This window comes from Pseudochaenichthys georgianus, chromosome 4 (genome assembly GCF_902827115.2).
Source record: "Pseudochaenichthys georgianus chromosome 4, fPseGeo1.2, whole genome shotgun sequence".
In the NCBI taxonomy this organism is placed as follows: domain Eukaryota; kingdom Metazoa; phylum Chordata; class Actinopteri; order Perciformes; family Channichthyidae; genus Pseudochaenichthys; species Pseudochaenichthys georgianus.
In genome coordinates, this window is record NC_047506.1 from 8,027,911 (window position 1) to 8,099,999 (window position 72,089).

The window sequence follows — 72,089 nt, forward strand, 5'->3', positions numbered from 1 at the left end:
GTAAGTGATGTTGTCGTTGCCACAGATTGGCTGCTCAGATAGCATGGGCATTGGGCAGGGAGTTGTGCGGCACATGACACAGTGAGCGCTGTTGGTCTGGTCAGTCACACAGGTGTGGGTACCGGGACACACCACGTTGGAGCACGACTCTGTGCAACAAATACAAATGAAAAGTAACCAAACTTGCTTTGTGCAGAACGGCGTATCTTGAAAATAGCATAAAGTAGAAACATTTTACTTACTTTTACAGTCTCCTTGGTACATGACCTCCAGGTCGGGGTGCCCCATGCAGCGGGCCATCAGAATAGTACACTCATCCTTGTATGATCGCCCGTCGCTGCCGCACACAGCGTGCTTCCGGGTAATTTGAGAGCAGTCTGGAGCGCACACACACTGAGGCCTTCCCATCTTCACTCTGCAAACCTTCCCGGGTCTGCATTTGACTCCATCGCAAGTCTCTACAAAAGCACAGCGAGTGGTTTCAGTGTAATGTTACTGTATTAACAAGTCTGCAGACATCAGGTGATCCGCAGGCATTCTCATACAAAACAAGCTCGGGATCTGGGGTTTTCCCAGACCATAACACCATTTTCACCTTGCACAATATTTACAATGATCACATCTCTTTATTGACGGTTACACACAGGGGTGTCTCGCCTGTTGGAATGTGAGGCTGGCGTGTTTTCATAACAGATCTATGTGTACGGCTGCACACTGACTGGGCTAAGCTCCTGCAGAGGGACGGAGGGGCTCAGTGGACGGAGGGGCTCAGTGGTAGACGGAGCTCAAATAGCTGTCAGAGAAGTTTACAGGCTGAGAAGTGAGGAAGCCCCCCATAATGTCAAAGCACAGGGGGAACTGTAATCTTACACAGTGCTGAGTTAGACAATGCACACATGTTTCTTCCCAGGACCGTTAGAAATGATGCCTGATCAGCACTGAGTCCTGAGGATTCTGTAAACTATAAGAACGTATTTATTATTTGAAGTCTTTACCAGTACCTTAATATCCTGTTTTATTTCAGATCTGCTTTTTATTTCTCATACTCTTCTGGTCTTACTTTTGTGTGATTTCCGTCTGTCTCTTGATTACTTTTTTTTTTGTATCTCCTCTGCAGTTACCAATAAAAAAAATGTTTGATAAAAACTTCAGTCTAGGGATGATGACAGGGTCGACTTTATTGGCGGGACATTCATGATCGCGACAGCATATTTCCTTCCACAGAATTCTAAATGATCAAGATAGTGTAGCACATTATGAGTCCCAGACTTCTGGACATGTGGCAGGCATTTATTCCAGCCTGCAGGAATGTATGTTCTTATTTTGCTCTTGGACCCAAACAGGCTTTTTTTTAAGTAGCTTTTTTTTTTTGAAAGGGAAGGGGGCGATTCAAGTTGTGATTCACCCAACTTTTATTCATTTTCCATGTAAAAGTTGTCTACCTTCATGTGAGTCCTTTTTAACAGGCTACCTTTGTGTACAAATACAATCCAAATGTTAGGAGGCTGTGGTTGTGTGGGTTTGCCAAAAATGTGTTGATTTTTACTGGACCTTATTAGCGTGGAGAAATCTCATTTTTAAGTACTGCTCATTAAAGAGAATGTATCAGTAAGTGAACCAGAATGAACCTTGCAGAGATTCAACAGAATGAACATTTTTAGGACAGCTGGTCGTAGTAATGTGAAACAGCTCTCTTGATCCAGGTCTGCATTTTGTTAGCAAACTTCTCCGGGAAATCATTGTGTACATATCTTGATTTACAGTTGCCAAATGGTTCGTATTCATTTTCACCAACTCTCCCAAAAAGTCATTTTGTGTAACAGAGTAGCCAATTTTGTCCCTGTAAAAGTAAAGCCTTTGCAAATTATATCCAAGCAGAGATTAGAACTCCCGGTACTTACCTTAAGACTACTACTGACAGAAACAGCCTGCTCCGGTTGTAAAACTTCAAAAGTTACTCACAATGTGACTGTAAATTGTTTAAATGTGGGTTTTAGGTACTTAAGTAGAGCATTTCACTTTTGGTTTACATGCGATGACTAATTCCATTCCCCGCAGTGATACACAAAGCACCATTCATGGATTCCTTCTACTTGGCAGGTTCAACTAATCTTTTAAATGTTTGTTTGTTTACCTTTGCATGGTTTACAAGAGACAATTCCGAGGAAGCCCAGCAGGCTGACCTCATTCATGGGCAGGCTGGAGTTGGACCAGGCTGTGTCCAGGCGGCCCCCGGCACAGCACTCTTCTCTGGTCACCCCTCTCATCAGCACCATGTCGCACCTCTGGTCCTGACTCTGCTGCAGCCAGCACATCCCCGCTGCAGAAAGTACATCAATAAGAAAAGTTGACTCATAAACGTTGATATGAAGACAGAAAAAAGTGTATAATTCAGAATTATTGATAATTGGACTTTTTGTAATCAATGGCTGATTATAGAACTGTAGTTGAATGAAAATTAATCTAATAAAATTAACCTTATAAGGACATTATCACTGATATAAATTGTAAGTTTTTCTTTAAGAAAGAGTACATGACTTTCCTGTAGTAGCTTCTTAAAAAGGGCTTATAAAAGATACATAACAGTACATAAATATGAGTTCTGGAAAAAGTACTTCATCATTATGAAAACTGCAAAAGGAGTCTTGCAATGATGTTAAAATTCTGACCTCTTTTGGTCCTACTTTTTCAAAATACTAAAAAAAAAAGTCCACTCACCACTGGCAGGATTCCTCCCAATCTGATACAAAGTGAGAAGCACAGCAAAAACAGGAACAAAAAAGATCATTGTGACTCTACTTTGTTCAAAACCTTTTTTTCTGAAAGTGTATCTCTTTTATCAGCAAAAAGAAGTGATGTTCTCTGGCAAACAGAGTGGATCACTCTAGCTCAGCTCTGGAAGTAGCTCTCTCTTACGTGAATGGATGTGTTGTGGATAAGTGATGTCGTTCCCCCTCTGTATAAATATTTAGCCCAGATGGAATTATGCTGCTGGGATGGGCGATGCTCTCAGCCAGTAATAAGCCAGGGCAGGACACAGTGGGACTCTGACTCAATTTCCAGAGTCGGGAAATGATCCATGCCCTCCAGTGCCAGACGCGGGGCACTTATATGACCTCACTAAACATTTTCACACCATATTACTACGGCCATTAAAAGTTAATTAAGTCCAAGAAAAGGTTTAGTGAGTTTCTTTAAACTTTAAATCAAATTTTCGTCACCTGGCCTATCAAATGGACACATTTAATTAAAAGTTTAAGTATTTGGGAGAATATTTTACTCAATATAACCTCTGAATATGACCTTAAATAAAGCAGTTCAAGTGTTTTATTGTCTGGTGGGATGTTTTGATATGGTGTCATTTCTTTCTTTTTCATGTGGCAACCTCAAAAGTGTATTCTCCTCATAAATAGCATACAGTTTGATCGCGGTAGTTTTCTGTCTAGAAGCTGCTCTTTGTGGTTTTCGGAGGGAACAGTGGCCGTTAGAAATGATATACTGATTCTTTATCTCATTAAACTGTTCAAATAACAGTCCTTTGAAGCAGCTTTGATCCAGCTCTGACCTGAAACTCTGCTTCTTTGTAGTGTAAAATCAGAGTAAAGTAAAACCACCGCAGAAAAGTGGTTACTTTATTCTCAAATGGTTTTCATCCATATCATGCCACATGAAATGTATATCAAGTGCGAAATCATTCTATATGACAGCCCATGAATAAATGAAGTCATCTGCCTCCCCAACAACGTTATACTTTGTTTTGTTGACTGTCTGGGTTTATCAATGAATGCTGATATTTCACTCTACAGCTGCAAAAAATACTGACATATGGGAGTGAAGGTGGCGTGCCCTTGAGCAATATATCAACTCCAATAAACACGACAATGTTGGAGCTTATCAAGAACATTCATGTCCCCTCATTGTAAGTTGATGATTAAACAACAGGCCAGACTGAAATCATTGAAATAGTGTGGGTTTCTTTACAGTATCTGTCGACCAGACACCATCAAGTTTAAAAAAAAAATATATATATAAGGTAACAAAAGGCTAATTTGCATCATGATCATGTTTGATATGAACATCTGCACTTTTCTCTCTTCTTGCACTCATTCACCCTCTGACACTGAGAGGTACTCACTAATGCCAAGTTATTTGAGTCTGCCCATCTGTCACTGTTTTTTTTATGTGTTCCCTTTTGATCAATAAAAGTAGCATATGCTATGATAGTAGTAAGCTTGTATCTGAGTCTATGTGAATGATGTTGCCTGCTTCAGCGTAGATCCCCAGGGTACCGAAGGAATGCTGCCTGACCTATGAGGGGAGGAAAGACGAAAAGAGAGCAGTGAGCGGTGACTGTGGGTGGCCTGCCTCTTCACCGGGTCTCTGCAGATCCACTCAGCTCCTCATATGGTTTGGATCATCACTGCTGAGCCATACAAATGAATACAGCATGGTGGGGACTTTGGAGCACCCACAAATGTAGGATCTGTATTAGGGTGCAGCTTACTGTGTCCCGTCTTTCAAGTGGCCGGGCTCTGAAGGGAAGCATGAAATTGAAGAATCCCACGGTGGACTGTGTATAATGTGAAATAGAGTGTGTCCATCTCAACAGGGCAGGTGTGGGGCTCAGTTTGTCATAACATACTTATTTGCCTGTTAGTAGCCTATAACAGAAAAGATAAAAACACCACTGCCATCTAGTGGAGGAAGTTTGCAGGTTTGTGGAAAGCAGTGTTAGAGATGGGAGTCCCATACACTCATTTAACTTTCAACTGAACTCTCATGTAAGTAGAGTTTGTGCATACGTTACTACATTCTACAGTAGCATGAGAAACATGAGATGCATATACAAGTATTCGTCTACAATCTAAACTAAAGGCAGATGTCACGCGAGCCTATGATACAACCCTACACGCTACGGTTGAAACAAGTGAATTCATTAGCATTTATTTTCCCTGATATGTTGTTGACTTAAAATACGTAGGCCTACAGGCGAAGCTATTTGTACTTTTATTAATTTCAAATATCTAGGCTACAGTAACCTAGTAAACATTAGCAAAGTAAGCTAATGACTCCAAGTAAACTGACAAGGCCAAAGAAGTAAGCAAGACAAATAGCATGTTTTGGGAAGTTTGGTATTAACATACCTTCATACAACATGTTGCTAAGTAGTATCTTTAGCCGGATTAATACAAAAAGTGTAGCTTTCACTACTGTGAGACAGTATCCTGGTCGCTAGCTAAAGCTCATGCTAATTAGCTAACGGTTGTTTGTCTCGCAGTTAAATTGTGTGGGCCTGCAGGCAAAATAGCTGGAGCATTACATATGATTTTGATTTGAAGGGCGGTGTCTACGACGATAACTTTTTAAGTCACTTTTTATTTTTAATAAAGATGTTTGTGATTTGTATGTCAAACATCTGAATATCTACTTAAACTGGTAAACAAAATGACAAACTTGTGTGTTGATAAATAGTCCAACGTCTGATATCTTTCATGTGATAATAATATTTATTCAATTTAAGACTATCTTACAGTCATGCACACTTGGCAACATGTAGCATAACACCTTTAAAATAGTCCTTGCATAATACCAATGAAGTTCTTGCAACACTTTACCACATTAGTTACCATTGCAAACAACCTAAATGACCAGATGGGGGCGCCCCTCGCCTGTCTCTCCATCTTCCATTCTTTCTTCAGCCAATGTTTGTCCATCTCTGCAGCCTGCTAAAGCCAACATATGCTTAACTTAAAAAAAGTATTTAACCTTTAATTTTGGACATCAACAGATGATAACTGTTATGTTTTCTCTCCTAGTTACATCTGTCATCTGCTTGATACTGTACGCCCATAAGGAGGGACAGCGGACAGGTCAGTGTAATGAATATTAGACCTGAGGATAAGGCAAGGCAAGTTTATTTATATAGCACTTTTCAACACAAGGCAATTCAAAGTGCTTTACAAAAAATGAAAGACATTGAGCATTAAAAAAGAAAAGCTAATAAAATAAACATTAAAAGGAAAAATACATGGATAAAAGTTACAGTGCAGATATGAATAGTTCAATTAAAAGCAGCGACAAAAAGAAAAGTCTTCAGTCTGGATTTAAAAGTAGTAAGAGTTGCAGCGGACCTGCAGCTTCCTGTGGTTGCTGAATGACACCAAAAAGCTGATTTACTTCATGATGACTGACATATTCAACATTATTTCCTCCTGTTTTGTCATTTATCTCTTATATGTATTTCCCCAATTTCTTGAAAGATACTTAGCTATTTCCCCTTGAATTACATTTCAAAAAGCGCTGTAGCTATTCTGTGAAGAACATTCTTCATTTTACTGGTAAAATAAGTTGCACTCTTGACTGATTGAGGAAATTAGGACTTTATATGATAAAAAGCCCTTGTCTATATATACATGCTCCTTCAATCCACCCACTGGCCTTTCTGAAGTCATAGTTGCTGTGAACGTCACACGGCTAAACAGGGCTCAGCAGAGGTAATTGCTCTGTCTGCCCTGAAAGCTGAAAGCAGCTGCATCATCTATCCACTCAATTTACCCCTAATGTGTGTTACTGATTGAACCGGCAATGAGGGTAGGAAAGTGACAAGACCGGATAGAATCCCCCCCTCTGTCCCTCTGCACACAACTTTCCTCCACCCTTTCTTCCCTGCTTCCTTCCTGTGTTAAACGTTGACCGTGTAAAGTCCCTCCAGCGGTTCATTAATGGGGAAGGTTAATGTTGGCACACGCGCTGCTCATACAAACAGCACTCTCTTCCTCTTCACCTTTCTCCCTCCCTCAGTCCCTGCCACCATCTCACCCTTTCCGCTCTCTTGAGCCCCCTCTTTCGGGGCTCAATTCGTAACCAGAGCAGGGCACTGACGTGGTCGTGACTAGGGGTCTCCCTCGGTGTCAGAGCGCCTGTCATTGAGCTCCATCTGTGTGCCACTCTGGATCTTTCTTGCCCTTCCCCAGCAGGCTGTTTTTAACCCCTGGTGGTCATCTTGGCTGAATGCCTCCTGTCAAGATGGACAAGCTCTCAATAGTTTTTATTCAACTAAAAGAATAGACTTTCACAACCCTGGTGCGTCCAGACTTAACATGACATCGATGATAATGAAATACACATCTTAAAAAGTTGCGAGTAATTTCTAACTAATAGTAATTTTACTGCTGCCTGCTGATGCTAATAATAAGTCAGTACATCCATATATCCGACATATTGAACAACAAATACAATCTGTGTCAAATATCATATTGGGTGATGAATGTTTGTAATCCGTTTTTATGGCCGAGTATGGCCTCAGTCAATAGTTTTTTGTTCTATTGAAATATGTTAGGTGGTTAGTTTCTTAACTGTGTTATGTTGTGATAAACTGCGGAGTGTGTCGGGGATCAGGGGATGCAGGAAATACCAGATATTTTTCCTGAGAAAAGGTTTCCTGTGTAGTCCCTTGCCATGTCATTACTTGTAAACTGCATGCTTGCCAATAATTGCCACTGCATTTCTTTTGTCATACAAGCATTGCAAACTATTCCATTTGAAATTCTGTGTCTCTTTTTGTCAATTATTGATGCAAGTTAGTAAGTTACTAAAATATATTTTTGAGTAGTTGCACAGTGATGGCAGTGAAGGGGAGAGAGATAGAGTCTGACCTGGGGGTTGCAGAAGTTCTGTGTGAGGAGGAGATATTGATATCTCCTTTGTTGTATTCTGTTGTACAGAGCCTGCCGTTTTAGATATTGAACTTAACTCTAGGTCTGATTTTGTTATGCTGTGTAGTATATAGTAGTTCTCTAAATGAATGAAAATTAAGTTAGAAACTCACTCACCAGTTTTTTCAACCTTACCGTCCTTATTTACATTAAATGAATCAAAAGACTTGGAGGAGCAGCATTATACAATTGTATTTGATCAAGTCCCTTATAAAGTGAGTTCCTCATTGCCAGTGCTGACTTCAGCTGCTTCCTGATCACGACGACATACCCTGTCTGTCAGATTACAACTGATGTGCCAGAAACCATCTGCTGTCTCTACACTTCACTTTGCCTTATGTCGCCTTGAGAGCTCACTTATACAAACAGTGTTTGTCAGACCTCATTTGAAGCTGCCACAGTTCGTACAGCTAATATTCTACTCGATGTGACTCACTTACTGTAGGCAGGCAGCCACTACTTACAGTAGCAGTTTACTGGATTGCTGGTGCATCAATGGCAGAAACCGCAAAGTTATGTAATGTGCCGAGGGAAAAAAGTCTCAAAAGTCAAACACAGAAGTAAGACAATAAGGACTTTTAGAGTCTTTCCCAGCACCCGCACAATCAGATATTTGCTCAACAGAAATACAAACTTTCGATTTAATTCAGCACGAACTGGAAGTCTTGATAAAAATTACTTTTTGTTAATATGTTTTTTAACACTACTGGCAAGATATCTTTAATGAGATTTAGAGATACTGACATCTTATATGGTGCTTTTTCAGCTATTTCTTAACACTTAATTCATATACCAGGGTAAATGTTGAATACTATAATCCATCAATGATCTATGCTTCCTGTTTCAGATGAGCTGCTGTAAGGTAGATCTCTTTTTAATCAATACTAGTTGATACAAAAACAAAGGAGTCCGGTGGAAATGCTTTTATCACTTGCTTGGGGATCTGCATTGTGATGAGAGAAAGAAATCAAATGTTAGCACATATAAGGAGAGTATTTTAGATCCAGGTAAGAAAACAGTCCCACAATGTCAGCTGTAGTTGCATCTGTATGAGTCATAGATAGACAGTCTGTGTCCTGTAAAGGCTATTTTCTCACTTATGTTCACTTTATACAACCAAAGGGTTATATGTCAGAACATTATGACATTCATGTTCCCTTTGCTGCAGGTATGAAAGAAAACATAATAGCTGGATGGATGGAAAAAACAAATATGAAAGATAATGATGATTATATTTCTGAAAGACCACTGTCTGATGGAAAATGTTGTTATTTCAGTTATGTGACAAAACACTGAGATCAGCACGGAATGTGTTTGTCCTTTAATCACACTGAAACTGTGCCCGTGTGCTGTTGTTTCACGATGCTTGAACAGGATCCAGCAGAAAGGTTCTTGATATGACACATCACACATCGTGAGCAAGTAATCATTCTCTGCCTCTGAAGCAGCAATTCAACTTTCATACAGGCCTGAGAGCACATGCTCCTTAAAAGTGAAGATTACATTTGGAATCAAATGCAACAACGTTTTTGTGTGTGTGTGTGGTTTCTCTGAAAACAAGCTTTTTTTTATTTTACATTTGCATTAAGCCCCCTTGTTTTTGGCTCCCTTTTTCGAGGCCGTTTTGTGTTGAAGTGAAGCGTGCCTGTCTTCCAGCCTTTCATCTTCACTCGTCAAACCTCAGTGCAGGATCCCATGGCTCCAACACAGACAATATGGCTTGTCTATGTTTCATCATATTTTTTAATGACCTCTAACGAGCTTTTTCACGCTTTGAAATACGGACAAAGGCCTACAAAGAAATACCATTTAAACACAGATTTATTTGTAGTAAACACATGCCTCACTTTGTGTTTGTGTGACAGTAAACAACAGGGGATTTAAAGCTTCACCGTGTCCACATTGGAAGGACACATTCATATATGTTGTTTGACTAATCATACATCTCTATACCATCTCTTCCAGCGCGTGTGTCTCTATGAGCTAGCCCTTTAAAGACTCTTGGCTGCACACACGCTGATACTCATGCTGGCAGCAGTTACCATGGCAACAAATGACTGAAATGTATTTGTTGCCGCCGTCGCATTGAAAGCTGTCATAAACAGATAAATAAAACCAAAACAGAGGAGGGAAAGTTTTGATTCTGTCTTTCACGAATGAGCTCCATTTGACAGCTCTGCGACCATGTGACTCTGATTCAATGCGTTCAGGGTGAAACTGAATCATAAGAGCCACATTCATGTGTCAAGTTCATAGTCTGATACTACTATTTGCACTGCCAGCATGATTTTACACCATCACACGTGATTTGCTGATGAGTTTTGGTTGCAGCTTCATGTTTGACAAGCTTCCTCCCTCTGGTCATTAACAGCATTATTCCAGAGAATGAAATCAATTGATGGCCCATATATGGTCGTTGCTTCCTGACAGTGCCAAGCAAAACAGGCGACAGAGGATGGGAATAAGTGGTAGATGGAAAATAAATGGCTGCTGTATAAATAATTAAACAAGCAAAAGGGCAGATGGATCTGTAGAATTAATTACCCCGCTCATTGTAAATATGAACATGAGGGGCCACTTACGGTGAGTCAAGGCACCATGCTGGAGTCTATGCAGTTTTAATGATCGGCAGCCAAAACACCTCTTTAAAGTGGAATATGTTCAGCGGGCTACAGATGCAAGCTTCACAGAACTACTGTTGCTATACAAAATCATTTTAATTGATACTTGACAGCACTCTTAGTAAGGTAAGAGCCTAAATGTCGGGCCTTTAGAGCAATGTTATACAGCACATGATGACGTGTGGGATCATGTGGAGTTACTATATTGTAGACATTGATTAAGAACATTTCAAAGAATGATTTTTTTACATGAGCTATAGAACACACTCAAGAGATTATCTGGTTTAATAAAAGCTTGCAGACAGCAGAAGGCAATACCACTACATTTGTTTTTTTATCCAAAACCAAATAAGACAGGGTCAGAAACGCTGATGATACCTACTGTATGCTGCTTATGTACTTTCATGTTGCTTTTTACACACCTATGTTTAAACACTGGACACAATGTAAATTAAATGTGAAATCGTTTTTGTTTTTTTAAATATAGGAACAATTAGACTTTCTTTTATCCATAAAACTCAAAAAGCAAAACTACCCTTTACGAGCATTAAAATCTATAAATTAGCTTTTTGGATATCGTTGTTTACCATGCAAGAAAACAAAAACATGTTTCAAGAAATATTTGTATTTGTTAACAAGAAAACATATGAAAAAGTCTAATCTCAATAACAAAGAGTAAAAGTACAAATAATACATGGGCTAACTGGAGAAAGAAAAAAAAAACCTTTTACAGCCATTCAATTGTCAACATGACATTTTGGTCATGATGACAATTTATAAATAAATAGAGGATATATGGTTTATGTCTCCAAAATTTGAAATATCTAGTCATTCAACTAATATGAAGCTTATTTTTTGTTCTTGAAAGTATCAAAATCCAGAGAATGTGAATCCTTGAAGTCCTCAGTACAGGATAACTCCAAAATCACTTCCCTTTTTTTTTTAATGTAACTGCAGTGGTGGAGGTGTGGATGAGCTGTTAAACTCTGGAGAGTGGGTAGAAGAGCACAGAAAAAAGGAAGAAAAACTCATTTCTGAAAAAATAATGGGTATTGACAATTACGGGAAAGTATAAAGCGGTGACAATAACAAGTCAAACAAACATGGACTCAACATGTGACAGCCACACAAAGCAACCAATATATCCTTGCATGTGTGTGTGACTACCCTACATCAAAGTGTACACATGCACCTCCCACGCATCACACACACACTCTTCACTACACTCACACCTTCCACACTTGTGCCCACACATACACATATACTACTTCATGCAGTTAGGTTATAAAAAGGTCTCCACACACACACACACACACACACACACACACACACACACACACACACACACACACACACACACACACACACACACACACACACACACACACACACACACACACACACACACACACACACACACACACACACACACACACACACACACACACACACACACACACACACACACACACACACACACACACACACACACACACACACACACCATGTATACATCACTTCAGGGGACATTACATTGACTTACATGCATTTCCTGGAGACTTATCCTAACCTTAACCATAACCAACACATGCCTAACCCTAACCCTTACCCTTACCCTAAACCTAACCAAGTCTTCACCCTAAAATTAATGATTCCCCCCATGGGGACCTCCAATTTGTCCCCGTAAGGGAGGCGAGTCCCCACACGTGACTGTGTAAACAGATTTAGGTCCCCACAAGTATAGTAATGCTAGGCCACACGCACGCACGCACAACCTACCTACCTCATGCCCCTGTGGAACAGCTGGCATCACTCATGCTCTTGGAGCTGCTACAAAACAAAAGGTCTTCATCCGTCCATCTCCAAACATTACTCACTGCTTTCACAGAGGATGTGTGTGTTCAAGAAGTGGGCTGCTCAATAATTCTGGCAGTTGGAAGGACATTTGAGCCATTGTTGTTTCCTGGGAGATGCGTAATGTGAAGAAGGGAAAGCCACCTGCTGGGGACACATTGAGTTCTAAAGTGACGGTGAATACAACCATTGTGAAACCTTCTATTATAAACTCTGCCTGTTGCTTTGGCTGAATATTACCACGTTGAATGTCGAAATGGTTCTTTATATGACCATTTTTTAATTGCAGAGGGAAGGTTGGAGGGAAAACTTGTGGGTGACATGCTAATATTGATAGCTCGGTGTTCATCAGCTTTTAATTATCTACAGATTATATATTAGAAGTTGACGCCTGTATTCTCAACCAAGCGTTCGTTGATACAGCATGAGCCTCAAGTTTGGAATTTTGCTTGTCCCCATCTTTGTGTCGGACCATTTTGTTTTGGCGACCAAAATGGTAGCATTAACTTTCATGAACTGGAAACACACTGTGAAAGGGGTTTAAGTTTGAAATCAAAAGCACAGACAACACTGTAGTAGTGACCTGTCAATCGCAAGGTATCTACTTCCTAAGACACATGCTCCCTTATTGTCTTCACTATGTTTTTGGGATAGGAACTTACAAAATGAACATCATGTTGGATTAGGGAAGATGTCAAACTGTTGATTAAAACCATTAACCAATTAGGACATTTGTGAAAATTAAGACAGAAGTAGAAATATGGGCCTTTTCTTAATGACTTCCATACGATTTACTTCTTTTTGCAACTAATGTAGGCGCCCCCTGCTGGCTATGAGGGAAAATGCAAGTTAAAGGCATTTCTGCATTGGCTTCACTTTTGGGGGAAACTATATAAAAAACATATTAAAAAGTATGTTTTTGATACCGGGAATGGATGTCCACAAAGGGTAAATTACAAAATGTTTCTGAATGAAACATTTACTTTGATATTCCTGATTGACTAAGATAATATTCATACTAGTCTGGAGGGGGGTGAATCTTAATAGGTGCCAACTGTAGCCACCAGGGCTTAATAAAGTGTGCATGTGAGTGTCTTGAGTGGACTGTGTGTCAAGTGTGAAAGACAAAGTGCATACTCCCTAATGAGAGGAAACTAGTCACAACACTCTGCACTACACACACACACACACACACACACACACACACACACACACACACACACACACACACACACACACACACACACACACACACACACACACACACACACACACACACACACACACACACACACACACACACACACACACACACACACACACACACACACACACACACACACACACACACACACACACACACACACACCGACTGATAAACATATTTGTCCCACTTTTGTCAGTATGTCCTTTGTAGATCCGTGGGTTTGTTCCTTATCTGCTGACAAGCTGTCAGAGCGTTGACGTGTCGTCTTTGTCCCTGCCAGTGAGCTCTTGATTAAAAATAAATTATATGTCAGAAAGACCCTTTATTCTAGGGAACGGGGAGATACATTTTAGTTCCAGAGGGAGGGAAAATCAAAGAGTAACATGTATCAAAACAAAATGCATCAATAGATGTTCTGTCCTTTCCTCCAGATGATGCTGTTGTGAGGAGGAGGAGGGGAGCCCTTCTCCGGGGAGAATGATGTCATCCCCCCCCAGGTAAGTGTGGTGCTATATTAGGCTGAGCAGAGCAATGAGAGGATAAGGGCAGAGGAGGGGCCGGATACAGCAGATCCACTCATTTAGTCTTTAGTTATAATGGATAAATAAAATACATAGATACATATTCACAACATCTATAGCTACTGCTAATTTACGAAGCCCGTCCCATAAGGGCCTTTAAAATAACAAATATTAAACATGTTCACAAAAAATGTAAACCATGTGCTTCATTCTATTGACAATAAAGGAACAACATTAAGAATTGCCGGCATACTTATAGAAACTGATTTAAGTTTGAGGCTTGGAGTTAAAAAAAAACGAGTGGTAAATTATAAAGAAAATAATTTAATGAATAATTTAATGAATTATAATTATAAATTCTGAAAAGATCAACTTGTGCAACAATGGCTTTGTGAATAGCCATTTATGATTTGGCCTAATGCCTCGCTCATTATTATTGCATGAGATAGAGACAACAGAAAGCAAACATTTAAATGTCTGTATTTCAATATAGTTATTGTGGTGTGGAACTACGATTAACACAATTATTTCTTCTTTTTTTGTAGCTTTTCTTTGAGCACTTCACAAAGTGCAGCTGAGTACTACATCAGTAAGAATATCTAAAACGAGTGCAGAGAGAATACTGGAAACACGTTGTATTAAATATTAAGACAACGTCAAGGGCGACAATAACATTACACGGCCATTGTTTTCACTGAATGCCATGTAGACATGCTGTTTGTGCCAAACATTTTCAAGGGACAATATCAGCAGATTGAGTCTTGCTCCAATTCAGCGCTTTCACTCAGGTGTCACACACACAGCAAACACACACCTCTTAAGTCCTTTTACACACTCCTTGTTGGTTTTCATTCCACTTTCTCTGTCCCTCTCTACCTTTCCCCAGATTTAGCCACTCTCAGAAAGGAGCTGCTATAGAAAATGATTCCCCCCCCCCCCATGTGATGATGAGGCAGTCTATCACGGCAGTGTTGGCTGGTACAGGAGCGGGCCTGATGACAGCATAATAGCCTGGTAATGATGTTTTTTTCAATTTCAAAGTGTTGGGCAATTTCCGCCTTTTGGTTTGTTTGCCTCTTCCTACAGTATATCCTGTTTACATTTGATGACACTTGGAGTAAAAACGAACAAGAGAGCGTATTTGGTCTGTGCCAGAATATCACAGTTATAGGTGTTGCCGGATCAAAAATATCACTTAATAGGTTACCACTTTACAGTAAGACTACCCTTATAAAGGGTTTACGAATAGTTTGAGAATTCATTTATTAATTAGGTTGTGAACACTTTATAAATCATTAATAAGCTTTTATAAGACATGAGATAAACAGGGCAACTGTGACCGGTTGCTTGCCAAATAGTGAGCCCACATTTATCTGTGTACTGCTAAGTCTTATATTGGCTACTTAGCTTACTTTGTCTTCTTCATCAGCCAGCATCCTTGGTATCTGTTGCTCACCGATTTGATTCTCGCTAAGTAGCCAATATAAGGCTTAGTCATCTTGCCAAATAGTGAGCCTGTGTTGATGTATAGAACTGGTTTATAAATGGTTCTTAATGATAAATAAAGTGTTCACAACCTAATTCATAACCTAATTATAAACCCTTTATGAATCCTTTATAAGGGTAGTCTTATTGTAAAGTGGTATCCCTTAATAGAGACAAAATAGCTTAGCTTTAAGTTTAAGCTTGGTTCAGAAGAAAAGCTAAGGGCTTGTGATTGCATTTGGTGTAACCATGATGACATGAGGTAATATTATCTTAATATTATCTTAACAAATTAGTCATTTTAACTCAAAATGTTTGATGTTGTTTAGTAATTGTTGTTTCTAACAAACCAAACCCTAACTTATTGTTGTCACATTGTTACGTCCTCACTAGGGATGAGGAATTGCAACACACACTAGTTGGAATTGGTATAATTATAAAGGGTTTATTTGACATAGCAGGGTAAACAAAGTGGCAGGCATGCAGCCTGGAACAAACAAAAAGGCCAAAAGGGCACAGGTTGATAAATAACCAAACAAAAGGAGGACTCTAAAAAAGGAGTCTAATTGCATACAGGGAAAATAAATACCAATACACTAAATAAAGAACGAAACAAAACCTCACTTTAAGAGTGGTACAACTAACAAAAGGATTCTGTACAAAAACACAGCTAAACTAAAGGCAACAGTCACAAAATCCTAAGCTACTCTAAACACTAACTAATCTACTCTAGACACTACTAATACACAGCATCACACGGAGATGGGCACACAAGTTTAACCACAGTTAACAGATCTGTCTAAGGACCAAGTAGCGAGAGGCGTCTGTCCACATGTCAGAGCCTCCAGAGTGATAATTGTCCCCAGGCTTTGTAGTCATCTCCAGCAGGTGTGCGTCGGCTGTGCGCTGCGATTGGAGTGCGTCGGGCCCGGCGTGCTCCAATCACAATCTTCAGGAGGCAACCGCACAGCTCATTTAACAGATTACCACAGTTAAGACAACAGGAAGGCAGCAGTCGTAACACACATCATAAAACTATTTTAATTTTCAACAGTGTTTGGTAACAGTTTTTGAAAACAATTATCCTGTTTGTAAGAACATGTCTTGTAGAGAACATTGTAGTGATGGGAATTACGGCTCTTTGAAGGGAGCCGGATCTTATGGCTCCGTTCCTTTCCGAGAGCCGTTCAAAAGAGCTGTTTTCTTTTAAAGGGGGCGGGATTAATAGGTTTATCTGCGAAATAATCAACAGGATAATGATTGACTGTATTGCCAGAAATCTACTTTTATTCACAGAAAATGTATAACTTGCTACATCTCAGCCAGCCAAACTACTACTCAAGCAGCATGCGTTATGCCATCATCTATGGAGCATTTGCATTCAGGAAAGCACGTTTCTTAGACCTCAAGCCTGTTTTCAGGTCTCAGGCTCGAAAATGACATTTCCAGAACAAATGACCATAACTACACTTCTAAAAGGGGAACATTAATAATATTTTTTCTAAAAGTAATGATAAACCTGTGAGTTGGATGTAGAAAAATCAGAATCAATATAGATGTTTTTTATTTTAAAGAAAATTCCGATTGAACATAGTAAAAAACTGTAAATTATAGTGTCCGTAGTGTAGTGAAGAGAAAACTACCCTTGGATGATGGGTTAGTAGACTAAAAGCTTTAGGAATCCAAAGTACAACATATAATAAGTACCCTGTACCAAGATTGATGCAAAACAAGTGACATGTGACCTTTTTAGAGAGATTTAGCATAAAAACACCCACTTCTGGGGTCATTTGGGTGGATTTTCCATATCTCTGGCCCCCCTTGCTCGATTTTGATGATTGACATCTCTTTCTAACCATCAGAGCCAATGGAATCGAGGGAAAGTTCCCCATACACACACAGGTTACCAAATAAGGAGTGATAGTGATGCGTAGAAAAACCGGAAGCTGCGCTAGCCTCTGGTGGCTACCATTAGCAGCTAATTTTTCTTCTCCGATTTTTGCATACAAATTGAATTATGGATTATCAATCATTTTTTCAAAGTGACAAACACATTGCTATAACCTATGGATTAACCTTCAGTTGCGTTTTTTCTCGTTTTAATGCCATTGAACACGACTTTTGATCAGAATAACAGCTAAGGTGAGCATATCTCCGTGTTTTGCTACCTAAAGCTACTCGTGTGTTGTCTGTATTTGCTTCCCCTGTCACGAGTTCAGATCACTCAGGGATGATCCTTATATTTCTATAATCTGTGGAATCTCAGGATGTTATCTAAGCTTGTTTGTGCAGATCCGATATATCGGTATATCGATCGGTATAGCTAGAGTTCTGTGCTAACGGCCTTAATATTTTTTTGCCCGTGCCTAATTCAAAGCCTCAGCGTTAAAAAAAAGGTCAGTTAGCTGAGTTTCTTCCCGTTACATAGATATGAAACATTCATAGTTTATTACATCTTAAGAAGCCCTCAGACACTTTTGCTTGCAGATGTTGTGATTTCGGCCCCTTCGGCGGATCCTGGGGTTTATGTAAAGGCGAGTGGATTTGTGGCAGGCAGTGAACCAACGATAAAAAGAACGGCTCTCACCAAGTACGACTCGGTTCCCTTCATTCGTACCAAAGAGCCGTTCAAAAGAATTGGATCGTTCGGATTTTATCGTTGGACTTAAACATTATTGTAACTATAACAAATATGAAAGAGATTGGGCTAATTAGAATAAAAAAGAGTGTGGTTGTGTGTAAATAAGCTGATGGGATGCTATTGGACAATAATGCCAGTCTACCACAGTCAAAACAAAGAGGTTACACAAATCTTGTTCTTGTTGCTGCTCTTGCATTTTTTCAGTTTTTTTCAGTGGTGACAACCAATAGATTGCTATGGTAAAACGTTTTTGTTATGTGCTTTTGTCATTGTTATGATATGAGCTTTCTTAAAGTTTAATTGTATGGGTCTGTATTGAATCATTCTCAAAGACGTTTTTGGGAAAGGACTATGCACTTCATGCACTTTCATAGTAAAAATGGGAATATTCTTTTTAAAACTCAAGTCATGCATTGTCATGATTTATTCATGAAAGTTGAGTTTGAATTTATGATTCATATATGTTTTATATATATATATATATATGTAGACACATTTCACAGTGTTGTGTGTTCAACAAACCTTCTGACTTATACTGTTCACAGCATATACAGTACTCTTTTCAGGTCAGTTCCTCAAAAGGAAACCAAAGACCAATACATAAAGTTGGTATGTTGTATATTCCAAATATGCATCACATTTGACTGGTTTGAGGAAAAAAGCACTGAATTAGGCTGAGTAATATCAACTCATTGACTTTTCCTGCTTGAACATGAGAGAGTGATTCTGTGCAGGATGGTGCTGTAGTTGTGTCAGCAGCACAGCCACGGCCTGAAGAGACATTTTCCGGATGACTAACAGAAGGTGCTAGCAGCGCTCAATATGTCATTTTCTCTCGTTTGGCTAATTGCAGCATGTTGCCGATGTCAGCCCCCTAGCAAGACAACACACACACACACACACACACACACACACACACACACACACACACACACACACACACACACACACACACACACACACACACACACACACACACACACCACACACACACACACACACACACACACACACACACACACACACACACACACACACACACACACACACACACACACACACACACACACACACACACACACACACACACACACACACACACACACACACACTCACACACACGTTTAATCACACATCCAGATTTACACACATTTTCATGACTGATCTTTAATGGCTGACTGCAGAATCAAAATGATAGTTATTAACATCTCCCTGCATATTCTGTGTAGGAGTCACCACAACAATTTTCCAATTCTGTTTCGAGATCCTGATTTAATTAAATACACATGGTCTCGCCTAGGACAGCATAATTTCCAGGAAGTCCGTCTATACTGTAATAGCTTTGACTTCCTTATGAAACAACTTTTCTCATCTTCCCCCTCACTTATTGCAGTGACTTCATGGTGAGTCAACAAGGTGACAGAGGCTACGTGTAACAGCCTCTCCAGAGCCCTTTATAATCTGTTCTCTCCATCACAGACTCCGTCAGCGCAGGGGCAGGCACTCAGAAGTTAAAGACAATCATCTTTTTTTATTCCCCATTATCACATGTTTTTCTGACTGCACTACAACCTGCTTCAGACCTGTCTTTGGGGTCACAGGGGAAATTATATCCATTTATTTATTAGCCCATCGTGTTTCATTGGGTTAGTCTTTGGATTGGAACATTTATTTTTCCATAGTGGAGCTTAATGAGCTGCCTAGAAATGTGACTGTGTCCACACAGGACCCAATTAAATTAATCAGGAGAGCCATCATTCTTGTCTGCCCTGACGTCTGGGTGTTGTGTTCTCCCACCTCACGAAGGACATGGAGAGAAAATTGGTCTGATTCATTTTCTATTGCCAATTAATCGTGGGTGAAGGTGTCAAAGTGGAGTCTGGTGTATTTGAGGTGGGAAGTTTGATTACTTCCTTTTCCAATCTGAAGTGAAGACACATGATTTTAACAGGGCTGTACACTAATTACTATGGGAGGCGGGGTTATTTCTTTCTTTCTGCTGAGGGGAGGACAGTCAGACTTTTTTAGAGAAGAGATTTGAGTGTTAAATGTACACATCTTTGGTATCTCTCTGGTGATACAGATAGAGGTTTGGATTCAGCCATTGCTTGTCTTCCAGTGTGACATATTAATGTATTTGTATTAGCATTTCCTGTATTCTGATGTTGAGGTGTCCTTAGGCAAGACACAGCCCGAAATAGCTCCTAAAAAAGCAAACCTCAAACATCATGGTTAAATTACCAAGTTGTAAAACCCTTACACACAGGCATGCAATTTTAAGGGGTGTTGCTCCACACCCCTTAACTTTTCCATTACACTTTACACCTGCAGGCTGTTAAATAGTAGAATGGGAACGTTGAACCATGCTTAATCTGCAAAGTAAATGTAGAAAGTACAATATTTGCTTCCAAAATGTTGTAAGTTAGATGTATTAGGTGGTAAGAAATAGACATTGTCAAGTAAAATACACTTTAAAAATGTACTTAAAGACAGTATTCACCACTGGAAATCAAAGATTATAAATCTTTATGCTGTGGTATTTGCTGTTTTGCTGCTGGTTGTTGCATCTCACAGGAAGAACACACAGTATTTTTTAATAATTGGGACAATCCAAACTTGGCTCAAAATGAATTCTAAAGGGGGTTTAATTTTGTGGTTGGAGGCCAACTTTATCCAACATGGCTTTCACTTACCAAGGGCATTCGAGCTTAACACCCACACACATCAGTCCAGTCCACTACCGCGGAGGAGAGTGTGCTGCTGGGTTTCATACTGCAGTGTGTGTGTGAGAGAGAGAGAGAAAGACAGGGGGGGAGAGATAACGAGGTGTGGTTGGATCAGAGCATTGTGTTATTTGGTAATTCTGCTTTTATATATAAGGGTTGTTATTTAGCCTTTTTTCTCCACATTGATTTCCTGAAATGTACATTTTCTCCCCTTTAGCTGGAATGGCACGATATAGAGGAGAGAGTGTCTTTAGGTTACCATGGCAACAGGGTGAGTCATTCTGCTGCAGTCAGTTTAGTCACACTCACACTGACTGTATGTTTCACTTTTTCTCCTGTCTCTATCACTATCCCCTACACACACACGCACGCACTCACTCACTCACTCATAAACACACACATGCTGATATTCCTATTGTTGTGCATTTCATCAGAGCAGGAGATAACCTGGCTTGAGTTCCGTCTCTCAGTTATCCTCCGATAAAAACACATCATGACGAGGATCGTGTGTGTGTGTGTGTGTGTGTGTGTGTGTGTGTGTGTGTGTGTGTGTGTGTGTGTGTGTGTGTGTGTGTGTGTGTGTGTGGTGTGTGTGTGTGTGTGTGTGTGTGTGTGTGTGTGTGTGTGTGTGTGTGTGTGTGTGTGTGTGTGTGTGTGTGTGTGTGTGTGTGTGTGTGTGTGTGTGTTGTGTGTGTGTGTTGTGTGTGTGTGTGTGTGTGTGTGTGTGTGTGTGTGTGTGTGTGTGTGTGTGTGTGTGTGTGTGTGTGTGTGTGTGTGTGTGTGTGTGTGTGTGTGTGTGTGTGTGTGTGTGTGATAATAGGGGCGTGTGGAATGACGCTGCTCTCGCTTTGATTACTTATTTATGGTTCAGGCTAATCAGTACACCCACAGCTGAGAGGCACACTGTGAAGGAGGTGTGAGAAGAGATGGGGGAGGCACATAGAGGAGGGGGCACATAACACTACTTTTTCTTCCAAGAACACTTGTTAGCTTTAAAAAAAAAGGACAAAAAAATGCCTTTTTGTTTGAAGTTGTTTCCTGTTTTCTTACAATAGGACTTTACAGCTGCACCTGCTAACATTAGCAAAACACCTCTCGTTTTGAAATGAATCATCCAACACCTCATTGTCAGTTCGTTGTCACACAGCTCGAATGAGTGAAACCACCTATTGTTGTTGTAAGGTGAGTTAGTACACAGAGGCTGTCTGCTTTCCTGCTTTGCACCTGTTGCCAAACAAATGGAAAGAGGTCAAGGTCTTCTTTAATAAACACTTGTTAAGATTACTCTACTGACATTTCACTTAATTTTTTTCACGTACAATGTATTGGCATGCTAGCCAACAGAAGAGCGAGTGTCACATATCAATGTCACTATGTTAAGGAAGTTAAACAAAGGAGTCCAATCAAGTACCTTTAAACGCTTACCACTGTTGTTTCCAATAGATATGCAATAATTAGTGCAATAAGTATTATTTTGGAACAAGTGAACACTACGACAAGATCTCACTGTCTCAATATACTACTTTGTACAACATGTTTTTAAAGCAGCTCTCAAATGTTGGATGAATTGAAGCCAACATGGTACAGACATTAATGTCCTCCTCAGAGTTAACTATAATGCTTTTTGTGATCTCATGATGTTTACCTCTGCTGAAGAGGTCATGTTGGTATGTGTGTCTGTGTTTGTTAGCAGGATTAAATAAAAAAAACAATGCAAGTTTTTCATCAAAAACATGGCGAAAGGGTGAAATAGGCCAAGAAAGACCCATAGCAATTTAAAAAATCACAGGGCGGATACACTATTTATTTTTTCACTTATGGAAACAGCCAAAGAAATATAGATTATTGCTGCTTTAATCTTCTCTTTTTATGGTTATTTCCTATTGGTCCGTCTTCTGCGACCTTACTCTTCCCACTCAGTTCCTCCGGCCCTGTGTGACCTGGACAAGCATTGATATTTTAATACGTAGGATAATTTGAGTCATAATCCTCCAGTCATGTCCCTGTGGCAGTGTGGACATCAGTGTTGATGTTTTGGATTGCCTGTCCCACGGTGCAGTAAGTCACTCTCATCCCCTTTTTTCACCTCAGCACTGACACACGTCTCTCCCCAGGTTGTGTTAAGGATGACAGGAGCACTCAGGATTGTGCGTGCGTGCGTGCGTGCGTGAGTGAGTGCGTGGAGAGACCTTTTTATAACCTAACTGCATGAAGTAGTATATATGTATGTGTGGGCACAAGTGTGGAAGGTGTGAGTGTAGTGAAGAGTGTGTGTGTGATGCGTGGGAGGTGCATGTGTACGCTTTGATGTAGGGTAGTCATACACACATGCAAGGATATACAGTATTGGTTGCTTTGTGTGGCTGTCACATGTTAAGTCCATGTTTGTTTGACTTGTTATTGTCACTACTTTATACTATCCCGTAATTGTCAATACCCATTATTGTGTGTGTGTGTGTGTGTGTGTGTGTGTGTGTGTGTGTGTGTGTGTGTGTGTGTGTGTGTGTGTGTGTGTGTGTGTGTGTGTGGTGTGTGTGTGTGTGTGTGTGTGTGTGTGTGTGTGTGTGTGTGTGTGTGTGTGTGTGTGTGTGTGTGTGTGTGTGTGTGTGTGTGTGTGTGTGTGTGTGTGTGTGTGTGTGTGTGTGTGTGTGTGTGTGTGTGTGTGTGTGTGTGTGTGTGTGTGTGTGTGTGTGTGTGTGTGTGTGTGTGTGTGTGTGTGTGTGTGTGTGTGTGTGTGTGTGTGTGTGTGTGTGTGTGTGTGTGTGTCTATCTGTGTGACTGGTAAACCGGAGAAACTCTTTATCTGCGGGATCAGACAAAGATTTGGATGAAAAGGTTTCCAGCTGTAAACACAGTAACCACACATGGCAGGAAAGGAAACCCTCAACAACCAAAGTCATACCGATTAACCTAAAGTCTAAATTGTACGTAATAAATATTGTTTCTGTAGTCAGCTTTATATATTTATATTCATTCAGTATGTTTAACACAAAGACACAACTGAATCCCCTCTCTTTAAAGCATTTTACCAAGCTTTTAATGACTCATAACTATAGTTAAAGGCGGCTTATAACTCTCCAGTGTGTGGAATATTGGGTACCACTTTACAATAAGACTACCCTTATAAAGGATTCATAAAGGGTTTATAATTAGGTTATGAATTAGGTTGTGAACACTTTATTAATCATTAAGAACCATTTATAAACCAGTTCTATACATCAACACAGGCTCACTATTTGGCAAGATGACTAAGCCTTATATTGGATACTTATCGAGAATCAACTCAGTGAGCAACAGATACCAAGGACGCTGGCTGATGAAGAAGACGAAGTAAGCTAAGAAGCCGATATAAGGCTTAGCAGTACAGATACATGTGGGCTCACTATTTGGCAAGCAACCGGTCACAGGTGCCCTGTTTATCTCATGTCTTATAAAAGCTTATTAATGATTTATAAAGTGTTCACAACCTAATTAATAAATGAATTCCAAACTATTCGTAAACCCTTTATAAGGGTAGTCTTACTGTAAAGTGGTACCGAATATTGTCTGCATGTGTGTGGGTGTGCGTTTGTCCTTCAAACCATCATGGAGTGTAGCTGCTGAAGCTAATAGCCCAAAAGCTTCATCCTGAATGCAATAACAAAGCTAGGCAGTGGAGAGTTCTTCTCCGTCCCCTGAGAGGTGGGAGGAGGAGGAGAATGGGAGCGCAACACAATGAAAAAGCTGGATGACGCAGCTGAGAAGGGAAAAGGGACGGAGGAATGGATGGAGCAGAATCCTAAATGAGGAGAGGAGGAAGAAGAAGAGGAGGAAGAGGAGGGTGAGGAGGCGTTGGAGAGAGGGAGCGTGGGCAGACTGTGTGGGCAGGAGATGCTGCATAATCAGCTTTCTAGGGTTTTCTCCGGTTATTTTTCTCTTTACTTTTTCCACTTTTCTTTTTTGTAGCAGCCCATTAATTTGTGACAGCCCGATCTGTATCTGCCTCACTGTCTTCACATCTTCTTGTCTTAATTTTCACTGTCCCCCTCATTTCCTCGATGACTCACTCAGCAGCAAACACTTTAATAGTGTTCTTCTCCTTGATTTGATTTGAGTATGAAAAATCCATTGCCTCTCACCAAATATATCCACAGAGCCAGACTCCAGATATCTGATGTAATTACCATCAGTGTTCTTATAATGAACATGAGCTGCTCCTATTTTATTAATCATGTACCAAAATAAACACTAGTACTTGTCTTGGCACTATTTCCCTCCAATATACAAAGCAACACTGTAGTAGTAAAACACTTTTTTTTGTAGCTTTATGGCTGTCTAACACACAGCTTGGGTCTGCTCTGTTAACATTATTTCACACTTATCAGCCTTTGGCATCACATTTTCTTTCGCCGACCATAATAAGAAATACAATAGCCGCTTAATCGTGAGCAGAGAGGAACCCGGTGAGTCATCGACAGCTCTCGCACATTCAAACAACGCCTGGAGTTAAAAGGAAATCTGGTGAGGGAGGAGGGGAAATGTGTGGGTGGAGGGGGGACGGGGGAGGAGCAGGTGATGCTGGTGGGGAGGGAGGGAGGGAGGGAGGCAAAGGGTTTTCCTTTCAGAAACATCCCTGAATGCAGTCCTCTGATGTTGAAGGCAGAAGAGGAGGGGAGGTGGAGGTGGAGGGGATTGCAAATGAGTGTGTAAGATAGTGCAATGTGTTTGTGTAGGTGTGTGAAGAAGGGCACAGCAGCACCACCATCCCTTTCTGTGGCATGAGCAACAGTTTAGTTGTGAATGGACTGAAGTCAGTTTATTTAGTGAAGTGTAACTGCACCAAGCTGTAAGACACCATCAGGATCAGAAACGGGTTTATTACCAGGTAGGTTGACACGTACGAGGAATTTAACTAGTGTCGTGGTGCATACAAAAAAAACACACAGATAGAGAACTATTATAAGAAAACTATAATAACATTACAAATAATAAAAAATATAGTAAAATATATACACATATAAACATTTCAGTAACATCTGTATTCATGGGGTTTTGTGTTTTGCAGCTTGTATTTTTCTGCAAGAGTCTCCCAGTGGCAAAAAATCAACATCGGTTTTCATGCTAACACGGAAAACCAGCCATGCGTTTACAAAGCAGCTCGACTAAGAAGTGGTAGGGAAGGATCCTCTGCAGTCAAAACACCAGTCCACACACACAGTACAACCGCTGGCCTTATCCCAATTACAAAACTCAACCGTAAAGTCTGCAAGGGCTTTCAAATCGGCCGTTGGAGACATTGTATACACACTTTCAGTAAGAGTACGTTTCAGCAGATTTTGCGTGAGGGAACTGCCCCACAGAGTTCATAGCGTTGTGATGTTGTGGGATTAATAGGTGAAGCCCAAAAGCAGTACGTATATTAATAAATCCAAATAAATTAATAATTTGACAATTATGTCTTCGTCACATTGTAAAGCAGAGGTAAGCAGTCGATGCTTAAAGTGCTTGAAGAAAGAAAACACATCAAATGAAAAGTCCCAATCCTACTCTGGTGAATAACGTGTTCAGATGTTGTCAAGGTAACCTGGTTTGTTGCAAAGTGCTGTCTTATTCCTATTTATATCAGCCTCTCTTCACTTACCAGGTGACTTTAATTAAGTCCCTGAGTGTTTAACTGGTTTTTGGGACCGGGCCATTGATTCTATCTGATAGTCTTTCCCTTGCTACTGTAACCCATAACATGTCATTTAGCCTCAGTCCCTCATAATAAATATGTTTTAAGACAAACTGGCCTTCCACACAGGCACTCCCCTTTTGGAGTTGTAACCTTTATGACTGTCACAAAGTTAAATAACAACAATCTTTTCTCAGTGCTCACACAAAACTTCTAGCATGACTGGCACATGCTTTTCATCATATCACCCAAAACTGTACATTTTCCAACTTTTTAGCTGCAGCTCTGTCTTTGTGTGTCTGTGTCTCTCCTGATTTTATTACAAAGAAGTGAACAAACTCACCATGGACCCTCGACTAGCCCATGGAGCCGTCTCCTTTGTAAAGCTTAGGCCTGGAACATGCTACTGTCTAAATGTTGTTTGATAAAGGCCAATCACAACAGAAAAAAACAGAATAAACAACAATATGTATATTTTGTCACATTATCTTAATGCATACTATTGCCATCTTTTTGTGAAAAGCCGATGTTCCCAGACTGGATTTATAGTTATTTATTTCAAATGTTAAAGAGATTTTAGCTGAATCTGTGCACGAGGCATGTTGGAGCCACATTTCTTTTGTTGGACCCCTGTTCCTTTCAAGTTCCCATCAAGGGGGGGGGGGGGGGGTGGAACAGCCTGTAATGATGTTACTCTTTTTTTCAACACTGCACAGATGATGACGTCCCGGCAATACTGAAGGAGCCCCCTCTACACACTCCCCATTGGCTGAGTGTTGAGGTGTTTTGCCCTGCGATTGGTTGACAGACAATACAAGGGATAGAGGTAATGCACACCATGATGCAAAACATTGAAACACACCCAGAGGAAAAGTAGGTCCCCCACCCTCCACGGAATGAGTGTAGTCCACCCTGCAGTCTGTCAGTATGATGTGTATTGAATCAGTAGACAGTGATTTCAGTGAGGAAAATACATTTGCTCTTATGAAAAAAAAAATGTTCCGTGTGGAGAAATTACATTTAATGATGTGGTTTAGGGCAGAGAAAAAAACGGACTTCAGCTCTGTCTACCAAATGTTTTTAATAGTCAAGCCTTTTTCTTATTGCCTAGTCTCGTTTTCTATTCTATGTTGTTTTTAGAATATGTTATGATTGGTGATAGCAGCTAGTATTTTATTCACAGGAACATGATTATAATTCACTTACATTTAGCTCTGACATATTTTACAAGTGTGTATTCTGTATTTGTGACTGCATTGGAAGCAGCAGTTATCACCTCCTTATTCACCAACACTTCACTCCTCCTTACTTTTATTTATCGCCAGTGCGATAGCATGGCAGTATTTCTTCTGTATTATAAAAGAATGGCCCTGCAGCTCAAGGCGCAGTTCAGTGAGACAGATTATAAGGTTGTTATTTTTAGAAATCAGACATTTGAGACGTTCCCTTTGTAGATGGCAGGTTGGATTTGGCTTTTCTTTCCAATTAATTTGTCGGGGCTGAGGAGAGGCAAGAAATCAATAAGAGCCTATAAGCAACAGAGAAAAATGAAATGAGATTCTTGAGCGGGGAACCTTATCTGGGATCTGTTCCCACGCCATGATTAACAACCATTCCCTTGGAATAAAGCAAGTTACAAACACTTTTGCTTCATTCATTTATTCACAGATTGGAAAACAATCCTAAAATAACACCTTTTTTTATATCATTTGGTCCCTCAAGGCTCAATACATTTGGATCAACAAAAGCAAAGTTGTTAAGAAAGCTCATCTTTTTTTTCCTTTGAGAAATTAAGCGATTTACTAACAAGCAAGGAATACAGAAATACTTCTATTTTCAAGAGATAAATCTCACAAAATCTCATCAGTTACAGCATTCTAGCATGACTCTCAAAAGTACAAAATCTCTAGGTCATACCAATGTTTCGGCTTCTGCCTTTTACCCAAGGATCAGTAACTCAAGGTAAATCTTGTACCGTAAGTCTAAGAAAACATAAGGATTTGTATACTAAAATGTTAACTCTCATGCAGACCTACACACAGCATCGATGCATTGACAGGCTACTGGTTAGTTTACAAACGCCATTTACCACAGTGTCTCCAGGTACACAGCATCCGTCTAAACCTAATAAAGGACATCCATTTAGTCTATCCTGTGACATTGTGCTTGTATACACAGTAATCTTTGTACACATGTACGGAAAATCACCCGTATGGCAAATTCCTTTTGACTGTTGTGTTTGATTCAGCTCGAAGACATTCTAGTTTGATATCTGTGGGAAATGAAGCTGTATTCCACTTTCTCTGCTGAGTAATTTGTATCATCAGGGAGGCATCAGCTCCATTATATCAGAGGGGGGGATTTAATTTCCTTTCTGCTGATTAGCGCTGGCATAACCATTTTTGATTGCACAAAATTGTGCCCGAGCACATTGTGTTTCTTCATGGTGAAATAATGTGTGTCGGAGGGGAGCCTGCGTGGAGGAAACGGAGAGATCCAAACACAAATCACTTTCTACTCCTTATTTGAGTTCACCTTCTTTCATCTCAGTCACTGCCCTCCTAATGAGGAACGCCGCATCTGCACTTAGCCACAAGAGGAGACTCCTGTCACACTGCCAGGAGAGATGTAATCTATGCAGGCTGGGAAGGAGCATCATCACACCCAGACAAAGAGAGGCGGATAATGTTTTTCTCCCTTGATTTTCTATGCAGTGATTTCAATTTACTGCATGGTAATGGCCTCAAACAACGAGGAAGGGGAGGCAGGGGGATGAAAGGTGGAAATCCTTCTTGTTTTGATTAGTATTCAACACCATCTTCAGCAGTGGCTCCCCTCCCCGCACGTGGGAGAAACGGAAAGCCCAACAGCCCCCTCTGAGATGGACGTTTTATGAGCGAGTATCAACCTGCTGCTACTGCTGAGGATGTATAAACTAAGATCTGTGAGCAAAAGTGGGTTTTCAACATCATTCTTTGCCCACAGAACATCATCTGTTATTGGGGTTTCATTTGAGTGGCAGTAGTGGTTTGTTTCCAATCGCACAGAGGAAGCCAAAAAAGAGAAAGAAAACAAACCAAGTGGACCTAACAACAAACAACATCTTTGTTCAGCCTGGTTTTATAAGCTGGCAGGAAGTGAAGTCCTCGGCCCCCGAGGGAGGCATCTACTTCACTGTCAACTTTCTCAGGAGAAGAGGGAGAGGAGGAGAAAACAAGAATGTCAGATGCGGATACATGAAGACTGTTCTGTGAGCCCCATGCACAAGAAAGCATGCCTTTCTTACAAATTGACAACAAATGTCTGTGAGGGCAGCCATCTTGTCTGAAAGCTGTAATGTAACTGCTCGCCTCATGTCATCTCTGTGACTGATGAAGATCATACCCAAGTGCAAGTCTGGTTTGTTAAGTCCTAACCTGTCCTCTTCAGACCTGCCAATCAGTTGACATTGTCATTTCAGCAATGCATGTACCAAAATATATATTACAACTTATTCAACAGTTTTCACATAGCTGAGAAGCATTTTCAGTCAAAAACAACCAACATCATGACGAGTCAGACACTTAATGAAGACAAAAGTGACACTTTGTTAACTTTCCTGGCATTTTCTAACTGTATTATGTGTATATATCTAAATCAATGGTTCCCAACCTTTTCAGCTACCCCTTAAATCAAGCAAAGTCTAGTTTTGAATCAAAATTCACTTAACAACCTTTTCAAACAATGGGGATAAGCATCAACCAATCAGAGCTTTGTAGGCGGGATCAAGAATGGGGATGTCATCTTCCAACAATGCTAGATAACTAGCTACTTTAAAAAAAAAAGATGGCCACAAGCATGGAAGAGTTTGACAAAGCTGGACAGGTTGCTGTAAGCCAACTTATGGAAATAACAACTTGTCGAAATATATTTAATAAATCAATGTTTAGTGTGCCTAGAAATTGCTATCATGGCTTCCAGACTGACTTAAAATGGCCGTAACTGCTCATTGCCTAGGACAAAACCAAACAATATAAAAATAAATATAATTCAGTGTAAATATAAATAACTTAAATGATCTCAGACTTCTCTTAAGACCGCCACTGGTTAGGAACTACTGATCTAAACAGCTTGTGTGATCAGCTAGTGTATCTCACAAGACTTAATTAATCATCAATGGAGTCATTTTTAGCTCATGAATAGTGATAAACATACTTATTTTCCACCAATGCATGACCATGGGACCAGCTGTTGCGTCCAGATCTCTAGGTTTCTACTCATCTAATAGCACCTGGTTTCACAGTGAATCAACAAGTACAGAAGCCATGTTGGCCCTCAGCTTCACTTATTAATACTGGAGAGCAGAGACAAGAAGGCAGCAGTAGAGACAGAAACAATCAATGAACACAACTGTTACTAATAGACTTTTTTTGATAAGTTAGCTTGGCAACATTGAACATTAAATGACAGCAGATATGAAGACAGACAGACATTTCCATTGTGTGTTTATGGGTCTGGATCACACCATTCTAAACTGAGTCGGGACAAATCAAACGGAAAGAAAAAGCTGTTTCAGCAGGAGTGACGAGGAGGGCGGCTGGAGCCCTGCTACACTGGGCTGTGGTCCGGAGAAGTGTGTGTGGCCGTCACACACTCAGCGGCTGTGTCCCTGGCCCTGCGCAGGCCCATGTACAGCCTCTCGCCCAGGTTAGCAGTCAGTTTGTCCGTGAGCTCTGCTGTGATGGTCTGCGGGCCGTGGCCTGGGGAGTCGGGCGCCTGAAGGAGCCAGAGCTCGTCCGGGGGATCAGGAGGGAGGTCGTGGTGCTCAACCTGCCCTCCATCTTGCTCTGAGAGGGAGAGATCACAAGGTGGTGGAGAAGAGGATGTGATTTCGGTGACACCCTGCGCCCTGTTTTTCCTGTCGGGCGTGCTGCCCGTCCTGTCGCTGGCCTCCTCGTCAGGAGCGCTGACGATGCGGGGGAGTGTGCTGTGGTAGCTCGTGTCCAGAGGGTAGTTCACACTGTCCCCCCTCCGTAGCGGGGTTCTCTGTTTTTCAAAAGAGGTCTGGAAGTACCTAACTCCCGGGTCGCTCCACTGCTTGTGCCGCTGCCACTGCTTGCGGAGGTGAACCCGTGAGCGGTGCTTCCTCTGCGGCGACTCCTGCTGGTCAAACTGAGGGTCGTGACGGAGGAACTCGTGGAAGAGGGCGTCCGTCTTCGCATCTATGCTGTAGTCTCGCCGCATCAGCATTAGCGGTTGAGGCGAAGGCGTTGCAGCCTCTCGAGGTGTGAGAATCTGACCGTACGGTAACCAGCCAAGTGAACTAGCACCCGTTTCTATGGAAACTCCTCCACTGGCACCCAACAAGCTCTCATCCTCCGGTTCCTCCTCAAAGAGGTGAGACTCAAAGCTCTCACCGATAGTGCCACTTCGCCCTGCGCTGGTAAAGTGGTGCCTTTTCTCGTGGGCTGTTCTGTCCTTCGGGCTGCTGCTGGCGCTCCCAAACAGTCGCAAGTCTTCTGGACCGCGACACGGAGCCTCTATCGACGTGTAGCCGCTGTCCATCTGCAGCAGTTTACGAGTCGATGTTTCTCCATCGCTGCTCCCTCGCTCTGAGTCTGTGCTTCCCTGTTTCCTCTTTCTTCCCTCTTTCACCTCCAACCTCTCATCAATAAACATTGGAATGTCCTCTGCACCCTCTGCCTCATCCCCCAACTCCTGGGACGGGTAGCTGGGGAGCCCTCCTCTCTCTGTGCGCCCCCCCAGAGAACACACACTCTCCACATCGCTGCAGACGGAGTTCCTGTCGTTGTTGCTGCTGTGGTCGGAGGCGGCGTATTTTTCCAGTGTGGCACGAAGGCTCCAGATGTCTTTGTAAAGGGACTGGGGTTCCTGGGGATCTGGCGGGTCCAGAGGGTCTGCACCTTCCCTTCTTGATAGGGACAGTGCTTCATCCTGGGGATCAGGGGATAGGCCAATCACCCCTGGTCCGCCATGGCTGCAGCTGGCCTCCACCATCACTTCCACCTCTACCCTGTAGTGTGCACACAGGTGTGGAGAGATACAATGAAGATAGTAAGGAGAGAAGGAAGGGGAGAAACACACATTCGCAAAGACAACTGTCAGTGTCGGAGCATTTGCCTGAATATCACAATCAGCGGACACATGGCTGTGTTCACAGTGCACACAATGGTTTTCATGACTTGCAATGGCTGCTGTTGCATGTCCTTCAACTGAATACTGATGCCATGCATGACCATACTTTCCTAGAAATCCCTTGCTTTCATTATAGTCAGCAGATTTAAAGAACACAAGTTATATCAGGAGCAATACAATCAACAATAATCGTCTGCAAGAAAAAAAAACACAGGAAATGCTGCTTTTGTTTAAAATAACATTTCGTAAAGGCAAATAAACATTATATAAGAAAGTACTTTAGGAAACTGGTTATTTTCGCTGCATATGTTCGCCCTATATTGAGCTAAACTCCATTGCGCTCTTAAAATAACTGAATTGCAGTGACCTTTGCGGTCTTTCGACATCATGACATTATCGGATCATGTCAGCGGTGGAATGATTTCCTATTCCAAAATAAACTCTGCGTCCCGATTCTCCACTTCAATCTCTAAAAGAAAGGCACTCTGGGAGTCCCCTAAATCTGGCTCCAAATCATTCAAGTGGTTCTTGTTTACAGGGATCTCGCTACACACAGATAAGCCTGTGTTGGATTACAATTACACAGCATGTTGTGTTTGAATGTAGATTCATGTGATAACGATAACAATTTAAAACTCGCAGTTTTAAACATGATTTCCTAAATTTAAAATAGAAAAATAACCTAACCTTCAATCGTTTGGATACTGATTTACATTTGCACATCAACTGGCTTGTCAAAACAACCACTTTGATTTATTTTGCAATGGTGTTTTATCGAGATTATAAAGGGGACCCTTTTATGTACGGGAAAAGTGTTGAAGAATTGGGACTTAGAGCTTCATCTAACGGTGTAATATCGTTATCATAATACATGTTTCTAGCTAGGGTAAAGAAATGAGTGCAAGGCAGCAAAGCAGTGAACAGGATGAATGGCAAGGGAATTAAAGATACCTGCCGAGGGAGGGGGGTGGTGTGGAAGGAGGTGAGAGGAGGCGTGTGGTGGGGTGGCTGCTGGGACAGTAGGGGAGGTCCTGGGTGCGGGCGATGTACTGGATGAGGTCTATGTGGTGCGCGTCGTTGTCCTCCTGGTCCATGCTCTCACTGGCGGCTCGTTGACGCTGGAAATGTCTCCTCTTCGGGGAGCCTGGCTCACGACAAACATGGGGGAAGAGAGCAGTGAGTTTTACAAGTTGCGTCACAGCGGACAGGAGTGAAGTGACACTTAATTCAGGAGAAAGCTTGTCGAGGTTTCAGAGGGGATTTTGTGATCTTTTTTTGGTCCCTTAAGTATCGTCAAAGAGGAATTGTGTGTGTATATAGAATGAAGGGAATCTGCCGGTAGGATTTACTCAGTGGCTCAAATTGACTCAGAACGAGGACACTTTACGTCACCGAGCCATCTGTCTTGGTCGTGTGTGTGTCTGTGTGTATATCCCAGTATTAGCGACAGAAAGGCATCGCACAGTTGGTTCCTGGAGCCTCCTGCTTAGAGGAGAGGAGCTTGCCCAAAATACTAAAACACACATATAAATAGAGAAATACATGAAAGAAATAAAACTGCCAAGACTACGACTTTATTTTCTCAGTTTTTTTTTTTTAAGTGTTGCACTTCCCTCCTCTGGCACAGATTGTTTCTAAACATATTTTGTACACTATCAAGGATCCATTACTGTACCTCTGGTGTCCAGACTCGAGGCCCTCTGACTGCTGTCCAGCTTCCATTTCTTGATCTTGAAGTAGGGACTGGCCCCCTCCAGACTAGCATGGCGCCGCAGTTTAGTGAAGAACTGCAGCACAGGCCCCTGGCTTCCTGCCGCATAAGGGGAACCCCCGCTCCTCACCAAGGCCCCTTCTCCAACACTAACACTGCTGCCTCGGCCCCGGGGCCCCGCTCCCATCATCTCGATCTGAGAGACGGAAGGAGAAACGCGTCAGGAAGAAATACCTGCCGTGACTTGTGGTGTGTGTGTAATCCCTTCTGACAGAGAAGTCCCACACAGGCTTCCTTTTTACCCATCAAACACCACTGCTATTGGTCCGTGACCCCATAATGTCCCTGTGTATGACTCCCTGGTTGACTGGCTCGAATAGCCGTTTGGTGTACTTTCTTGAGAAAATGCAGCACTCTACAAATTATTAACTCAACACAGTTCATTTTGACCTATGAACTGCATTTCTTCACAACACGAGCGCTAACAGGCGATTTGTATGCAGACTCACTTTTCTTGTTTTAATGACTGACAGCAGGAGATTCACTGTGTGGCCTACTTTTCCAAGACATTTCTTCAACAAAATTGTGACAAGTATTTATTACTTGACGCAATATATGTGACGGTAGTTGGAGGTAACTTACAGAGCTGGTTATTCGCCCTTTGGTGCCGAGAGCGATAGTGTTCTCACTGAAGCTGGTGTTCACCACAGAGTTCAGAGCATCTCCAGGGAGGGCACAGCTGGGATTGACACTCAGGCTGGTCAGCGCAGTTTGTGGTAGGGGGCACAGCATTGGCTGTAGGATACCAAGACAAGGACATTTCACTTTTACTCTTCATGAATATATTCTTGAACCTGCCTCTCTTTTACAGAGCTCTAATGTTTTCCCCACTTGTTCAAAATCAGTACTATAAATCTATTCCCATTTTTTTTCATGTTTAAGTAAATATAAATATCAAGTTGCGATCCCATCTCCAGCTGTCATCCTTGCACAGATGTTCGAACACATCAATGTGAAATCAATGTGCTCAGCCTGTTGTAATGAGAGGGTCTTGATCCCTCTGTTTGGCTACACGTGCGCCTACATCAGGGTTGATTCATCTTCTTGCCCGTCCCGAGTGATTGATGTTCAAATTGACCCCAGTCAAGAATAACGATGCATTAGGACTAATAGCAGGTTCGAGGCTGTCACCTGGAAGATGGAAAGTGCCGACTTAGCGACAGGGCGAGTCGTCATGGTGATGCTGTTCTCGGCCGAATCGCACTCGTGGATGGTGACTATCTTGAGGGCGGGGGGAGGGATGTGGAGGTGTGTGAGCCGTGCGTTCTTCAGGTGGTGGAAGTCGCCCTCGGTCAGAGTGTACCTGAGGAGAGCAACATAGAGTTAAATTAAAGAGGACATTTTATTTTAATGTTCAGGTTCATATTAGTACTTTGTTACTTTACTGCAACATGTTTACACGCTTTAATGTTCAAAAAGCTCTTTATTTTTCTCATACTGCCTGTGCTGCAGCACCTCTTTTCACCCTCTGTCTGAAACCAGAGCCCAGTCTGCTCTGATTTGTTTGGTGGCCGGCTCTGTTGTGATTGGTCAATTGCTATGAGATGGCCTGCCCCTTACAATAAGTGCATTCAACCATTAAGACAAATCTCAAAAGCAAGAATCCTGCAGGTACATCTCCTATCTATAAGCCCAACCAGATGAAGTGCTACTGCATTAGCTTCACGTAAAGCCACATCCTTTGTAAGTGCTACATACAGAACATTAATCTTTTAGCAAAGATGCAGTCGAACAGGTGAGTTTTCAGTCTGCGACGGAATGTGTGGAGACTCTCTGTCCTGATATCAATAGGAAGCTCGAATCCATCATTTTGGAGCCAGGATATCAACGACATACAATATGTGTAAGCGCTAACCAATAGAAGCTCAAGTGTTACATAGTGACATCACAATGTAAATTAGATAACAAAGGAGTCCAATCGAGGCATTTCATGCGGGCATTCACATGCACAGGAGAGAGAACCCCCATAAAAAGCACAATAGGGCCTTTTTTAAATCCTCTTAAGTTTAGCCATAAATTGCATGCACTCTCAATAAGTCTTAAATCATGAAGCTTATCTTTGCATAAGAGGCAAAAAGACACGGGGGGGAATATCTGACTTCAGAACGATCAGAGCTAAACTGGATTCTGCATTTAGCAACACTGAATCCCTTTGAAGCATTTGCATATCATGCTGAGGGCTCTAAGAGAAAAGCAGGGCAGGGAAATAATGGGAAAGGGTGACAGTTCCTTGTGCCCGTAGCATGCATTCTGAATTCATTATTAACCCGTTCCTTAACCAGCATATAAGAGAGACGGAGTGAATGGATATTAAAGAAGGTTATACACGGATATAAAAATAGCAAATGTGGGCTTCTGTGTATGTTGGCTTTCTAACCTGCGGCCCTTCTCCTGGGCCTTCTTGCCATGATCGAAGAGCGCAGCCTCATTGAAGGAGACGCGGCGGCCCATTGTTCCCGTGGAGAGGAAGCGCTCGGTCTCCTGGTCGTGAAAGCTAGCCATTGACATGCATTCGGACTCATCCACCCTGATGGTGATTTCTACGGGAGAACAAGGGGGAAAAGACAGGGGAGGCAGACGGTTAATTAAATAGAAACGCGCGTATAGGAAGATCGGGATGTCATTGTTAGTGTTCAAGACATTATTCTATTTTTATTGTAATGTTCTTAAAGTAAATGTGACTTTTATCAGCTCAACTAGTTCTCTAAGCCAGACCTAAATATCTCAACAGCATTCATGTTACCTAAAGGATGAAGCCTACTGACTGATGATCTCCTGACTTTCCACCAAGCTTCACCAGCAAGTCAACAATTTCTTTCATTCAGTGAAATATTTAAACATATTTAAACAGTTCAAGGTTTCACTGGTCATGAGATCTCTGCTTTGTGCTTAGATCAAGTTAGCCAACGTTCACATGCTTAGGCTAATCTAAAATGCTAAACATTACTCATGCTAATGTTAGCACATTAGCAGTAAAGCCTCACAGATCTTCTACCATAGATGTACACTCCTACTCTTGTTTAGCTCACATTTTGTAGGTGAACTTTGGTCCACATAATAGAAGTTTTAGTTTATGTGACAGAATTTACAAGACTTATTTTCAGTCTGTCGTAAATGTGAGTTCCATGTGGTGACCAAGGGGTTCAGGCGTTAGGGTTAGTGTTGCATGCCATTCCTCATCACTTTCAACTGTGATATAAGGCATAATATCATACAAGAAAAACAATGTAAGCCCTTTACACTGACTAGAAGTGAAGCGAAGCCTCTGATGTTTAGACACCTCTGTCGAGAGTGACTGGTAATATGACAAACTGCTGACTAAAGCAGTTTGGTGCCAAATGGATACTTTCCTTTACAATCATGTTATCTGAGATCTGAGTGCATCTACTGGTACCAACATGTCAAAATGTGTTCCAGGAGTGGCACAGCTACTTAAACTCATTGGGTTGATATCGCAATACTGTAATGCAATGAACGTTACACTTTGTGCTGACGAGATACAAATATCCCTGCTTCCATCAATCCAATCCCTCAATCTCCATTACTCCTCCCTCTCTCGGTTACTTGCCTTTTTTTATCTGCTTCCTTATCCCTCCCCCCTCCCTTCCTTTCTTCCTCTTTGTCCTTTTTTCCTCTTACCATGGGTGGGCTGAGACTCCTCCACGTAGGTGGTGTTGGTTTTCTCAGGGTCATCGCTGGCCCTGGGGCACACAGAAACATTCAGATCAATGCTGTGACATGATCACCACTGAAGTCTGGCTTTCATCTGTCCAGCCCGACTGATGTGTGCAGCAGCCACATGTGGGGCCACAGGAGTACAGAGCTTTGTGATCTGCTGCGTTGCTGTGGACATTTCTGTTCAATGAGTGAAAATCCAGGCATAAGGACAATAAGTCTACATTTTCACCACGTTGTTTTTCTAAATGGCTGGCTGTATAATCAATGAGGGCCTAAATCATTGATAGTAACTTGATAACCTCTTGAACTGATAATGCATGGTGCTGTATTGGATTTTAAAGTTCCATTCATTTTAAGTTGCAGAGAAAAAACACACATTAAAGGTGACATTGTACTTAAAGGGATGAATAATGCTTCCTTCTTTAAAGGTAGGGTAGGTAAGTTTGAGAAACCGGCTCGAGATACACTTTTTGTTATATTCCATGGAATGCTCTTAACATCCCGATAGCAATGAATATCTTAAGTGCTTTGACAAAAAATCAATAAATAAATGTCATCTGTGGAAGCCGTAGCGCTGTAAAAAGCACGACCAATCATCTGAGCCGGCCCGGCTAACATAACTGGATGGCCTACCTGCCTGTCAGCCTTCCATCTGTGCACAAACTTATCTCGTGCCCTCGTTGGTCATGTGCGCGTTCGTGTGTGTTGGAGGAGGGGCTCTGTAAGGAAGTGGCAGATTTTCTCCGGTCGTGTATGTGACGACCCCTCCCCCCTTCTGCGCTCCCTGCCTTGCTGTCCTCCGGCAGGTACTGGGAGTGTCGTCCTGTTTGTGCCCGCCCATCTAGAGGCGGAGCCACAAGAAGGTATACCGGTTGCCCAGCTGCAAGGATCACTCTGATTCAGATCCTGGCATGCCGCAGCAACCTCAGCCTACAGCCTGTGTTAGGTTTGATGCACCCTCCAACATGCTACAACACCCTTCCACACACCCACACACTACTGACAGTCTGATTCTTACATACACTATTCATCAGAGGTGTTTTTCTATAACCTGTTAAATAAACAGATATTTGGCATTTAACTCTGTGTGGCCTCCCTATTTGTTCCAGCCTTAAGTCAGGTTGTAACATGTATTTTCAAATTCTAGCAATCTCGAGCCGGTTTCTCAAACTTACATACCCTACCTTCAAATATATCTACTCTTTAAACCTCCCAGTGTCAACTTCTTTGACTGCCGCAGACTCTCAATGGAAGAGTTTTTAATCCCGTACCCAGGAAGTAATTTATGACGCATAACAAAAGAAAGCTCTTTACAGACATTTCATCCCATCTGATTTTATTTAGCAGAGCTATGTGTCTGTGGTTGTATTTGTGACTTGAGGGATTTCTCCGTCCACCTCGATCTCTGCTTCTTCTCGTCTCTCATTTCCTCTTGCTTCCTCATACTGTGTGTGTCTTCTCTCTGTGCACACACACACATGGTTCGGTGGAGATGTGGGATTAATCACCGCCGATGGCTGCTATGAAATCTCATTACACTCATCGTTTGTACCGGTCTGCCCGATTCGCCCCTGCTCTCCGCCGGCAAGCCTCGTCTTTTCCCTGCTCAGCCTCTGAGTTTTATCTGCATCTAGTTGGTGTGCACTCATATATTCAAGTGTACTTGATGATGCGTGCTGCTGTAGTGAGGGACAAAGCATCTGGAGGGGAGCTATGTTACTGCTGAATAAACACAGATGAATCACAAATAGATGGGCATAAATATTGAATGTATTTCCGGCAAGGTGTTTTGACAACAGCCCCACAGAGGGTCCTGACACTCCAACAGCTGAGTTGCTTCATGCACTAGATGCAGCCTGTTGTCCTGCTTTAACAGCATTTCGAACTATATAGGGTTGCATCATTTGCTCTACCACTTACTGCAAAACAGCTTGAGATGATTTAATCTGTTTCGTGGATCACTGCTTTGTCTGTTAATGGAATCGTCCTGAAGATGTGTTCGGAATTCACCGTATGGAGCAAAGTGGACAGAAAGTAGTTAGCTTCATTTTAAACTGAATGAGCCCGATCTATTATGCAGGTAAAGACATTCAACATAAGTGCCATGTGTGTGTGTGGCACTATAAAAAAAGCACCACCTGTACTTCCACAAAGGCAGCCTTGTTAAGCAAAGCAGGAATGGTGGCTATCTTTATTAGAATGTGCAGAAGCTTTTTTTTTTTAATAAGTCCACTGCTCATAGGTCTTCACTATTTGTTGCTTAGTTTTGATCCTATACTTCTTAACTCTTCACAAGTCACTCTAGTTAAGTGAAATCCTGAATGTTTTGGATGTTTTTTTGCATCGTACCTGGCACAGAATTGGCCTCCTCTGCGGCAGGTGATGAGGAGGACAGAGATGAAGATCAACGTTCCTACCAGGAGGATGGACAGGATCACCAGGAGGAGCACGTAGCCATCCTGCTGCTCCTCAGCCTCAAATGGGATCTCCTGAAATACACAGAGGAGGGCAAAATGGATAGTTAGGTTATTAGTAACATCTATTCCTTTCCTGTTATGAATAGTCCGCAGTGAAAAGGTCTATATATACAGTAGGTCTATGGTACTTTATTGTACTGTACCGACGGACCTGCTAACTGGTATATTTGACTCGTTACAGTCGTAGGCAGTGAAAGAGAGAGGTAGGTGATGACCTGAGCTGATTGTGTACATTAAATGCGCTGGTTCAAAAGAGACAACCAAACACTTCCCACATGAGCACTCTACCTGCTGAAGCTTTTCGCTGATGCTTACTGCAGCAACTCTCAGTTGTCAAAGGATTATTTTCCAAAAAAAGTGTAACAATGTGACTGCCTCTCAACACAGGGTTTACGGAAAGAGTGGAGCAAAACATTTTACATACTGTGTGTATTTCCTATGTGGGTACTAGAGCTAACTTGCTCTCTTTTTAGAAAATAAAAAACATTTCAACACAATAGATAAATAAGCTCTGAATATGCCATTCCTATCGCGACATAGGAAGTGCAGCCAAGACTTAACGACATCACTGTGCAGCTGTTTTACCTTCCCAGTAACACGGTGCAGCTTAAAGGATTGATTTAGCACCACTGGCTGGTTGGCCTGCATAAAGTAAATCTATAAATGCAACCGTGAAATGAATCATTAAAGGCCAATGCTATTAACCTGTCTACAGTGTACCTGAGCTACGGCAAAGCCCTCCCAGGGAGGACAGCAGCTTAGTGAATTAACCACCCAGGGCGCACCGGTAGAGGCTCGATCTTATCTATAGTTATGATTTACAGATAGTTTTCAAGCATGAACACGTTTCAACAGAGGAGGATATGTTGAAAGCCCTCCCTCTTTTTTATTTAGCAGGGTCCACATTTTTACTTAGTGGTCCAAAATGATGCAAAGTTTATTTGTTTATTAATAAATTGCCCATTTGATGTATTTATTTCAACATTTTACAGTTGAATATTCCTTATTTATTTAATTTTTAAAATGTTTTCCCCAAGTTCCTTGATGCCCATGTATGCTACAGAACAGGTATTTGAATGGTTTAGTTAGTCATGAGGCGTGTGTTGCAGTGGGTTGAACGTTGGTGTTCGGATCAGGGGGTCACAGGTTCAAACCCCACTGCAGTCCGCGCATGTCATTGTGTCCCTGGGCAAGACACTTCACCACAAATTGCTCCTGTGGTGATTGCACAGTATTGAGTATGTAAGTCGCTTTGGATAAAAGCGTCTAACAAGTGACATGTAATGTAATGTCATGCGTTGGAGGGAAGAGAACAACCGCAGGCATTGCCTTTTATTGGAGTAAACAAGAACATAGTCTTTAAATATCATCACGATGACCATTTAGCGACCCCATAGATGTTATAGTGTTATTCTGAGGACGTACAGCAAGTGGTAATGATCTCTACATTCTGACGTCACATTTTAATTTGTCTGCGAGGGGAAATTAAATTATTAATTATGTCAGGTCCAGGTCAGGATGTTCTCCATTAGCCAGTCAATTGGCCAGAAGAGAATATGAGGGGAAAGTATGGTTCTGGTGGTGAGCTGGACACAACACACAGACAGGAAGTTAGAGAATAAGCCAGTGGCGAAAGGCAGACTTACTGTGGAGTTTTCTGGTAGGATGTTCCAGAAGGTAGACTCATTGCTCATGGTCCAGGCCAACTAGAGAGTCCCCCTGAGAGATAACACATGCACACACACACAAACACAAACACACAGAGGAAATGACTGTTACCGGAGCTGTTTTTCAAAACACAAAGTCAGCCACCAGAGACACTGCGATCATCTGTGATAATAAATCCACACATTCACATGTCAACATAAAGCCAAACCTCTGTGAATGTATAGAACAAAGAATGCCTTCCATTATTGATGCCTGGTGTGTGGTATCACACTGTATGAAGTGATTGAAGATGCTCTTTGCTGCAGAAAAATCCTGTTGCATCCAACAGCCATGAAAGACTGCAAGACGAATCAGAAACAAAACGTATGTACGTACGGCGTGTGCTTGTGCGCATGCTTTGAATCCCACAGAATATATATATAAATCATAGCATCTCAGCTGCAAATCATCACCCATGTAATTCCATATCAGCCTGAAGACTCTCCATCTGCCTCCCACACACACAGAGAAACAGAGAAACAGCAGCTCTTATTAAATACTAGCTCCAGCAGTTCCACTAGCGCTGCTGCTGCTATGCGTTTGCTTTTACAGAACATGGCCATTAATACAGCTGTTGCTGCAGCAAACGCCATACACACACCCTGGTTAGATCTACTCACCCAGCAGGGTAGTAGATACATGCCAGCAGCACTCAGCACTCCTTGCCTGCCTGCCAGATACTGCAGCACTCAACTTCAGCACCACAACCTGTAAGCTATTGCCGAGCTGTTTGTGGAAAGCCTGTCTAACTCCCTGCATCTAGCGTCCAAGCATGAAAACAGTTACTGGAAACACATCGGGCTGTGATCAGAATGCTTTCCCTTGCAGTACTATACCACATCCTGCTCTTTTACCAGCCCAGCGTCTTACCCTGATGGAGGGCAGTGCGCAGCAGCAGCTCTGGATGTGTGTGTCAGGAGTCTCTTGCTCAGCTCCCTTGCTGCATCCTCAGTCACCTCAGCCCAAGCAGCACGACTGAGCCTGAGCAGCAGTGATCCCCCTCAGGGCTGGCCCCGGAGCAACAGGACGGCAAAGCTTCATGGCTGATAACAAACATACGGCAGAACGATTGGTTAATTATTCAGTTTGTGTGGATAGGTTTGCATAAGAGCTTGCATTCAACAAATGCACTACACAGATCTCTGACAGGCTACTAGTTGAGTAGTGATGATCATGGAAATACTGTTTTTCATTCAAGAGAAACATTTTCTTTGAAGAATTCCTTCAACATTTGGAAAACCAAAAATACCTCACTGTATCATTTTAATGCAATAATATAGCTGATAACAAGTTAGAGATGCCTAACAGTCTTTTACCATTATTCAGTGTTGTAAAGCTTTAGGGAATATAGGAAGAAATGTGTAAGTATGAAAATATAGTCTTGACTTTCTTTAAACATTTCTTACTTCCATGCAATCCCTGAAGATTTCTATATTGATGGTTGGCTGAGCAGATGGTAATATCCCTTCATGCTTCACAACATTTCCGTATATCTATGCCAGCTGCATGACTATACTGGGTATCGTTTTCGCTTTGAGTAGCCTTTTATATTTCGTCCCACTCCCATCATACCCAAAGTACCCCCTGGAACAGAATATGAGTGCTATGGTAATTTGAGACCTTGTAATAACCTGTTTAAAATGAGAAATGCTGCACAAATAAACCATGCCGTTTCTTATTTCTCGGTAGTCGATACTGCAATGTGTTTTCCTCCCGGAACAAATAATGAGCTTCGCCTCTGGCAGCTGTTTCCTCATGGAGGTTTGGGTGATAAAATCTACTGCGAGAAGACAACATCTCATCACATTACGAGATGAAATGGAGCCGATAGTAAAGTTTAAAAACGGATGAAAAGCAGGTAGCCTACACTCCCAGCTGCGCAGTGAGGTTAATAAAAATGCCATCTTGATATTTCACAGGCGCCTATGATTTCCATCAGTCCGGTGACACCGACAGAGGAGGCACACGGTTTGAATTGGCTGCACAAACACACACACACGAGCAGGCATGAAGCAGGGGAAGCACTCACCTAAACAACCGACCGGGTCCATACAGGGGTGGAGGGCCAAAGCCAATAACGCGGAACTCTTCTGTGGACACTTTAATGTGGATTTTAAAGCTAAAAGTATTTATGAATGAAACCCCACTGCTTAAGACACACCCACCACCCAGTCAGAGTAGCACCACGTGACGCAAGGAGAGGTAGAGCTGAGTGATGAAGGGCTTCTCCAAATTAGCCTCATGCTCAGTCAGTCATACACAGACAGGGTGGCTGTTCAGGGGCGTAAGGGTGTCTCACAAATGTAAACTATGATTACAATACTATATTATTTGTGTATTTTACAGTCACACTTGCAGAAGTGGGAAACATAGTAAAGCAGTTCATACAGTGTCTATTTGTATGTAGGTTTATTTTATTTATTTTTTAACGCCATACAAGTTTTCTCTCGTCCATGCAGTGGCATACAAAAGAGAAACAATAACTTGTTCCAATATCAAAGTATTAGATCACTATCTGTTGCCTATCTTGTATAATAACACGTGGGGTTAGCGCCATCTCCTGGTGTAAATTGTGCACTAGCTTATTACACGAAGAAACAGTAAATGTGGTAAGAGTAGTTTGGCCAATACATTACCCTTCCCAATGTTTCCAGACCACGGTCTTCCCCAAATGTTGGTTACTAAACGTTTTTCGATGTAAACCAAGAAATGATTGAAACCGAAACTGTTTTGTGTTTGTGCTACTCTGCCGTTCCTGAAGCCTAGTTTATCTGGAGAATAAAACAGTACTTATTTGTTTTTAATATGCTGCTAACCATATTATAAATGGCCGTCTAAACTCGAGTAGCTTCATACTATAGATAAACTCACAAACTCATCCAAAATAATTAACCTCAGCCTGACCTTTCAAAGACTTCACTACCCTGCATCCTTTGCGCACACCGCAAAGCCTTATGGGTAGGTTACGAACGTCCTTGTCCTACCAAGCTCACACCGACTGGCTTCACGCAAGAGGATCTCTGTCATTCAGTTGAACTTGATTAAAATCCCGTTTTCAGACATGATGGCAGCACGAATTCTCCGCCGGGCTCTCCCCGTGGCGAGGCAGGCTCGCTCCTACGCCGATATGGTTTCCACTGGCCCGCAGATGTCCTTCACTTTCGCCTCCCCGACAAAGGTAACAGCGAGGTTCCACAGGCCCTGCTAGCTACACGGCTAACTTAGTTTCACGTTGAATTGCTCCACAGTAACGTGTGCCTCTCAGTGAATAGGCAGTGTTGTACTAATGTGTAGGGTTGTAATCATTGTTAGTATGCATGGTGTACTTCGTCTGGCATGCATGCAGACAACAGGAGCGTGCACTGTTGGTAGAGGGTTTAGCATAGCTCGCTAATGATAGCATACATAGCTGTCATTCACAGTCTTTGACCAGCAGTATGACAAAGTAACGTTATACTTTGCGAAAAGGATACCACGCGTTTCTATAAGATAGCAGTAGATATATGTCTTTATGTTTGTCATTTTATTGTCTTAACTTTATATGACATTCATTGTGAAACCACCACTCAGCAAGAGAGGTAAATGCTGTCTAACCTTGAGATGCATTTCACATTTCTGAATTCAATCCACTGTTCCTGCAGTTTTACACATGGTTTCATGTCTAGCTTTCATTCTGCTGCGGGTCTAATTCATTCAGTCCAATCAAAAACAAACGTTTATTATCCTTCAAAATGTATGCATCATCATGTTGCATTACAATGACTATGGATGTATCATATTACAATGGCTATTGATATGCTCTGTTCCATTTCTAATTCTGCAGTTTCCAGTCTGACAGCTGCATATTTGATCAGACACTGATTTCAACCGTTGCGGTGAACTCTATACATGAATGAATGTCTCATCCTCTGTCTCCACTCTACAGGTGTTTTTCAAAGATGCCAGTGTGAAACAGGTCGATGTGCCCACACTCAACGGTGTGTTCGGTATCCTTCCTGCCCACGTACCCACCCTGCAGGTGCTCCGGCCCGGCGTCGTCACAATCTTCAATGATGACGGTTCTGCTACCAAATACTTCGGTAAGATTTTACTTTCCAGCACCCAAAGAGTCCTTAACCTAATTTCTAATCTCCTGCTGGTAACATTTCTATATGTCTCTAAACACTGACCTCTATGTGTAGGAAAACAGCAAGCAATAATGCTTTGTTTTTTTACACTTAACCAAAAAGTAAACGCAAGAATAAATATCTATTGGATGCTTACAGTAGTAGATGTATGTACGCATGATTATGTTTACCTCTATGCCTCTTTTTTAATTGTTTAAGTCATTAAAGGTCTAAATGGTGTCAGTCATACTCAAGAGAAGCTTGTGTTCTACTACTTGAACACAAAACCCCACAACTATCAAACTAGACCACACATTTAGAAATACAAATGTTTATTAATTATCCGTCTGAAAGGTGGAAACATAAGTGGTCTTCACTGTATGCAAAGCTAAGTTACTTTCAGCTGATTCTGATAGTAAATAACTCTTCCGATTCACCTGGATATGACGGTGTTTCTGTGTTTCAGACTCATGGATGCTGTTTTTAGGAAATGCTAACAAAAAAATAAAATGTATCTTTATTAAAATCTTTGGTTCTTCCATTTTATAGGCGTCAAGGGTTAGATTAAAGAAACCCTTGAGGAGAAAATACAATGTGGAACTGAAGCAAGCCGGAGAATTAGGCAGGATTGGCTTTAAAAACACTGAAGATGACTATCAATCAATGTTTATTCATATAGCCCAATATCACAAATGTTACATTTGTCTCAGTGGTCTTCACAGTGTGTACAGAATATCAGTATGACAATACGACACCCTCTGTCCTTAGACCCTCACATCGTACAAGGAAAAACTTCCGGAGAAAACCCAGTTTAAAGGGAAAAATGGGAGAAACCTCAGGGAGAGCAGCAGAGGAGGGATCCCTCTCCCAGGACGGACAGACTGCAATAGATGCCGTGTGTAAATTGTAAAGATAATACATTTGCAACATAGGTAGTCCAAATGTTTGGAAATGCATGTGTGTATAATAGGAAGATGAATCACGAGGATATCCATCCAGGACCGATGATCCAGGACCACAGCCACGACTCAAGATCCAGGGCTCATGGATGATCCTGCGGTCCTGGATCGCGATCCAGGACACAGGATCATCCATGACTCCGGATCCCGGCGTATATAGACACCAAAAAGAAAGACATTTGGGGAAGGTGGGTTAATCGGAACATGAGAGTACACAGGTACAGACAGAGAGAAGGAAGAAGTAAGATGTCCCCCGACAAACTAAGCCTATATCAGCAAAACTAGGGGCTGAATCTAATCAGCCCTAACTATAAGCTTTATCAAAAAAGAAGGTCTTAAGCGCACTCTTAAAAACGGATAGGGTGTCTGCCGCCCGAACACAAACTGGAAGCTGATTCCACAAATGTGGAGCTTGATAAGAAAAGGCTCTGTTGGCATGTGTAGTAACACTGGTGTGTCTGTGTGTGTTCTCAGTGAGCAGTGGGTCAATAACAGTCAACGCTGATTCTTCAGTGCAACTGCTTGTGGAGGAGGCTGCTACTTTGGACCAGCTGGACGTTGATGTGAGTATAATGTCAACCCCCACTTTACTCACATGTATACTAGAGCAGCAACTGCGCTTATAACGGGCAGTATGACCATATTATATATATATTTATTATATGATAAATATAATTTCTTGAGCATATTTAACCATATGTTTATACTAAAGGATTTTATTCAGTTCACTAGCCAGAACGCATTTAAACTACCAACACTTTTCAATTTTAAATTCTAGATTTGTACTATATTGAAATCTATTTAATTATAAAAATCCTAATCTTAAATTCTACATATTCTAACAAATGTTTTTCATATCTTTGCAACTTTCATTTATTCAGCCGTCAAGAGCTTATTTTTCGATATTTTTTTTTTTTTTAAATGTCTTCATGGTTAACCTGGGGGGAAATCACATGTTCAAAGGCAGTCTAATGTCTATGACATGACATCCAATATGGTATTTTGCAATGTTTATACACAATGAAAGTCTTAATATCGTTATTGATCATAGTATGAACTGTGTAATGAGTTATAATATTCTAATACCTTTTTTTTTAAGGAGGTAGCCATAATTGCTAGGATCTATATTTGTATGAACACAGCATTTGCATTTGAGGACTGATTCAGAATATCACAAGGAAGCCTTCATAAAAAGCAAGACCGGTCTTTGGTAGTCATTTATTCAAACCTTAACAGGGTGTTTTTCTAGCATTATGGCCGGTACAATATGTCATTTGTTGAACCCTTTTTTTGGGAAACCAATTGAACTTATTTCCTTTGGCCTGTTGTTTTTAAATTATAAACCATTTAATACATTGTGGTTAGATCCAGGCCGTCCATTTTTCCATGTAATATTTTGAATTGCCTTTTCTCTCTTAACTTTTGCTTTACAAAACCAGCGGAGACAGAGCAGCGATTACCTTTGTACCTGTGGTGTCCTTGATTGTTTTTAATCAGCTCTTTTGTTCGGCAATTAGCTCTCAGATTTGATTTCACCGTAAAGTGGGCAAGGCAAAAGAATGAGTTTCTTTCTTGATATTATTAGGTTGGTGTATATATGTATGTTTTTTTTTTTTGTCTGGCACCTTTTTAATAGCACAACATCAGAAAACCTCTTTAAAAAAAAAAAAGGTGTGTGTGTTTTCATAGAACATATGAAGTACATTTTTGTCACACGTGCACATTTGGTCTGATTTTTGGGTGTTATTTCCAAAAGAGACCTCTGCTTTGTCGCATTTGGAACATGTGAAGTTATTAAAGCTGTCTTCCTGTACTTTCACTCAGAACATCTAGCAGGTATCGCTAAGTGTTAACAAAATGGTGTCTTCACAACGTTGGTCCAGTGTGCCTTCTTTATGATGAGATTGGTGTATATATCCAATGTGTTGAGTGATCCGTAGTTAGTGATTGTCCAACCTGGTTCGAGTCCCTGCAGAGAGATGGTCTTTGACAGAAGAGACTGTTCTTTCATCCCATAATAGATTTTCCTCTATGCTGATGAGCTTCTCCAAGCTGATGATTATCCATCTGATCAGCGTTGCAGTTCAATGTTGAGTCGTTGTTTAAATGTCAATCTTGTTAATGCTAGGCTGCGTTATTATGCTCTAGCCTCAGAGGTGCCTCCGTGACCTTGGGCAGTGCCAGTGTCACTGTCAAGTTGACTTCATCGCAGTAAATTAGTTATTTTTTCCTAAATGTCCTCCACTCTGAAGTTGAAATGCACATAGGCCCACGCTGTTAATAAGGAGGGAAAGGTCAGTCACTGCTGAGTTATAGCAGATGTGTCAAATCCCTACTGGGAGACCTTTAACTTCCAGCTATGTTTGGCATTTCTCGTGTCTAATCACTACTGTGACAAATGGAGCTTTCAGAGCAAAGAGGCAGTGGGGATATTCTCTGCCCGTCTGCAGTTTTGATTCGTCGTTGCTCAGCCTTGCCTCCCTGACCTTTTAACATGACAGTTAGCCCCCGAAAAGCTTTTTGAAAGAGTAAAGCTTTGCAGGTTGTTTAGCTGCCCATGAGTGCCTGCTTGACGCTATTTAAGACAAAGATAGTAAATGTGTATTTTATCATTTCCTTTTCTGTTCTGGTTTCTCGTTGTTAAAAATGCTTTTCTGTACATTTTTAGGCTGCCAAGGCCAACCTGGAGCAGGCTCAGTCTGAAATGTCCGGGATTTCTGACGAGGCAGGCAGGGCAGCGGCTCAGATCAGCCTAGAGGCACATGAGGCCATCGTCAAGGCTCTCGCATAGATCTGTGGTGAGACAACTCAGCTGCTGCACCATGATCTGTTCAATATTTGAATACAACAGGAACATTAATAGTATAACAAATGTAAATACTGACAATAAATGTGGTCATTTTTAAACTCAGTCACTGTTTCTTTCTCCCCTCTCTATAGGTAATCTTTTCTTTTTCTTTGATGGAAATAAAGGTCCATCTGTTTTGTCACGCCAGTGTCCAGAAGATTCCATGCTTGCTTTGTACAGTGGATAAAATTACAAAATAAATTTATTTGGAAATACCTGCTGGCAGTGTGGAGATTTCTTTATGTTTGGCTCTCTTCTGCTTCTTAATGATGATCACATGTAGTATGTTTGATGCACAAAGACAAGAGTGCCAGAGATTGAATCCCAGAGACTTGTGTAATTCGGAACAGACCTGTGGTGCACAAAAGCTAATTAATGACTTATGGAAGTAACACTTTCTTTGGAAAGCTTTTCCCTTTTTTTTCATTAAGCAGACTTGACATGTCTTGTGGAAAAGGTTATTCAAATGCATACTTCTGTGGCGTTTTTTCGGATATGTAGTGAATGTTTCAGCCACTTGGGGGCAGCAGATATCAGCACTGTGAACCAGAACATTTCAGATAATGATTAATTTGTTCTACTTCTAGTCCAGCCCCAGTTTCAGGGAAGGTCATTTTATTTGTCATATAACCACTGCTGCTTGTGACTTTCCTTCAAGGCTTCTTTTGTTTAATGTATTTCTTTGTATCTGCTCTAATCTGGTAAAAGCTTAGTCACTTTTACTGTTGAGAGCCCTCGTGTGGGGTGGGAGTTATTTGGAACCCTCAGTCCGTGTGTTGATTTAAATGTGTTGGCAGTGCTTGTTTGCTGTGAGTTATGACCTCAGGCTTCTGTGACAAAGCCAGGAAAGTCATTCGTTGCCCATCCTGCGGAAAGCGCGGCCTTTCTCTTGTTTCATAACCACAGGTTTCAGCTTGGGCTCACTCCGGGAGGCACTGACCTCATTCCCGTGCCAACTTGAGTCTTTTAGGGTTGAGACCGCGATCTGTTTATTTTGAATGTCAAAACCCTTGAGGGCCATAACCAAGTGTGATTACAGTGGACGTATAAGTGTTTACACAGAAATGCTCTCATGACTGCTGATTCATTGTATAAGGCTGCATTAAGGTCTGGCATCTCTTCCAAAACAATTAATAGTTTTTCCAGGGAGGAAACTCCAGTAATACGTGAAGACAAATAAAGGCATGTTTTATAACTGTTGAAATCTCTTTCCATTGATCAGGCACGTGCTGAGTAGACTTGCAGTCTGTGTCTTAGGTCAGCATTCATTAATAAAAAAAACTACTTCTCATCGCCTCTCACACATCCTGCTCTCTGTTCTCATTTCCAACCGGTCTGTCTCTTGCATCAAACCCTTCTCGTCCCAGCTGCACGCTCACACACTCATCAGTCAGCCCTCGGTGCCTGGAGACATGTGAGTAACACTTCAGACAGACGAGATGAAACGGCCCTGTCAAAACCACCACTTCTTTAATCCAGATTTAAGATCGGGGATGTTGAAACCAAGATGTAGTCTATACCATTCTCTTTTTCTACACCACATTTTTAAGGCAAAGCAGAAAATGACCTTGTGCTGTCCATGCATGACGTCTGTTCTATCAGCTTGTATTCAGTTGTGTAGCTAAAAACAGTGCAGGACATTCCCGCAATGTTATAAAAGAAGATATAAGGAACAAGTCTGTTTGGGCTGTTGGTCATTCAGATTAAAATGTTGGTAGATTTACACTGTCATGCCAGACATTTTTGGTGACGAGAAATTAGTCAGAGGTGAATCACTATCTTTCTTTTTCAGTGTACAGCAGTTTCCATCGATAACTGCCTCAGCCACATATCCTAATGAAGCTAATGTCTCATAATCCAACTCTCTGTCCAGAGTGTCAAAGTGCTGCCCATTGATATAGAAGCAATAGACTGCTGTTCGTTGATAAAGGACAATGTGTGTTTAGTGAGAGCCCTTACTCAAGAGCCACTCGGTCGTGTATCAGGGCTGATGAGGCCTGAGATAATAAGTTGCTGTCTATCTCCCATGGATGCCCTTGTACTGCAATTAAAAGATTTCACCGTCTGCGCCCGGGAGTGAACAACATGATACATGCTATGACAATGCATGGTATCATCTTTGAGTGGTACTCCAACACAAAGCGGCTCCCAGCTTTGTGCGAGCTTCATCGGGCTATATTTACCGAGTCCACCGTGGCAGGAATAACAACCAGCCCATGTGAATCATGATCATTTAGGATGATGTCAGCTCTCAAATGATAGTAGAGTATTCTTTAAACGTGATCACGACCATCAATGCCTCTAGTGTCATCGGCAGCTGTTTAATCCTAAAAAATGTCTGGTCGAAACAGCTCATCGATCTACAATAAATGAGTCATCGACTATAATGATATTGTATTTACTATTCAAAGCATTTATCAAGAAAGCATGAGAATTTGCCGTCTTCATGGTTTCATCTTTTAATTGTGTGAGTTTTCGATTTCTGGTTATATTAAACTTTTGCTTGAAAGAACAATTAATGGCAATTCATATCTTTAAAATGATGTGGTTTATGACTAAATACGTACAAAAATGATGATATTATCAAACAGTCTCAGCAGTACTTTGTGTTCAGAGCCTATTAGCAAATATTTTTGGAGAAACCATGCTAAACCAGCTGTGATTCAGAGTGAGAGAATGTAACAATACTAATACTAGCATTTCTTATAGACTAAATATAATAGAAATATATTTGTTGATGATTATGGCAAAACCAAAGTAGTCTCTAACAAAAAAGGACAAAAGATGAGACCAATTAGGTGGTGGAAATGGATTTGAGCGTGGTCTGGCATCTGCCGCTGTAATGGTAAGAACTCACAGTCAAGTGGTTGGCAATAAAATGAGTCATAAAACCAATGGAAAGAATTTCTTTAGGGAATGGCGGAGGCTCCAACATGAAACACACACATTGGCTGTAAAAAACGTGTCACATTTTCCTGTATGCTGTATGAACGTCCTGATGTCATTGCATGTGTGTGGATTGGGATATGCAGTGACTTTAACCTCATCAGACTATGAAACACACATGAGAGTCTCTCAGTAGATACTCAAAACAAAATCCTCTTCATCTCCTTTATATCAATGCTCGTTAGGCTTATTAAATCATGGGACACACTTCACATTGACATTTCACTCCTCGTGTTAATGATTGTTCAGGCATTGGGAAACCTGTTAATTTATCAGGAACAATTATGAAAAAATGAAATGGTGTAATAGGTGAATAATAAGGGAGTTACGCATAAAACGGGGGTGTGACAGATGGTGCATTGTGAGAGGGATCTCACAATGCTGTGACTCATCGAATAACATCAAGATACCTTCGATTAAAAATACAGTAGATACAGTTTAGGTGAACATTTGGATGAAGCTACTTTACATTTTTATGCGGATGATACCGTGATGTATTTTGCAGGTCCCTCATTTAAGGAGGCTGGTGTTAAATTACAGGCTGTTTTTAACATTATTAAGACTCTTTTAAGCTTCTTTTAAATATTGAGAAAATCAAGGTAATGCTTTTTTCAAAAGCAAAAAAGACTCCAAAGACTGCTTTGGATATTGTTACTATGCAAGGACAAGTACTGGAAGTGGTTACCTGTTATAAATACCTAGGTATCTGGCTTGAGGATTGTCAATAACCTGCTTAAAAAGCTGAGGGTTAGACTAGGTTTCTTTTTCAGAATCAAGTCCTGTTTCTCGCTTGAGGCCAGGAAAGGCTCTGTGACCTTTTCACCTGTGCTGGACTATGGTGATTTGATCTATATGAATGCACCTGCCCATTGGCTGGAAAAGTTAGATGTCGCCTATCACAGTGCCCTGAGATTTTTTTAGAACTGTAAAGCACTTACTCATCACTGTACCCTGTATGCCAAGCAAGGTCTGCCTTCACTAACTGTACGGAGGCTCAGTCACTGGTACATGTTTATCTATAAAGCCATGTTGGGTAAACTACCAACTTATATATGCTCTTTGATCTCACAGAGAGTGGCAAGTAGCTATTGCCTGAGATCCCAGGATGTGTTTTTATTACATGTGCCAAGTGCTAGGACTGTTTTAGGTACTAACGCTTTTATGTGTGCTGCTCCTCTAGTTTGGAACACTATGCAAAACAAATTGAAACTGAGCATTTTGGTTCCCTTTGAACATTTTAAAGCTCGGATAGATGAAATGTTATTAGACATCTGTCATTGTGAATAGGTTGCTAATGTATACCCCTGTAATTATGTTGTATTGATGTCCTTTTTGTTTGTGTAACCAATGTGCTGCAGGTCTCCCTTGAAAAAGAGATTGTTGATGGGATTTTCACCTGGTTAAATAAAGGCTACAAACAAAAAAGAAAAGGTATGAGATCACTCTTTTGATTACTAATTTCCAGGAGGAAATGTCATATTTAATGTTGAATTAAACAACACATGCTTTCGATGAGCCGAAACATTTCTTGTTGGTCCAGTTTTGTCAGTGCTGTGTGAGAGGCCTGCCTCGTCTCATCATGGTAAATATTATTTGAATTTCCATTTGTGTACGTTTGAAAAAAAAGAAATCCCTGGCAGGTGGTCGGCTACAGGATATTGAGCGCCTGATGTGTGAAAGTAAATTAGAGACCAGAGACGGAACTAAGAGGAAATTAAAGATCTGGAACATTTGAATGCTTTGAGCAATGAGCCAGTTATGACTTTGGGGGTGGCAATCTTCCACACACCAAAGTGCACCAAAATTACACATATCATACGTAATCATACATAATCTTCTGCCTTGGAACTTTAATATACTGCAGATGTTACACACTGCAGATATATAAACTCATTTTGAGGCTGCATTCCTGTGTGTGAAAACTACATTTCCACCTGCTGGATACGGTCAAGCACGGCTAATGTGCATCAAGAGGCCAACTTGAGGCTTTGCAGCAGCAAGGGAGTGAGAGAGGCATCCAGAGAGAGGAGCTGATTGAAGTGCTGACCTTTTGGAGGGACTGTGTAAAGAGGGGGCCTACAGATTCTCAGTCAGCTGTCAGATACTGCATCCAGCCTGGTAGTAGGAGTAGGGCCCTGACACCAGCCTCCCACCACTCTGCCCCGTTTGTGTCATCCATCTCTCCATTCTTACAGCCTTCCATTCTACACACACACCCACCCACCTGTCAAACACACACACACACACACACACACACACACACACACACACACACACACACACACACACACACACACACACACACACACACACACACACACACACACACACACACACACACACACACACACACACACACACACACACACACACACACACACACACACACACACACACACACACACAGCCAGCCAGGCACCACCGCAAACACTCACCCAGACGCAAACATCCACACAAACATATTTCAGCGTGTGCCAGCTAGGTAACATTTCTACAAATAGCAGTGTGGGCATTTGGGAGAAAATCGCAAAGCCGCAAACCCAGCCTGCTGTAGGGGTGAGATAATCAGCTTTGTGGTAACAGCAAATGGCCCTTGAGCGGCAAGGCAGGTAATCATTGCACCAAGTGTTTTTGTCGGAGAGCAGAAGAGTGCTTTTCCGGCCTTGTTTGTGTCCATGCATTTTCACATAGAAAATAACAAGCAGTTTATAGGCATGTTGGTATAAAAACTACCACTATCTATAAGCTTAATTACTACGTATATTTATAGGGATGGTTGGGTACACACCAAAATATCTATACAAAAACAACTCAAAATAAACACATTTAAGCAGCCATAAAACGTGAAGCTGTTTCTTGTGACATATAATCTTGAAAACCTGAGCCATACCTGCGTAACTCTTAAGTGACATGAAAAGGTCTCTGTTATGTTCAAAGCTGCTCTTTCGATGGCAAGATTTACATAAGCGGTGACAAGAAATGTAGATTTGCTTGAATCCTGCTTGGAGTTATTCCCTATCCCCAGCCTGTCTCCAGGTGTGCAATGCTTTGATGATCTCCATTCATTTACGCATAACCAAAGTCATCCACATTTCCTTTCTAATTTTAAATGTAAGGCTCTAATGAACAGATTTGAGTTGTTTCATGCATATTCAACATCAAAATGACAAATGACAAAAGGCATAGCAGGCGGAATTAAATCTTCCCTTGAAGAAAGATTGAAGATATAAGTATGACGCAAGGCTGACTGTGTCCTGGAAAGGTGTACAATATCTGAAGCTGCTGCCGACAATGGGCATTGTGTCTGTTTAGCATTCCAGCTCAAGGAGTCACATGCATCAGTAGGGCGGGGCCCAACCTGTGTGTACAGATCAACGATATAGGCGTGTGTGCTTGTGTGAGGGTGCAAGCAATGTTTAAGAGAGAAAGATGGTTCTTTTCTAAGATGTGAGATAAGAGCAGCGTGGTCTTTCATGCCCCTGCTGATAGTGTGCACAGATGCATGTTTAGTCATGAGGCAGATGAACAGGCTACTCCAGTCCGGCTTTACATGTCTGGTGCGTTTCCAGTGGGAGATCTCCACCTAAATGAACAACAACACAGAAAATAGCACAAAATGCTGAGCTGCAGTTGTCTTACATCCGTAAATCCCAACCCGTGTTTGCTGGGGTTCACCTGATGGACCCTCTGCATTTGCTGGTGTAAAAAAAGTTGTGGAGACTTAGCTGAATAAAAGAAACAAGATCAATAAGAGTTATTTCCCTATGTTGACTCAGAATGATCACACCTGAACGCATGCTTTTCATTAAACGAGAGTTGGAACGAGTTATGTTTAAACAGTTAAAAGGTTTATCTGAAGTACACACAGTTCAAATTGTTGACTTAAAGTGACATTAACAGTAATAATGATAGTTAGCATACCTAACAAACTGTTAAAATGGTTAACTAAAGTAACGTTGATGTAAACAAATGAAAAATAAAAGTTACAGAAAACTGTTAAAACTGTCAGTTAAAAGTAAAAACAGGTGACATGATTAGCTACAGCTAGCTTAAAACAACAGATCATCAGTTAAATCCAAATAACAGATAGCTGGAACTGTTAGATTAAAGTAACCTCAAGGATAGACAGTTAATGTTAAAATTGGTAAAATAACAGATAGGCTAAACAGGTAAAACGCCAAACTCAAGATACGAATTAGCTTATAGGCTAATTGGCTAATAGTTAAATAGCTCAAACTAATGGATAAATGGTTGGAATATGTGTGCGTCAATAAAAGGGTATTTGAGGTGAGAGGGCAGTGGGGGGGGGACATATGAAAAAAAGGTTGTGAAGCACTGCATTACATAATCTGCTAACCTAATTCTCACACAGCGATTGATCACCATGGCAGACAGCTGGTACAGTTGCCACCTGCGTAACTGTTCATGTTATGGCGCGTTTCCACTGCAGCGGGTAGCTCGCTTTAAGCGTGCCGAGCCGTGCGGGGCCCGTTTTTGGTTGCGTTTCCACTTGGCCTAGTTTTGGCCCGGGGCTACTTTTTCACCTTTTTTCTGGCCCGACTAAATCGTGGTTCTAGGGCCAGGAACAACCAGGCTGAGTCGGGCTGAGTATGCTAAACTAGAGAGAGAATCGCTGGCAAGGGGGCACCTAGGCCGACAGCTGTGAACCAAAGCTAACAGTAGCACCAGCTGAATGCCGCTAATCTTGGCGCTTGACTCTTACCAAACAAGGAATGCTGATCCTTCAGATCAGATGACGTCTGATTGCTCCACTGTCCTTTAGCAGGGTTAGTCATCTCTTGGATGATTGCAATGTTCCTAAAGGGATCCCACCCTATGGATCCCACACGCTTTCCTCTCTCCTCTTCTATTCAGGTCTTTGAGTCCCATGTGATATTTTTCCATCAGGCCCAGGGTGTGTTTCTGCCATGGGACTCAATTCACAGCTTGGTAAAGCTGCTCTGTCCCCTGTTTCCAAAACATTTGCTGTACATGCCTGGGCATGAGAGGACGCATTCATGTATACGAACATGAAGACTCACACTCATCATGAAAGTGCAGCGGATTATTTGTTGCCCTATTAAACCCTCCTGTTATCCTCAGATTTACTTTACACCCTTTATCCTCTGGGGTCAATTCGACCCCAGTAGTTTAAAACTCAAGACAATGATCATATTCCAAATGTTAACCAAAATGTATGTCTCTGGTGCTTTAGGTGTCTTAGTTGACTACCTAAATAACCATTTAAATAAAACATTACCCCAACCTTCCCCCCCACAGACCCCTTTATACGCAGAATTCCTATTATGTGACTATCGAAAAATATATAAATCACCATAAAATCTCACTGATTGAAATGAAATGTTAAAGTAAGATCTTTTTGATGTTGTTAAAGGACCAATAACTAAAGCAGAGGGTAGTTTTTTTTATATATATAATGATATATTTGCATGTAATAGTCATCTCAATAACATCCTACACAATCAACACAAAAAGGTGTAATGTGTTGACATTTTTATGTGTTATACTACTAAAACAGCCTGGTTGACCACAACAAAAAAGATCTTCATGTTCATTTTATGTTTACCCATTAGTCCTCAATAAATTAGGAAAAGTCATGAAATACTAGATATGTTAAACATTGAATGGGGTCAAATTGACCCCAAGGATAACAGGAGGGTGAATTGCATGGTGAGCATGGGTGAGAGCCCTGCCTGTGAACATGCTTAACCACAACACGTCAAAAGAGGAATTGAGACAGAGTGTAACACCGGGGCACTTCCGTGTTGCCTTTCCTTCCTCTTGTGCTATGTTGAAACGTTTGGGTTATCCTATCTGTTCTGCCTGTGATGTTTTGAAACTTCCCAACTGACAAAGTATTTCTTAAAGTTTCACTGATTATGTAATGTAATTGCGTCCATTAGGATGTCACAGAAGCAAAAGATAATTGACTTCCTTGATGTACAGCACAGTGATGACAATGGTAATGGTAACCAACTCCTGACATTATGTAAAAAATAAGTTATACACACATTGGACTGAAAACAACGCAGAATGGGTAAAAGATAATATTACTTGTGTTTGAGCCTTTACAAATTTCCCAGTTTGCACACGGTCAGCCTAGTTGAATATTTACATTTTGACTTGTACAATGAGAAATTCAAAATCACTCATTTACCTACAGTATGAAAAACAACTTCCTCAGAAATATCCATTCTAGGTAGCCCATCAAAGTTAACATGAAGCCCATAACTGTTCAAATCATATGTAAATAAAGTGGTTTATAATTTTATTGTATATACTGTCACTGAAAAAAAGACATTTGAAAGCAAAATGTTACCCTTTTAAAACCATGCTGTCATGATGATAATGTCTCATACATACATATATCTCATACACTTTGCAATTTGCAGAAAGATCATGTCAAGTTTAGAAAAATAACTATTGTTTGATGGAAAAACACGGAACCAAAACACAGAAATGAAATGGAACTTTACAAGATGACTGCTGTTAATGATTTCCACTTTAACAGTACAGCTAATCCCTGCGTGCTAGGAGGTGACTTATAATGCATTGTGGCTTCATAGTCACAAGCCTCTTTGCACTATAGGAAAATATGCCAACAAGCTAATTTTCACCTTGGACATGCAGGCAGGCAAAAATAACTCCATAGACACGCACAGACCAGCTCTGACAGGCAGGGTCTGGATTCCAGCACCCATTGGTGGCATAGGGTTCAACAAAAGATTTTAAAAAGGTCAATAAGTAACTTTGGATGACTACCAATAAATAAGAGATACATCTAGGCCTGCATGACTGCTTAAAACCTTAATGATATGGTCATCACTGAATGCCATGATGATCCATTTGGTCTACCACAAATGTATTTTATTTGATTTAAGCCATATTATTTCCTTTTCAGCAATATGAAACATATGGCATTTATCACAGAATTATCTGCATTTGGTTGCCATATTCTCTATTAAATTAGGAAACTCCAACAACAACCCATAGACTGACCCACTGATGGATTCCTCTTTTTGCTTGCCCACCTCCCCATTAACCCGGCTATCTCTTGCACTGGATTTTCCAGTCTTTCATCATTTTGGACAGCTGAATAACTTGAGAATAAATATTCGCAGTACATCAGAAACCAACTTTATCCCATTCCAACAATAACCCGTGCAAACCTGCTTTTGACTGCTGCGTTGTAACATGCAGCCCAGAGAACACAGCTCTTATTGCATGAACATGTGTTTAGCATGAGTTCAGCTCAGGCCAGACCTCCTCTGAATGCAGCTCTATACTGATTCACACGTGGAGGCTTGGGAGGTGGGGTTGTTTCATGACTCCAAATAGAAAGCAAACATATTTTTTGAACGGCTGTGAAAAGGTCAGGTAAATGGATTCCAGTATAGACGCAACTCTATGTAGAGTGTTTACGATGTGGTTATCATGTTTTATCAGAATACAGCCTTCAAAGACCAAGCAAATTCTCAACAATGTTACATCTGTTCCATTGAATAAGAACATTCAATTTGATACCAGATATTTACAAGCATGTTAAACATTTTGGGAGGTTAGATGAATTGCTTGAAGTAAGATCAAAAGATAGAAACCACTATATTGTTTTTTTCATCTAACTTGACAATAAAATGTCATACTATGTATTTAGTACAGACAACACACAACTGCTCAATTTTAAGATATTTGTGTGGCCAACGAATACACATTTTACATGCCCAGAAACCAAATAACAAGCAGGTCTGGATGCTATTCAGTATGTTGTGACTAACCATCTAGGTAATAACAAGTATGCTGTTCACAATTCACGGGTCAAGAATGACATTGTTTGAAGTTGACCTAATGGTGAACCTTAACAATAGAATATCATTAAGTTGGAGGGAAGCAAGCCACGAAATGTGTTCGTTTTTTCAGAGGCAAAAAGTCAAACTGTTGGATAATGTGACTCGTTTATTCATGATCTTATCAAACAAAGAATCATAAAGGTCCTTTTCAAATAGCCTGTGATGATACTGATAACCTTTGTTGTCTCGATTTATAAATATTTATTTTATTAGCACCCTAAACAGCTCAAGTGGAACAATCGTACACAACCGTACATACGATTTAATCCATGACAGACATTTTCCAATCCTCAAAGGTCAGCTACTGAATTAACCTGATCTGCTGATGACATTGACAAAATATTTGTATTTTATGATGACACACTATGAAGCAGTGAATTACTGCCTCGGCCGCTATTTATAGTCTCGAATTACACTGCAGCTGAACTTGGTACATCACAACCAACCCACCAAGAAATGTGTCTGATTATGTGAAATGTTTCATCCACATTCTTGCCTTTGTGCGCCAAATGCTGGTGAGTTCTCGATAAGCACATCCTCAATAAGCAGTCAACACCATAAATGTCAGCAGTATAAATACACAACTGACTAATTAAGCCTGAACTCATAGTTGGCAGACTGGCTGTATCAAGTAACTTCAAACATAAATAATATAAATGACTAAACATAGACAAGGCCAAGAGCCTGGTTGAGTGGGTGAAGTTGGTTGTCATCTGGTTTATATCTCAGAGCTTCAGGCATGTGGATGAAGGTTAAAACCAGCTTGATGGTGATAGACAGGGGCAAACATGAGCTGTAGGATTTGTATGTTGACGTGAATATTCTTGCTCTGAAAGGCTATTTTTAAATGACTCTGGTTCCTGAAAGGCCATAGTGTTAATAATCCGATACTGAATGAAGCAGGGATAAAGCAAATACAGGTGTAGTGTATCTAATGTAATCCTGCTTTTAGAATGACAACACTCATGGTCTGAGGCGCTACATACTGTAGGCACAGTTCTGCTTTGAGCTAAATGCCACCATCAATATGCTGAGACACTCTCTAAGACAGGGGTTCTCAAAGTTTTGATGAGTGAGGGCCAATTTAGGTACCCAATATTGGATTGAGGGCCGCCCAAGAAAAAACGGAATCCTAAAATATTTCCAAAACAAATCCTTTCTTTATTATACTAACCAATTACCGCAACTCGCGAGATGCCTAGTTGCCATGCAACCAGTAGTCTCGCAAACTTTCCACAAGCTGTCATTCATAATTTAGGAATGACAACCCAGGGGGCGCAATTTTACCATTCTTAAATTACATTCTAATTCTTACTAGATACAACCATGGAGGATTAAAATATAACGCATGCATTTCAGTGTGTCACATTAACTATCGCGGGCCGCCAGAAACATTTCCGAGGGCCGCCATTGGCCCGCGGGCCGCACTTTGAGAACCCCTGCTCTAAGACAATGTTGATCTTTAGCAGGTAGCAACTTACCATGTTTAGCGTGTTAGCACGCTGTTGCTGTGTTTGGCTTATTAGCAATCAACGACAAAGGAAATCTAACGCTGATGAGAATGGCATTTGTTTTGCAGGTAGCCTATTATTCAAACCAAAGACATTTCAATGTTGACCTAATGAAGGTGCTAGAGGTAAAGTTAAAGGTCATGATAGTTAATCCTGAGGGACATGTCTCTCAAACCACAAATGTGAACCTCATGGTCATGCTATAGGAAAAGTTACAGGATTACCAAAGTCATTAAGATGTATCCTCTGAGTGTCTGTAAATAACGTGTATGTCAATCTATGCTCTTGTTTTGATTCCATTCCCATGCTGCAAAAAAAGGGTCAGTTTCGCTGAAGAATGTAGAAAAGTCGATTATATGGTATGTGTATTAGAAACATGAGTACCAAAGATTACACTGCTTGTTTAGCATGTTTGCTGTTCCTTTTCTATTTTGTACTGGCTTGCATTAGCCTCAAACAAATCCAATCATAGTCATGTAGTTCAAAGTCATTGTTTCTCTTGCTGAAGCATGAATTGAGAGGTCGGAAACCATCAACTGTGATGGTTTGACCGTTTTGGTATCGCTTCCTAGTTTAATAACTATATGGCAATGAAAGCATCAGATTCTGCTTGGTGTGGGCGGTGGAGCTGTCACGGCAGAACAAACGGTGCCTTTCCTGCAAACGGTTAACATTGAAGCCTCGCCTTTGATCATTAGTTATATAGATACAGAGGGCCTTCCCTGTGTGACTCAATTTTACTTAACAGTATTCCGCCCATACACAGTAAATATTTAACTACATGAAATTGATGACATTCTGTTTTCAGTATCTAAATGCACCTCTTCTGCGAAATGACGGTGGCATTTCAGTGCTTTAATTTAGTACAAGTGCCTGGCAAGTGACTGGCCGGGGAAGGCCGCGTTCATTTGCATGTTATTATTATCATTTTCCAGATAAAAATCCTTAATGGAGGTTTCCCTTATTGCAACTGCTAGAAACGTGTTTTAAATATCAGGCCTACTGTGAGAGAGCAATGCTCGAGAGCTATCAGCATAAAGTACAATTAACTCTCTTTTATGGAATTACTGCTGTTATCACGAAACACAAACAGTGAGATGGCAAAGAGGAAGAAAAAGGGAGAGACGGGGGCAGCATGCCCGGAAAGAAAGAGGGGGAGGAGGCATAACAAATAGAGAGCAAAGGAGTGAAGTGGAGAACAGATGAAGGGAGAGAAAGAGATAGGAAGAGAGGGAAGAGGGCGGCAGAGCCAGAGGGAGACGGGAATTAATGACGTCATTGGTGGGGACGGAGGGTATTTTAAGAATGCGATAGGCAGACGGCATCCATGGCAGACCGCACACTCCTCTGGGCCGACGTCACAGATGAGATCAACTCTGTGGGACCGGCAAGATCATGTAACCCGTAATGACCTTCGCTATCAGTGATTAGATTACTGCGTGTCAACTGCAGAGCAAAGACCTGCCGTAGGGAGCGGATACACTGCTACAAAGAAACAGAACATCGTAAAACAAATCAAAATAGAAAGAGTCAAGAGAATGAAGGAGTATATTTGAAGTAAGCAGATGGAGAGATAGAGAAAAACTAATTAAGCAGGAGTGTGAGTGCAAGGACCAAGGCGGGGGAACGGGGAGACAACAGGAGAGATATGAAGCAGAGCACCAGCCAAAATTGCATTAGCCCGCAGCATCGGCTACCCCTAAGCCTAGGACGGGGGAGGATTAGTGGGCAGGGATTCTGGAGTGTGCGTGGGTGTGTGTGGAAGTATTCAACCGTGTGGGAGGAGAGCAGAGCGATTTGGCAAGTTCTGAACTTGCTTGCACCAACAAAGGAAATGCTTGCATCTGGTATTCATCACTCATCTCACACACACACACACACACACACACACACACACACACACACACACACACACACACACACACACACACACACACACACACACACACACACACACACACACACACACACACACACACACACACACACACACACACACACACACACACACACACACACGAACACGATCACTGCTATTATCTACTATCTGTTTCCTTGATGGGTGCTGGATGTACTGATGTGTGATCTTAAACGGATTTGGTGTCACCTCTACAAACACTGACCTCAAAGGGCACATGTGTACTACTGATACTTCTACCGTGAATGAGTTCCATCGCAAAAGCTATATCTTTGTTTTACCAGAAGTAATAAGCAAGAAGGCCATTCTGCTTTGCCAAAACCACCTACCCAGCCACCCACACTTCCTGCCCTGAGTCTCTCTCTCCTCCGCTCTCTCTCACTCCTATTTTCTGCTCTGTTCTATTTTATACACTCCACGCTGACACCTAACCTTTGTCGGACCACCAGTCCCTCTGGCGCTACGCTGTGGGCTGTCAAACAGACAAATAAACAAACAGATAGAGCTAACACACTCCCAGCTTGGCCGAGTTTCACAGCTATAAAGGTTCTTATCGTGCCCGGCTTGTGTCCTGTGGGTGGATTTCATCACATTCAGCCTAGTTCCTGGCTGAGTACTATTTTAGTGTGAGCAGACCGGCAACAAATTATCAAGTCCATTTTGTGAGGGTGTTGAATTTACACCATTTGGATTAAGCCGTCTAGTAATTGTATGACAGTCGTGGATCTGGGGTTTGAGAGTAAACCACCACTATATGAGTCGTGCAGCGACACGACACAAGTAAGACTGTGAACAGGACAAATGGTTCGCCGCACATGGACAGAATATGGAACGGAGCGTGAAGTATCCTGTTACAAACGTGATAGGCTAAGCCATAACAGTACATCGTATTCTCACAGGATCCATGTGGAGGCTCAACTCACAGCGCTGATTCACAATACTATGCTACTACAAGCAAATGGTGGTGACTATAAATAGGGCATTTAGGAATAGTCTGACATTTTAGGTATTATGCTTTGCTTTCTTTAATAATATTTGGATGGGAGAAATGATATTATTCAGATGTTTTTAAACTAAATATGAAGAAAAAGTTACAGCGCTTAGCTTAGCTTAGTTTAACATACAGACTGGAAACTAGGGGATACAGCTAGCCTGACTCTGTCTGTCCAAATCGTTAAAAATAGCTAACAGAGCCAGACTAACTGCTTCCCTGTCCTGATCTTACTTTAAAGTAGGCTAGGCTTATCATTTTTTTTTAGCTATAGCTTCATGTTGAATGGACTTGAAAGTGGTATTGATCTTCAGGTCTACCTCTTTGCAAGAGTTGTTCAAAATATTCCAAAACATTTGAACAAGCAAGTGTATAAACTAGTATGTGCACCTGTGTTAAAGTAGAAAGAGTGATGAGTACTACATGATGTAATCGGTTTCTATCAGTGGTGAGGAAGTTGTTGGTTACAGAGTACTCAAAACAATCAGATGCCAGATGTGAAATATGCACTCTGATACAAACTTGATTCAACACAAAGCATGCCTCATCTACTCGGGAATGTGTCAGCTAAGGATAGAGTGACTAGCATGTTCAAAATGTAATATACAAACAACCCACAAACAGTCAAATGTTACTCAACATACATTCAAACATAAACTCAGCCCTACGATGAATGTGCCTTCTGTAAAGAATGAACGCAGATGAACTTGATTGTGAAATGTTTGGACGGTATCCAGTGTGCCTCTGGGCGATGTTCAATCTACAGAGGTTGTTGTGCTTAGTCATCGCTCACTCAGCAGCAACTGAGAACCATAAACTTCACAGTATGTACCCAGGCTATTGTTGTGATTTATGTATCAGTCATTGACATGTGGAATTTGTTAGATGGAGTATGAGCTTCCTGAAAAGTTTTCAAAAAAAGTTTCTTCGGACAAAAGTCAGGGAAATGTTTTGACTCGCATTACTGGATATGGTTGAAATGTCCCTGGCTTGGATTTTCAAAAGTTACTGTAAACTGTGACTGTGACTCATATCAGAGTCTGATGTGACACTTTCTTTTCTTGTCCCCTGTCATTGCACGTTTTGCACATTTCCTCTCTCTGGCCGGGACTCCTTACACTCTCCCTGGCACATTGTCTGCTTTAGTGTGTAAAGCCGTAGAGGTGTCGTTGGTGTGTCATCAATCATCTGTGCTGTGAGCCGGGAGGGCGAGCGAGCAGCACTTCAGACAGAGCTCCTTCTGCAGGTGTGGGATCAGAGGCTCAGTCCACTCCCACTCTCAGCTCCTCACCCCTCTGCTCTCTGATGACTCTTTTTTAAAACCCTATTGTATCTTGGGTCCAACTCCATACAAACATGTAACACTGATCCCACTCCACAGTTGCCACTACTATGACCAGGGTTCCTCCGTCTATGGAAGTGGGCTCGTACCAGAATTCCCTTATTTATAGAAAAGTAAAAACTATTATTGGCATATCCTTTCCTGCTATTTTCTAAAGCATATTATAGGTAACCCTGGTTACATAATTTCTGGATTGTATTTATCTTTTTTGACTTATTATGTAATAATGTTCTCTATTCATTCGTCACGTTGCATATACTTACATACTGGCTTACACATGAGCATATGTTGTCTGTCTATGACGTATTTTCTTGCCCCAAAACATTAAATTAAATTCTGTATCTGATGCAAAACTGTGTGCATGTTGGTTTCATTGACAGAACTCCATGCTACACATTTTCCCATCATGTGTCAGTACATGTATGATGTGTCATCACTTGTGTCAGTACATGTGTGATTACATCAGATATGTGATTTGTAGTGTAAAAGGTTCTGTGTCACAGAGACCAAAGCAATAACTGATCACGGAGCTGTCTGCTGATTTTGGGATGAATAGTGGAGTTATGAAATAAAAAACCATCATTTGGATACTAATTATTGAAATCAAATACAAAAAACATCAGGAAAACACTGTTATTGTGAAATAATGAGCAGAGTTATCGAACTGTACTGGATCATAGATCACAACTTGAACAAAATGTCATTGTTATAAATTGTGTCTGTATTTATTTATATGTTTCTTTATGTGATAATGTCTATTTTTATGTCTGAAGACAGAGGTTTTGCTTCAAAAATATCTCTTATAAAGAGCCTCAAAATATTCAGTTTAAATTCACTAATTTTGTTGAATGGTGTTTTCATTCACTCACAAATCTTTCACGTCTCCATCCTAGTAACCTTGTGTCCCCTAATCGCCCACTACCAGTAACAACTTCCCAATATTTCTGAATCTAGTTTAATGTTTTTAGTTGAAACTGACATCACAGTTCAATCTCATCCACTAGTCTGCCTGTACAGATCATTTAAATGGCTGAAAGTCTGCATCATTCAGAAACGTTATCCCCTTACAGTAACAGGCTGTAGTCAATACCATCTTAAATATATGATATGAATCAAATTAGAGACACATAAAGATCTGGGCCTTATTTAGTGAACACCAAGAGTAAAGGCCGGGATATCATGCAGGTTAGTCCATAAAATAATGATGTATCAGACATGGCTGTTCTGCCTTTTAGTTATATTATATATTATTAACATTTTAAATTGTATACCCCGTTTATTTAGGCCCTTTTTGTTTTGTTTTATGTATATATGTCACACGGTGGGACTGCGGGAAACGGTATCTCGATATTTCCGGATGTATAACACATGTAATAATTGTTGACAATAAAGCTGACTTTGACTTTGATGTATATGTGAATATGTGTACAGTATATATAATAAAAGAGACACTATCACTATCACAAGTATGAATTCACAACATTTGTTCCAGCATGCAAGGTATTCAGGCACCTGTATGTGTCAGCTTCCTGTGGTTATGTTGTGAATGCGGCGTGGTGATGACCGTCGAGGTGTGTCTGCCCCACTCACAGCCACTCAGAGTGAATCAGGGAGGAAATGGTGGCCAGGAGAACAACAGCGGCAGGCTGAGTACGCCGGCATAGTTCCTTTTTCTCCCGAGGCAGAGGGCGGCTCACTGGTGACTTTGATGGATAGGAATGCTGCTCACCCACACACACACGCACGCCCACACATGTCCCACACACTCAGGCTCTCACACAACAACTTGCCCGTTGTTGCTCGCACATGGACACACACACACGCACACACACAAACACAGACAAACTGGGTACACAAACAATCACACGCAGGCTGCTCTGTCCCACCAGATCTGATATCCAATGTGAAATGTTTACGACCCGCCCACAAGACCTTCCTCCCTTGTCAATAAACTTCCCAGAAGTATGTGTGATGCATTATCGTGTAGCTTCATACGGGGGTTGCTCTTGCGTCCTCCATCACAGGCTTAACCATGTGCATCTTACTGCACACAGGGGAACATTTAGCTTTTAGCCAGCCTGATGATACATTTGAGCCATTCTTTTTCTTAATCACAGTGTGATTAGTCACATTAGCAAGGATAGAATGAGGGGACATACTGCTGTGGATTAAAACAAATGACATACTAAAAGGAGGGCTGTTTACTAAGAATAAGAAACCCAGCTACAAAACAATGCCATGATCAATATGACTTGTAATGAGGATTGCACCTTTGTCATGACACATATCAGATTGTCAGCTCAACGACAAGGTCTAATTCTGGCAAACAAGGTCAGAGTGTTCTGCATGACCTGAGCTGTGTCGACAGCCAAACCTGCTGACGAGCGCAGCCAAGCCGTCTCATTGCTGAAACAAGAACTTGACTCTGAAGCAGCTAGAGTGACAAACATCATTGCGCATTAGCTTCCGCTCTGCGCTAAATTCTCCAGCACACACAGATCCCAGGATGGGAAGCGTCAATACAAGCTACAGTGCGAACTGATTCAAAGGCACAGCGTTTGAGTCAAACAAAGGGTTGTGTTTCAAATGCAGGAGGGAGTTTAACCAGCTCCTTTCACTTTGTTCCACTGAGTCAGCATCTTCCAGAGAGAACGAAAGAGATGGAGCTAGATAAGGCTGAACGGGCCGGGCACAGACAGAGGCCTTTGTCTTGTAGTCTCTGGAAGATGTTTCTTTTGAGCACACTTTGCTTTCTCTATCTCACACATTCACACAGACACGTGAGAATGATTCAGTTGTCTTGCAGTGTGATATTAAGCTGGTGGGGCACAGGGCACAGTGGGGACGAGTGAGCCCTCGTAATCAGACAGACTGTCCTGCTGGAAGGACGGACAGTTCTTAATTGGTAAATGTTAGGATGTTATGAGGCTAATTTGTTTGTTTTTCTTATACAACATCCCTGTTGTCCCCAAAGTCAACCCTATTGTGATGATTACCGCCTAACTGTGTAACAGGGCCAAATATCTACACATGCCTAATACAACAGATGCCCTAATTTACAGTTTATGGAAAGCACATACTGTAAATAAGTATATTAAGGGTGCTACTCCATTTGAATTTAGCTTGCATTGATATTTTTTATCTGGATTTCAGCTGAAAAACAGCTTAACCTTAAAACCACTAGATGTATTTGACTTGTTAGTTGTTATTTAAGTTCCAAATGACAACTAGATGAACCTATACACAATGTTTCAATGAAGGTGTTGTTATGAGCTACACCTACATGTAATTACTGCTTAATGCTCACCCTGTGAGCATCAGTGATTATACAACAATCATATTATAAACCTGAATGGGGCAGTCCATTAAGACTTTTTTTAACGTTTACTTAAAAGCACATTTGTAACAATGTCTATTTCATATTATGGACATTTGTTTTTACTTTGAGTCTAAATACTTATCTATTCAAAAAAATAAAAGGAAGTTATGTTTAAAAATGTTAGTTGCAGGTCTGGCTTTTTTCACAAAACAATAGTAAATAATATACATCAAATTCCCGTAAAATTCCCTAACTCCTTTCTAAGGAGTGTTGTTCCCCAAACACAAAAACAAACCGTGCCAGACACGTTTTTGTTTATCGGTGTACGTGCCCTCGTATCCATGGAGCCTGTTTACCTGCTCTGTTGCCCGGTGACATTTCTCTATGTCGTCAGAGACTGGTCATATCGCCAAAGCAGTCATTTCAGTAATTATTTTTAAGGTGGTAGACAACGGCGTGACAGAGAGTATTCTCTATTTAGGTATATTGCATGGTTAAAAGTCTTTCCTGGCGTTCAGAGAACCACTGACACAGATGGACATCTTTATCTGTTGGAGCTTTGCGTAGGCAGATTCTTTCCCAACGACGGGAACAAGTTGGGAATTAGAGGCGGTTACTGCGAAGCGAGGCCACCTTAAAACACATGCTGACATATAGAGAACACTTCTCTCCACCCCTATCCGACAAGTGTGTGATAAGAAGTGTCTCACCTTCCCGACTGTGCTCATTACCAAGGAAGACGCCGGTGTACTAACTGCACTCCGAAGCATCTCAGGACATTACTGCAACCTCTATTGGTCCGAAGTCTCCCGGTCCGCCGCGTACAACGAGGCACACTGAAGAGCCTACCGGAGAATTACTGAGGAAAACCTTGTGGATATTCAGGAGTTTGGAGTTTTACCTCTGTTTGGGTTTATTTTACATTCCAAAGCTGGGGGGACATACTGGAACACAACACACTGTAACGCGAAGCTTTAAAGTGTTCGCCAAGATAGTTGGTGAGTACACTTCAATGTGAAGTCTTTCATTTTATGCATGTAATCTGTAATGTCGACAAATTTGACGCAGGCTGTAGCCCATTGTGTTGGTGGGTTGAGAAATTGATTTGAGAGAAGCAGTCAATCGCGGATCGATAAAGCATGTTGTCAAGCGATTGGATGAGCCACCTTCCATGTAAATGCTGTGGACATGATTAACGTAATAAGGCCAGTATCGACGACACATATGTCACTGTTACTGTACATTATAATTAGTACCTGACAGCAAGTCGTTGCTGCTGTTGTCTTTTTCGAAGCAAATTAGAAACCTGATAAATTATAGTGACAGCCATGCTAAGAGTTTCATAATTACTCTTTATGATTGAGCCAAGAGCAACCCAAAGTAAATTTATATTTATAGCAGGTCTTGCAAAACTCTACCATTGCAAAAAGTCTAAAGTATGAATCACTTGTAAGTTTTGATTGGTAAAGTTCATTCCTTGACCACTGGGTGGCGACCGAGTATTTTCTTTGTTATGTTAAAGCCCCTACTTGTTTTGGATGAATGCGTGGAGGTGAACTAAATACCTGCATGGTCCTATTTGTCCCTCTTTGTGTGCAAGTGTTGGTTTCTTTGCTCAGTTTTGTCATCTAGCCATATCAAAATGGAAGACATGAGCTTGTGGCAAGTGTGTATGGTATGTTGAAATATGCAGAATAATCATGTCATGTTTCATATTTGGACATTAGCCTTTACATGTACTTTTTGAAACAGTTACTGGCATATGTAGCCTAATAATATGGCACTCTACTTTCTGTAGGGAAAACTCTGTCCAATGTTTAATTTGCATGTACGTATCACTTCAATAGTGTTGCGATATGCTACCGTGGTATGGTCTCATATTTAGTTATTTCCTGTAATTTATTATGAATGGCATAAACTCGCCTGCCCTCCACGTGGGTGTGAATCTCGTCTCTCTATTGGCTGAAATTCGCAGCGTCCTGAACTAGCTCTGCTGTGATTGGCTGGTCTGTCTGCGTATTTTATCGATGGTGGAAGTGGGATACTTTGTGACTGTTCATTGTCGATATTTCACTGGAGCTGCGGTGGGT

The 72,089-nt window shown here is 41.3% G+C and overlaps 4 protein-coding genes across 6 annotated transcripts in view; 2 read left to right on the plus strand and 2 right to left on the minus strand.

The window, feature by feature from the left end:
* Positions 1-2,967, minus strand: part of fstl3 (follistatin-like 3 (secreted glycoprotein)) — a 4,527-nt gene extending 1,560 nt beyond the window's left edge. Inside the window, exons 1-4 of the mRNA XM_034080325.2 lie at positions 2,719-2,967; positions 2,135-2,320; positions 243-458; positions 1-149 (exon numbers count right to left, since the gene is read on the minus strand). The exon at positions 1-149 is cut by the window's left edge and continues 79 nt beyond it. Of these exons, the coding sequence (XP_033936216.1) occupies positions 1-149; positions 243-458; positions 2,135-2,320; positions 2,719-2,788 (621 nt within the window). The 5' untranslated portion in view covers positions 2,789-2,967. The remainder of the gene's footprint in view (positions 150-242; positions 459-2,134; positions 2,321-2,718) is intronic.
* A 25,106-nt stretch (positions 2,968-28,073) lies between these two features.
* On the minus strand, positions 28,074-44,345 carry cbarpb (CACN subunit beta associated regulatory protein b). Of its 3 annotated transcripts, XM_034081223.2 has the most exons (11): positions 44,221-44,344; positions 43,062-43,234; positions 42,131-42,203; positions 40,357-40,496; positions 37,969-38,030; positions 36,707-36,869; positions 35,461-35,632; positions 34,912-35,064; positions 34,234-34,465; positions 33,510-33,702; positions 28,074-32,436 (listed from the first exon to the last, which is right to left on the minus strand). In XM_034081223.2, exons 3-11 carry the CDS (start codon positions 42,176-42,178, stop codon positions 31,011-31,013), a joined length of 2,589 nt encoding a protein of 862 aa, XP_033937114.1. In that variant the 5' UTR covers positions 42,179-42,203; positions 43,062-43,234; positions 44,221-44,344; the 3' UTR covers positions 28,074-31,010. The 3 variants fall into 3 exon arrangements, with proteins under 3 accessions (XP_033937114.1, XP_033937115.1, XP_033937116.1); XM_034081224.1 differs by lacking the exon at positions 43,062-43,234 and having other exon boundaries at positions 44,221-44,345; XM_034081225.2 differs by lacking the exons at positions 43,062-43,234; positions 44,221-44,344 and adding an exon at positions 42,812-42,959.
* Positions 44,346-45,136: 791 nt separating this feature from the next.
* atp5f1d (ATP synthase F1 subunit delta) lies at positions 45,137-50,319 on the plus strand. The gene is made up of 5 exons (XM_034081255.2): positions 45,137-45,369; positions 46,117-46,270; positions 47,731-47,819; positions 49,925-50,054; positions 50,197-50,319. Exons 1-4 carry the CDS (start codon positions 45,253-45,255, stop codon positions 50,045-50,047), a joined length of 483 nt encoding a protein of 160 aa, XP_033937146.1. The 5' UTR covers positions 45,137-45,252; the 3' UTR covers positions 50,048-50,054; positions 50,197-50,319.
* Positions 50,320-70,756: 20,437 nt separating this feature from the next.
* The window catches only part of midn (midnolin), a 26,598-nt gene continuing 25,265 nt past the window's right edge, over positions 70,757-72,089 (plus strand). Inside the window, 1 exon segment of the mRNA XM_034080353.2 lies at positions 70,757-70,997. The gene's annotated coding sequence lies outside the window, so the exon portion shown is untranslated.

Coding starts and splice junctions, on each gene's coding strand:
- atp5f1d (XM_034081255.2), top strand. CDS start 45,253: ATGATGGCAGCACGAATTCTCCGCCGGGCTCTCCCCGTGGCGAGGCAG. Junction 45,370..46,116: donor CTTTCGCCTCCCCGACAAAG/GTAACAGCGAGG, acceptor TCCACTCTACAG/GTGTTTTTCAAAGATGCCAG. Junction 46,271..47,730: donor TTCTGCTACCAAATACTTCG/GTAAGATTTTAC, acceptor GTGTGTTCTCAG/TGAGCAGTGGGTCAATAACA.
- cbarpb (XM_034081224.1), bottom strand. CDS start 42,178: ATGAGCAATGAGTCTACCTTCTGGAACATCCTACCAGAAAACTCCACA. Junction 36,870..37,968: donor GGAGTCTCAGCCCACCCATG/GTAAGAGGAAAA, acceptor GTTCTCCCGTAG/AAATCACCATCAGGGTGGAT. Junction 33,703..34,233: donor CTCGAGTCTGGACACCAGAG/GTACAGTAATGG, acceptor GTCGTGAGCCAG/GCTCCCCGAAGAGGAGACAT.